Source organism: Rhynchophorus ferrugineus, unplaced genomic scaffold (assembly GCF_030347505.1).
Source record: "Rhynchophorus ferrugineus isolate W39M unplaced genomic scaffold, kcgeb_rfMv2 rfM7, whole genome shotgun sequence".
NCBI lineage: Eukaryota > Metazoa > Arthropoda > Insecta > Coleoptera > Curculionidae > Rhynchophorus > Rhynchophorus ferrugineus.
In genome coordinates, this window is record NW_027472586.1 from 26,512,496 (window position 1) to 26,584,584 (window position 72,089).

Consider the following 72,089-nt stretch of genomic DNA (forward strand, 5'->3'; position numbering starts at 1 on the left):
CTGAAGGAAATGTTCTTCTGCAAAGCGTGAATGTCACATGGGTAGATTTTGTCTCATTTGTTTGATACGCCACGTTTCCAATAACAATTCGACTTTGTTAAGATGAAGTTGGAGGGTTATTGTAACTGATATTGGATCCTCGTGTGACTATAAAACCGTGGTATCATCATCATAAATTGCAACAGTAGTGTTTCTTGAGGTCGGTATACAATAGATATAACAATGCGCCAAGAAAACTGCCTTGAATAAAATAGTTATAATTTATAAAGTTGCAGCTATAAAACTATTATCTATGATTTACCATAATTTAAGAATTATGGGGAACATACGACGATTCGAAGAAATAGTAAAATAGAGGATAACAGAATAGATTACTATAAATGGATAAATAAATATGTAAGTGGAGGAATTATTTATTATTCTTTGTATCTTTATTATATTCTTTATATTCTTATTAAAGAATATAAAGAATATAATAAAGATACAAAGAATAATAAAAGTAATAATTGAGAAGAATAAATGAAAACTAATAAATATAAAATAGGAAATAGAACATAATAAATGGAGATTTAATAAATAATGAATGGGAATTAAAATAGAAAATTGGTATACTCGGTGAAAAGTTCACCATTAATTTTTTATTACCCTTAGTGGTTCCTCATAGGCAATAAGTATTACTTATATTTATGTTATATATATATACATATAGGGGAATATCACGTTATATTAATTCAATTGAAACATAGTAAGGAGCATCAACGATGGCACGTAACACTTTATTTTGAAACCGTTGAATGATGGATTTATTAGATTTGCTAGCGGTACCCCATAGTTGGATTCCGTATGACCAAATAAGCTTGAGTATGGACTCATACAGCAATGTCTAATATTTCCTTGACATTATCATTCAAACCTTTTTCAAAAAATATAAACGACCCAAAACTAAAAGGTCTAAAATACCGAACTACCAGATGAATTTCTAAGTACCCTAGATATTCGGAACGATTTATGATTCTCTTGAAAGGTACATATCTTAGTGTTTTAAGAAATAAATATTGAGGAAGCATAAACAAATAAAACTCGCTTTTATAATACGTACCATCAAATAACCCCATAATAGAAAAACATGGTGCTCATTATTATGAATTAAGAAAGGGTGGTTTTACTCGAAAAATCATCAAAATCAATAAAACAAAAATGCAATATCATTAAGCTTTTTTAATTATTTTTTTAATTTGAAGTTTAGAAAAATTCCGTTCATATTCTGTATGAAATCTGCGCAGCACTGTAAAACACATATTGTATATCAACAAAAACATGTTGATCTTTTGTATCTGTTACATTCCATCAGCTGATAAGGTATATATTTTTGTTTGCAAATGCTTTACACTTACACAGATAGCTAGAAATTCAAATATCGGGTACATTTTGGTCCTCCCTATATAATGGATGCTCTTCGAAGCTGAGCTTAAGACTAGCAATCGCATTCAATGTTAATCCCCTTTAATACATGATACAATTTCAATTTATCAATTCACCTCATACTACTTCAGTTGGCCAAGACCTTCAATATCTATGTCCACTTTAAAATTCTAAAAGTTTAACCGAATACCACTTTCAGCAATACTTTAATGTGGCACCATGATTCTTCAGCTGTTTGGATGTTATATACCACTTTTAAATCACATCGAATGTATCTTTTAAGCATTACCATTCACCAATCGGCAGTAATAATTTTTGAACATTAGTCAAATTAGAAGAACTCCAATGCAAACAAATATTTTTACGGCAAATGGTCATGCAATATACAATTATCACTTGTCATGGATCGCATGATAATAAAGACATTGCTTTACAATCTTGCAATTCTCATGATGACCTTGCTTTATAAATTCACGTAAAGATCCATACCAAAAAAGCTGCACCTAAACCTTATCAAATTTATTGATATATCGAGTATATTTAAAATTTATCCTTAGATAGGTGTGTAAGAATGTTCGTCTGGTCGGTCGGAATGTGTTGGTTGTTGACAATTATTGGCAACTGTTGGCAATTGTTTGTCCGAATACTCAATACAATTTTTGTGGAAGAAATTTCCATGGGAACAGAAAACAGCAGTTGAATAAAACTTGTTTATTTCATGTGTGGAATACTACATGCGTTCGACGGGAGCATCGACAGAATATTAGGTTAGGTAGAGGAAGTAAGGTAGCGCTATGGAAGTGGTACTATTACAAGGGGTAGAGGAAAGAGGAAGAGAGGTCGTCAGGCTGGTCTTTTATAGCCGCGAATCAATCAGCGTTGCCAACCTTTAAGCTTAATGTAGATGTAAGAGTGGTGGCCTAAAGATTATAGCGGTCGCTACAGTAACATAAGCTTCTAGATAGCTAATGAAATTATTTAAAGTGATGTCTCAGAATCACTGAGAATATGTTATGCACTTCAAAAGTGTGTGAATATGGAATACACTTGCGGTTCAGTTAAATTTATGCGATTATGGTAAAGTGAAATATATATTTCCATCCCTTTTATTAAAAGTTATTCTTGAATTAGATATTTATCTTAGAAAAAGTAATTATTTATTGCCTATTAACAGAGCTAGGCAAAATAAATGATTTGCTTTAATTAAAATACAATTTTCAAAATACTATCACGCATGTAGTTAAATAACGAAATTCAAGTAATGACATATAGTCAGTGTCACTCTAACTCTGTAGTTCTTTATTAGTACTGCTACCTCTGTTACTCTCAATTCGTGAGATCGTCAGATGCGTGTGATCTTGAATTATTTACTTCCTATCTGTTGTGATGCTTTCTCTCAACCAATGCATTTTGCTAAGAAGAAGAACTAATGCTACGGAAATATAACTCCATTTGTTTCTGGTGATGTTTAAAAAGGTATTAAGTCTTTCTTCTATTATCTCTTTTAGTTATGATTCAGTAACAGTAAATTGCCACAAATTGCAGCCCTATAGCTAATCTAATCTGGTTTTTACAGAAATTACAGTGGACAGATGTTTGTGATAGTAAAAAATATTGCTTTAACTAGTAACAGCACTAGTATAAGGTGCGGCAAAAGTTCCGCTATCATTTTTATTTGACACAAATATGGGGCAAAAGTCCCGCTACCATTTTGATTGCGCGCTATCTTGGATATATGATAGCTCGGTTTAGCTTTAACCATTAGGTTGTGTATATGTCCATATTTTATTATGTATACGCCACAAGAACGAATAGAAATAGTGACAATATTTATTTAAAATAATCGTTTCATTATTACCACTCAGGGTAAACTGCGTCAATGGTAGCGGGACTTTTGCCCTACGTTATACTAATAAATTTAATTAATACACAGAAATTTCGTGAAAGTAACTGTTTTTGAATAAAAATCAAAATTAAAAAGGTACTTCACGATTCATTATTCAGGGTTCCTAAATGTACCTATATTCAAATATATTTTGTGTTTCAAATACTAACTACAAAATCAGAGTGCCAGATATTTGATTCACGAATTACAAATTACTGAATGTAATTTAAGTAATTATATTACAAATACCCATTATGTATTTATATTTCAACTAGCTGACCCGACAGACTTCGTCCTGTCAAAAAGATTTGTAATGTGGCAGTTTTTGTGCCTACGTATTTTAAAAAATTCTCCTGAACAGAACCATCACCCTGGTGATAGGGCGTTGTGAATAAAAAATAATTAAATAAAACATATATAAGGATTGAAAAGTAAGTAATCGCTTTATTGTTAATCATGTGAATCATAATTATTATTATTATTATCATTATATTGCTTTGTGGTATACGATGTTTTTTGTTTGATTACCTGGCGCATAGATAAACAAATCTGATGGTTTTCCAACACGGGAACAGGCAACATACAATTGACCATGTGAGAAACATGGGTTTTCTAGATTAATACCACAAACACTTAATGATTGCCCCTGGGACTTGTTTATAGTCATAGCAAAAGCAAGCCGTCAACATGTCTATAGGAAATTTGCCATTACCAATGTCAATGAGTTGTTTAGAGAATATGTTTCCAGATTGGTCATTTTGCAACTCGACACGCATATTCTTGCTTAAATGAAGTACTTTAACATGTTTCCACAAATTGGAGGACTTTAGACATGCATTGAGTTCATCAGCTGGCGTTGATCGTGGAATCACTGGCAATGTTTGACGAAAATCTCCTGCTAATAAAATCATTGCACCACCAAATCGGTTATTATTGCTACGTAGATCTTTTAAGGTTCTGTCTAAAGCCTCCAAAGATTTTTTATGTGCCATCGTGCATTCATCCCAAACAATCAATTTACATTGCTGCAAAACCTTTGCCATTGCAGAGTTCTTCGAAACGTTGCAGGTTGGAGTTTCATTGCTTTGCATATTTAATGGCAATTTTAGTGCTGAATGGGCTGTTCGACCACCTTCAAGCAAAGTTGCTGCGATTCCCGACGAAGCGAGTGCAAGTGCAATTTTATTTTGTGAGCGAATTGTTGCTAATATTAATGAAATAAAAAAAGTTTTTCCTGTACCACCAGGTGCATCTAAGAAATAAATCCCTCCAGTTTCATCATTTGTTACTTTCATAAGAGTTTCAAATACATACTTCTGTTGTTCATTTAACAGTGGAAGATTTGTTTGAATTTATTCTTTCAAAGCGTTGAGATCATACAGTCTTTCTCGATGCAACTCTTGGTTAAAAGCGTCATGCATTGGACGATTGGGCGCGGTCAGGCCTAATTGAATTAATAGTTTGTTTGACATTATCAAGCACATGTCCTCAATTGAAATCAATGCTTCATTGTAAATTTCTTCACTGATTTGTATATTTGGATTTCCCATTCTATTCCGTATTTGATACAAAATATCATCACACATATAATATTTGTACTTCATCCACAAATCAATTGGGTTTGATGGGAAGCATGTAGATATGATTATAGAAAACAATGTTCGTATTTGATGAGTGTGTGATGATATTACAGCATCATTGAGAGTTTGATCCCAATGAGCGTCATTTTCAAGCAATTGCTGCAAACGTAGACAGGCTTCTCTGTAGGATCCACACAATTCACCATCAACAGTTCGTAACTGTTGGAATGATGTTGGGCCACGTACATTGACTAATAGCAGTCGTAAATAAAAACATTCATCATTGCTTGGATGTACTGAATAAATCCGGCCAATCGCATCGGTGGAATATACAGCTGTATATCCTGGAACTGGTTTTCCTTGTTTCCGTCGTATAAATCTCCTTGAGGATTGATTCCAGGTATAATATTTTGGCATTTCAGAATATAGCAATGTTTGTGCGAAATCATCGTTTTGGCATGTCTCAAAAAAACTGGTTAATGTAGTAGATGGTGGCTGAGCAGCTCTTTGTACTGCGTTCTGTGCTGTAAAATACACTCTTTGTCCATTTTCTAAATGCACAGCTAAGTGAACAACAGAAGGGTGTCTCTCATGAATAGGAAAAGAAAATATTCGCCAAACTGCTTCATTACTACTGACATAGCGGCCCATTTGGTATTGGGTAACTTCATCATTAGAATTCTCTGCACCAATTCCAATCACAGCCATATCACTCCCTTTGGTTACATATTTGCAAATGTATTTAATCGATTTCACTGAATGGCAAGATTCAACGTTGATGTGTGCTTTGAATGTCTTTGATAAAATGGGTGAATATGGAACAATCCAACGATTATCTATTTCAATATCTTGTTAATTTAATTTGACAATTGTTGATTTTCCATTGTCTGCTGTCGATCTGCGACGATACAATGGATAACCGTCATTACCAGTAATTGTTTCCGATATTAATGTCCGTGGATATCGTTTTGAACATTTACCATCCATCATACACGGTGAATTTTGATTAAGAGTTCCACAGGGACCATGTATCATGTTTTTGATAACTACCTCATGCAATCCAGGATCTACTTGTACATTAGGGATTTCAGCTGATATCACTGCATCAACTTCATTTGGCCTTATCTTTTCAACCAACCAAATCAAAATGTGTGCATGTGGCAATCCTCGTTTCTGCCACTCCACAGAATACATCCAGCAGCGTGTCTCACCAAACACATTATGTTTTACGATGAAATTCATTAAAGATTTCAACTTTTGTCTAAAGACTCTGGCTGTAATATCATGACGATCAATGGATGATTTCCCAGGTAATAACTCCTGCTTAATTTCTATCCATTGCGGATTGCATGTAAATGTGATGAACAAATCTGCTGTACCATAATGACGAACATACGACATGGCATCTTGAGCATATTCGTGCATATGCCGAGGGCTTCCGATGTATGTTGCTGGAAGAATAGTCATCCGACCGACATTCTGTGCATTTCCATCAGTATTAATCGCATCTCGAAGGTGAATATACTCTTCAGATCGGAGTTTGGTTTGATTCAACCTGATGAATGTTAATCTCTCCGTTTCAATTTTAACATACATGTCATCAACATATTTGTGATATAATCGCCGACATTTCAATATGTGATTATCTGCATTTTCCCGAATCATTAGGCGGTATGAATAATAGTTCATTGAACTGACTTTTTTGTTGGTTTCAGAACCTGTAAACAGATTTTGTTTTAATAACATTCAAATACATAATATAGTGACTGAGATATTATCGCCATAGCTAAACTAATATTTTAGTTACCTGTAATGGGATTTATCATTTTTATTGATAAATCGTAGCCATCTTCACCTTGCCAAAATATAATGGGATATTGCAGTGCATCATATGAGCGGTGTGTTTCCTTTATAGGTTGTAATTGAAAATTCCGACGATGTAAAAAATATCACGGGATTCCAAGTTTTCTCCAACTACAACGATAGCAACTTCATCAATAGTTGGTGCATTAAAACGTCTTGTATGTTGACCTGCAGGTGTTTTATCAGCTCTGATTACAATTTTGTGATTATCGGATGGCATCAGATCCAGGGCAGTTTTAAACAATATAATCAATTGATTGTGTTGATGAAATAAAGTTTGTAATTGTTCTACAATAGACCTTTTTACTAAATTGTTATGTGCACAACGCAGATCAATTTCTTGTGGTGAATTGCCCATAAAATAAATTTGCAGGAATTTGTTGTCGCTATCTGACACTGGTAACAGTGAACCTGCTCTGTGATATATTTGCCCTTGTATCTGTAAATAAAAAAAATATTATGGTGTGGTATAAATTAATGGATTGTCAATGATCAAACTTAAATAATATTTGATCTTAAAAAGTATATATTTAGTTTTAACTAATATCTATCAAATATAAAATATAATAAAAGTGTCACTGAAACTGAATCACCATATAACATGATGACTAAGTGATATATTTCGTAATGATTAAGAAATTGAAGATTAGTAACACATCTTAACTTTGGTGACAGAAAATTTTGTTCGCTAAAATAATTATGAGTAACTGCTATAATACATACCTTGAAAGTTGGCATAAAATTTTCCCGAACTGCATTTGTTGCCCCAAATGAAGTCATTTGAAAGCAATTGTTATATTGTTGAATATGTGTCAAAAAGTGTATAGAATCTGTTCCTATTCCTGAAACCAATGAGTACAATGGTTCTGGTGGTGGATCCAATTGTATCAATTTCACTTTACCATTTGCGCAACACAATCCATTGGCTTCGTTTTTGTATTTTAATGCCTTACAGTGTGAGCAAACCAAGTTCATAGAACCAATAACAACACATTGGTAGTTACTGTAGTCAATTGACACATCGTAACTGAAAGCAGCTGGATTCAAACTTGCGCGATTATTAGTTGAATGTCGCGCTCGCGCTTCACGCGTTTGTGATATCCGAATTCTTTCACGTTCATTTCCGTCGTCACGTTCTTGTGCAGTACGATTAGATCGGTAATTAGCTTGGTTTATAGCATTTCTACCTAAATTGCTTCGTCTTATAGGAGGCATATCAAATATAAATTATTTTTTCACTAATCACGAACTAAACAAACACTAACTAACTAAACACTCTGCACAAAACACGATATACGAATTTGTTTCGTGTATCACTTGACAATTCATCTGTCATCTGTCAAAAGTCATCTGTAACAGACAACTTTTTTTTTTAAATTTGATATGACTTGAACTCAAATCCTTTTAAGCCGTACGAATTGTTTTATTTATTTAAAATTTGAATTAAATTTTAAACAAATAAAAAATTTTAAATAAATAAAACAATTCGTACGGATTAAAAGGATTTGAGTTCAAGTCATATCAAATTTAAAAAAAAAAAGTTGTCTGTTACAGATGACTTTTGACAGATGACAGATGAATTGTCAACTGATACACGAAACAAATTCAAACAAAAAGGGCTATTTTTAGGGTTTTTCCAGCAATAATTCTAATTTTTCTCGCCGTAAAAACCATCCCTGAACTTCAACGAACATTTTAAAAAAAGATTTGGCCAAATTGGTCCAGGCGTTGTTGAGTTATGCGCTTAGGAACATATTTTGCGATTCATTTTTATATATAAGATTACATATTTTAATTACAAATACTTCATATACCGCCCAACTCTACCTATTAACGAAATGGTTTAATTGTATATTTTTTTAAGCAATGTTAACGTCTTGTGTTATACACCAAGTACAGCAATACTGCAAGTGCTGATTAATTCATAATATTCTCATATTGTAATTGAAATAAAATCACTCAAACGACCAACAGACTCGTTGATTCCTTCATGGAATTTAAGTATAGACAATTAATACCCTTTTATGTAAAATTTTCTAAAATAAGATAATTTTTTACATCCATCAAATGGAAGAAAGTAAGACAAAACTGAACAGTTATCGCGACTAAGAACAAAGCGATTTTTCAATGAAAACAAATAGCGCTGAGGGGGAAAGTTTTTTTCATTATTCATTCGGAAACCCATTATTGCTCCCTATTTATCTGTCTATCCATCTAGGCGTCCTTCATGCAAAACATCCGTCCTCTTTTCTTCTTCCTTCGACCGAATCGTCCGGCTTGAGACAAAGGACCCCGATAATTCGGAAATAAAAACACCCAATTAGCGAAAGCACTTTCACTTCAATTCGCAATTCACTGACTTCCCCATTGTTATTTCTCCAGTATATAAAAATCCCACACGTCCATTTTCCCAGGATTTCAACGTGTGTTGCGTGTATTTTCAACGGCATCACGTCGAAAGCATATACGATTCAAAACAAGTTAGTTAGTTGTGTAACAAAATAAAGAACCAGAAATTGTTTCTCATCAAAAAATTGTTTTATTATTAGATATAAAAAGGACAGTTGGCGCAGTGTTTAAAACAGTTTGATAAAAGCAACATTATCGTCAAATATGTCTCCAATATCAAGTGTTTTAATATTATTCTCACTTTTGTTGCTGACTGGCGCCACTTTAGTTTCATCCCCAAGTTTAGAAGATACATTTAAACAGTGCTTAATTAAGTATCAGCCAACCAGTGAATTGGGAAAATGTGTCGGGATCACAGCCATCAGTCGGCTTCAGTATATCGATAATAATCCGGAGTTTGATTTGATCGACGGTTTGACCTTCTCCAGGGATATGACGCAGGAGTATCGCGATAATGCTTATAATTACGAAGATCAAGATCCATCAGATTTAAGGTGAGTTATTATTTTGTAGTTATTTTGTGATTAAAAGCTTTTCTGTCTGACTCCGGCTAACATTAGTTAATAAATTCATATTAATAAAGTTGTAAAAAAAATTCAGGAAACATAGATCTCCTGAGAAAATATCTATAGTCAAATTATCTTCAAATGTTATCAGCATAAAATTTGCTGGCTTTTATGTTTTTATCAATTCATAAAACAGTTTATGGTTTGACATTACGTATGAATGACTGATATGAAAATGAATGGGTAAAAATAGCAACGAGTATGGAAATAGAAAGTTAATAGTCATATAATAATTTTTTAGATTTTCCTAATTTATTTCCTCAATTTTTTTTTTAAAAAAACCTACAACGTCCTGGAAAAATGTCAACTTAATCCTTATACTAGTTTTTGAAAATTTTGGGAACTCAAATACCATATACTCTTTCCTATACTCAAATATAATCTATGTATAGTAGAAATTCAATATATATATATATATATATATATATATATATATATATATATATATATATATATATATATATGTATATATTTGCGAATCAAATCATATTTATACTTTCTTCCAAAACGACAGTTAGCATTATAATAGTTACTTTGGAAATTTAACTATGACAAATTATAAGCCATCGCATTTCATCAGTGTAGTTTTAAATATAATTAACTACTTAAACACTAAATGATTATGTATTGCAAATAAATGTATGAACAATCATAATATTTCATTAACTCTAAATTGGTATCGGTGTTGGTAAATCACATCCTCTCCATTTCTATTCATTTTTACATCTAGTATGAACATATAGTATATCATCTAGTATATATATATATATATATATATATATATATATATATATATATATATATATATAATAATTCCCTTTGGAGTTGTATTGATATCCAAAACAAATTTAATTATTATCTATCTACAACATGTTGAGGATGCTGCAGAAAATTAATTATATTTAAAAATACAGACATTTGCAGACATAACAAATTATCCTAGACTCGTTGTATAACATTTAACTAACAAAATATAATTACAAAAGCAGAGTAATAAAAAAATATGTAACGAGATTTGCTTGCAATATTACCACATATAGACTTAGGATTAGGATTTTTTGGTAGTGTACTGACTAATTCCTATATGCCTGAAGTAAAAGCACGGATATGCCTGTTTAAAAAAATCTGCGAAGTAACTTGTGTTTTAATTGTTCATTTACAAATCTCACAATTTTATTCATTTGAGAAAAATATTATATTTTTACTTACTTTTAATTATTAATTATTTAGGAAACTAAATAAGAAATTCTAAGACTGAACAACCGCTGACTCCAATATTGAACTTCAACAATATTTTCCTTTTCGATAGCTGAAAGTAAAGGTTCTATGAAGAAAGACATATTATGTATTCCTATTAAATTTTGTATGTGAAAAATAATGAAACACTTACTATTTAAATTAAAATTCGGAATTTATCTTGGGGTTTCTTGGTTAAGCAATGCTCTTCTGCACCTGGGTCTATATCTTTATAGTCTATATCTATATAGGCTCATAAGTTTCTCATTATTTGCTTTTAGAAACCATTTTTTTCGTTTTTTACATTTAAATTAAGCATTTTCATCTTAAACGATATAAAAATAATGGTAACAAATTTACTCAAAAATTATATGCAAAATAGAAAAAATAACAAGATGCTCTATATAATTTCAGATCAAAGTGTAGAAACGAACAAAATAAATCTGTCTGTTTATGCTTATATACCTCCAGCACTGCAGTGACTAAGAATCACTGCGAGAACGTGGTTACGATTATGTCTCTATGTATCAATGTTTTATAGCTATTATTTTATTATCCAGCTTAATCAGCAGATGTATCTCCCTCAGACTACTGTCTATTTTCATATCTAAATAAATTCATTCGACGAAGCTATCATAAAGGAACGATCTGGAGGCCTTTCAAGGAAGCAGTATAGTATAGAGAGTCGTAATAATAATGTAACTTAATATAATTTTTGGTCTATAAGACGACATTATACTTCTATAACTTTCCAATCGCAATAATTAAAGTGAAAATCTGGGAAATAATATTTTGAACAATTACAGATTAAGTTGTCATAAAGGAATGGGCCAATTTAATTTAAATATAAAAGGAATTCTCCCTGAACATCTATTCTCGTTCCCTTAGTATTTATCTGGCTTTATTTTTCCTTCTGCTGCTTGTCGACTACCATCCCCTAAGCGTTTTCGTTCGCTTTATTTAAACAATGACTGCTTTCATTAACAAATTAGCAAAATTAGATTACAATAGGGCGACGAGTTACAAGAAAAGCCACGATGGGGATGGAAGCGAAATAAGTCGTAAAGAAAGCGGTATTACGCAACGTTAAATTAAAATAAAACATGGATATAGTTCATTATAATTCACAGTTTGATACTACAATAAACTTAGTATTCGACAACCAGAATATAATATTCTCTACATTAAATTATATTGTTCTAAACGATTTAGTGGTAATAAAAGAGGTTAAAAACAAAGATCTGAAACAATTATCGAATGCATCAGTAATCTCCTCTCCAGCTTGATATAGGAAATATAATTATAAGGAATTATATAGAGCTTCTTGGGGAAAGTTGAGCAATAAATCCAAAATCAGAAGTTATGGTGGTTTGGGTATGTTTATTGAAGAGAGCGTGATCGAATTCCTTACAGATTTCTGCATGCAAACTGATTTTTTTAAGGAGCATTAAACAAATTGTTACTATACAAGAAGTGGATTAAGATCATAGGAAGCCATCTCAAAAATAGAAGATTTAATTTCAAGTCCAAAACAAATCTGTTCATATTACTTCTCCGTTGAGACGAGACGTCATACACCCTATTTTATCACTTGACAGATGCAGTATTCCTCAAGAAGAATTAGCTATTTACCTCGAAAATGTTATATTAGACAAAATATAGAGGAAATGCGATTCAGAATCAACCAACTGTACTGGTTATTCGAAAGACACTCTCAGCTTAACTAAACATTAAAGAAATTTGTTTATTAGTCCATCACAGAGTCAATTTAGCTTAAGTTAAAATTTCGTCTTAGAACAGGAAATAAAGTTAATAGAGCTTATGATATATTCATAATTAAATTGCTAATTACGAATCAGAAAGTACTGAAAGATATATGATGCCATTATGAGTTTGAAATGAAAAACTTGTAAGAGATCTTTCGGTTTTTAACAACATCAATCCTTATAGGGTACTCAAAAAGAGTGTAACAAATAAATTGGACCTATGATAATCGACAACAGCTAACAGATAACTGAAAGACCAAAATACTGAAAGTATAAAGATAACTGAGTGGATTTGTTAGCCTTTTGATAGTAAGATGATAGATAGTAGATACATCAAGTATATACAGATAAAAAGGTCTATAAAAGCGACAATTGCCTGCTCTCAACATCTCATATCTTCGCCATAAACTCATGAAGTGCTAAAAATGTATTTATACAACTGCGAAAAGGCCACAATCCTGCTACTGCTTTTCGAGTTACTTCTTTGCAAGCTGTCTTCCAACATTTGATGTTCCGACAGGAAGACTTATTTTTGAATAGTTTGTCTTTTTTCAATATTGAAATAATTATTGCTATTAGGCCGATTATGATGATTCTTTTGCTGCTATTGCTATTATCTTAATGCTTATTGTTCTTTAAAATGAATCGATTATTGATTTGTTTTCATGATTGTACAATGGAAAGAAGGACTCCAAAGTCCAGCTAGCGTTTGCTTCAACATTCGACATAAACTCTACGTCTATGACCCTATTTCTAGTTGTATCTAATGTAACATATAAGACATTCAGCCTTCCTAAATATCAATAAGGATCTGTATAGAATACTTTCGCTACGTCCAATAACGGAAACCATAACCACCGGAAACCATAACGAGTGTGAACCGGAGTGTTAGTGTGGAGAACTCTGAAAATTCGTCCGATTAATAGATACAAAAAATATTTATTAGAATAGTAATTAAATTAAGTATAATACTAGCTTATACAGGAGGACACTTATTGAACCGATCTTCTACATGTCGCGGTATAACATAAACTTCACCAAATACTAAATGTCCATTGGGCAAATTGCGGAATGCTAAGAGAATTATCATTAAAAAAAAGCATTTGGATTGATCAGTGCAAATATACATTATCGGCACCTGTAAGAAAAACATTTTTGTGCGAAGACTTGCAGTTAGTTAGTTCATTAGTAGCATTAGTTCTTTGAAAAAATTACCACGCAGTTGCGTCACGTGAAAGCCTTGACGTTACATTACATTGACCAATGAAATTTAAATATATATAAAATATAAATTCATCTAAAAATATAAATATTATATAAAAACATCTATGAAATGAGATATAAAAAGAAATAATACTTTTTAAAGACCGCAGAATATTTATTCTAATTTTTAACTATATTGCATTTCTGAACATACAATGGCGGCCAAAAGAAAACCATAGAAACGAAATGAACCATCAAATAACTTTGCGGCTCTTAGCTTAGCGATCTAAATATGCAATATGTTCAAAGTAGTGACATCTAGATATTGGGGGTCGCGAAACACCTCTTCAAAATTGAATATAATGTTACATTGCTCTTATTTTCACTGTGTATACAGACTGTTAAACAACATAAGCTAAATGTCAATTTTGATGGTTTTCACAATTTTCCACATAAAGTGACAGTCTTCTAACACTATATATGTGCTCTAATCATGGAATAAAATCTACTACCAAAGCCTAGCAAACAATTTCAGAAACTTGTGGTGATGCAGGTCTATCAAATCCGAACTAACGGTTTGGTTACAATGATTTAAAAATGGTGAAGGACTATTGGAATTATGAGGAAAAATCCAGCTCAAACATTCAAAGAAATTGAAGGGAGCTTAGCTTAGTTGATGAATAATTTCTTTAGAGAAGTTTGCAAGTGAGTCAAAGAGATCTAAAAAGGAGGAAAATGGCCACCACAGAAATTGACTGAAAATGAATTATGTAGCATGACTTGACTGACGGTTTCGAAAAGTTAAAAAATGAAAAATGAAAGTGAAAATATATCGATGATTGGAATCGTTAAACCAACAACCTTCTTTCAATACGTTGTCACGGAGATGATTCTTCCAGAGAGATGAGAAAGAAATGTAAATATTAATGAACAATATTTAGATTAATATACGTTGTAGAAATTTTTCCTAATAAAGTCAATTTTAAAATTAATAAAATACCATAATATAGAAACCCAATAAATAATTCATAATTATTCGGCGAGACTAATGGCAAATCCGAATATAAATCCGTAAAGTTCCTCGAAAACATACCTTATATAAATATTATAAAATAAAATATTAGATATCATGCTGTCGCTTAATCCTCCCTGTCTTTTTATTGTTGAAATAATAGATTTATTGCGATTACATTTAACAGAAATTTAAATAAGTTTGGTTATATTATGAATTATTTAATCGATATCTGTTATATTCAATTATATTACACATAGATTATATAGAACGTAATAGCTTAACTTACATCAGCTATGACCATGTAGTGTTGAAATTGTACTGTCACAATGCAAAAGAAAATTATATACGGTTAAAAGTGTGAAAATGTATCCATGATTGGAGTAGTTGAACCAACTACCTTCTTTCAACACGGTCTTACGGAGAAAATTCTCCCAGAAGGATGAGAAAAAATTGTAAAGATTAATGGAGATTATTTTAGTTAATATACATAGTAGCAATTTTCTCCAATAAAGTGATTTTTAAGATGAAAAACATACCATAAAATAGGATCCAAATAATTCATAATTATTCAGCGATTTTAACGCCAAATCCAAAAATAAATCAGTAAGCTTCCTCGAAAACATACTTTATATAAACGTTATAAAATATAATATTAGTTGTCAGGCGTAGGAGTAATTAGAGATCGAATTACCATCAAAACCAAACATACTAATAAGAGAAAAAGTTCTAGTCTCAGTAGGCACGAAACCCTACCCATCCAACAAGCCAAATAACCGTCAGTTAATAAACTCATTACACAATTCCGAATGCTTGTTAAAGTATCAATTTACTTTATGAAAGTAAATTTATCCCAACCGAAGGAAAGACAATACCGGTTCTGTTGCTGTTCCCCGACAGCAACAACAATGAGAACTTTTCCAGTTTAGCTAACTAGTTCCATGAGAAACGGTGACGACATTTCCGAACTTATTTATTAAATGTTATAAATATTCGGGAAACAATTGAGCGCCGAACGTGCTCGGGGTGTTATCCAGTTGACGAAATTGAATTTCCTTTCTTGCAGGAGTATTGTCGGAACGTTCGACCACGTGTTCGGGAAGCGTGCCATGCGATGGGACATGAGCTTCATCTATCCGGGTCTTACGATGCGCGTAGCGCCATCTGTCTCGCCCGGGGGTACGTTGGAGTTCGTTCTGGATCCAAACCGAGAGTCTATTAATACTCATCGCATTAAAGACACTGGAACAGGTAATACTTTTTTTTAATTTATTTATACTTCTGATTAACATTCACTTAATTTGTTTCCTAATTTTAATAATACTAGACCCCTCATGCTCTATTTGTTCTTGCTAACTGTTCTAATAAATCGTGTAATATTAACTTTCCACTAAAGCGAGAGTCACTATTTATATTTCGGGAATTGGCAACACTTTTGTCATGTAAGTCAATCTGACAGTTCCATCGTAAAGTTTGACATTTTTGACGATATACGTATTCAGAACATTTTGTCGCACGGACGCTATTTGTTTATTTTATATTTCGTTGAAAGTTTCGTCTCGGCAAATAAAGGAACTGAATCGTGAACATTTTCGTGCGATGATTTTTTACGATTTTCGACGTGGATAATCACAACCAGAGTGCATCAATTAACGTAATTTGACTTTTGTCGATGAAGCTCCGTCAAAGACCTCCATGTATCGCTGGTTTAGTGAATTCAATCGTAGTAGTAGTTCGCTTTCTGACGAGGTCATTCAAAATCGGCTGCTGTGTCAGAAAACATCGATGCTGTGTGCGAAATCCTCAAGCAAGATCATCATGTCACCTATTGTGAGACTACTGTGAGATTGAGGCATCCCTAACCATTAGTTCCGTCAGCATGTATGCGATTTTACATGAACACTTAGCTGTGCGAAAGTTATGTTCGCGTTGGATCTCACACAATTTGACAATCGCTCAAAAAAATGTTCGTGCCGATTGGTGTAAAGAAATGCTTACGAAATTCAATCGCTGTGCTTCGAAAGACGTTTATAAAATCGTGACAGGTGACGAATCATGGATATATTCGTATGAGCCCGAAGGTAAGCAGCAGTCGACTCTATGGATGTTCTAAGGTTAACCAAATCAAACAAAAGTTATTCGCGCACGAAGAACTTCAACGAAAATGGTGGCCCGTTTCTTCGGGAAAACTGGTCATATTGCAACAATGCCTCTAGAGGATCGTGGAACAGTAAATTCTGATTGGTACACACTACACACACAGAAGTGTTCGGCGAAATAAGGAAAACCAAAAAGAGACGCCGGATTGTTCTTCATCATGACAATGCGAGCTCTCACACATAGGCTCAAACAAGAGACTATTTAACAACTCAAAACATTGAATTAATGGACCATCCATCATACAGCCCTTATTTGGCACCCAATGACTGCTTTTTGTTCCCATCCGTGAAGAATAAACTGCGTGGTCAACGATTCTCATCACCCGAAGAAGCTATTGAAGCGTTCAAAAATCATGTTTTGAAGATACCTCATTCGGAATGGAATAAATGCTTTGAAAATTGGTTTAAGCCTATGAAAAGTGTATCGATCATCGTGGCGAATACTTTGACAAACAATAAAAATATATTTGCAACTTAACTATTTGTTTTCCTACTCCCGAAATATAAATAGTGACCTTCGTATGTGAGCTACTATTTAACCGACTTCGAAAAATGAGGAGGTTCTATGTTCCACTGTATACATTTTCTAAAATTATGATTGTATTCGAAAGAGTGCACTTCAGAGGTCCCATTGGAACCAAATTATATTATGGGGAAGGGGGCCTAAATCGAGGGAAACGTTTAAATTTCAAAGGCACCTGCAATATTTTCACATATTTTTTATCTATAGTAATCAGATATTTGTGTATAATCTTATTCCCGAGCTAATGTGACGGAAAACCTGAAGTCGTTTAGTGAAAAAAGCCCTTCAGTTTGCTTTTTAATCATAAACTATAGCATATATGACGTCGTAGAAATACTGTACACAACTGTTTATATGGTGTAATGGTTGAAGTGTTTAGATACCAAACGGAGGTCGCGGGTTCGATTTCCGTCCGTTAAAAAAATTAAACCGACTTCTAAGATTTTTAATTTTTATTGAGTTCGTTATTTAGAACTCAATAAAAATTTAAAATCTTAGATTCACACAAAAAAAAACATTTTAAAATTAAATACGTATACAATAATCGTTATAAAAACTAAATAAAAACAAACAAAAACCTTATTTATCCTATCAACTACACTTATTTTGCATTCCAATAGTACACATATACACGCAATTTAGTTTAAGACCTACCTAAACCTATTTATCTTATTGCCAAGCTCAAACTATACAAAAATAATAATATAATTTTGTGACATATACCAAAAATTAAATTACCAATAGAACAAATCTATATTAGTATTACTGTTTGGGTTCGGCACGGACTTCAAAGTGATCAATTGGTAGTGGTTAAAAGAATATTGTAAATAGATAAATAGGATTAGGTAGGTATTAAGCTAAATTGTGAGTATATAGTAGAATATAAAATACGTGTAGAACATAGGTTATATAAGGGTTTTGTTTATTATTATATAGTTAATACAACGACTAATATCTACATATTTTATTTTAAAATGTTTTTTTGAGTGAAAAATCTAAGTTTGATAATTTTTTAATTTTTAGTGAGTTCCTTATTTACTTCATGAAGTTAATGGTTTTGTTGGTGGTTTAATTTTTTTGTTAAAAATATTTTATTTCAAAATACTATACCGTTTTAGAACCCATACTTGTTCTAAGAATATATTATTTATTTAAAAATAAAAACTTTTAATCTATATATTAATCGTCTTAAAACGGAAGCATTAAAATCAAATCTGACAGTACTGAAACGAAAATTTTCGGCAATTAATTTTGAGTCGGATGCTTTGTGTCTCTTTGTTTACAAAGATATTATCAAACTCAGGTTTCGATTCAATTTGATTTCTGGTGAATAAAGAGCAGCTAAGAAGAATTGTTCTTATTGAAGGACTGATAATTGATATGGGTTTGGAGATATTGCACTGGAGGTGATTTTAAGTGCTGTTAAGATTTTTCTGGGCATCTTAGACGTGTTAACTTCTGATTCTTGAAATTAATATCTTAACAAAATGCTAACCAAATATTGCAAACTTGAAATATTGCAGGTAATAAATAACTCAATTTTTGCATCATGAGTTAAAATGAATGTGGCAAAGAATATTAACAATTCTAAATGTAATAGAAATTTAATTCCCCATTTTTTAGTGAATTTTGAAGTAAAATGTAGTAGATCAACGAAGGCTAAAGAAGACAAATTAAAGATCTATCTCTAAGGACGAGATTCGATATTTGCATAAAATATTATATCAAATAAAATTATAGCTTGAAATAAATACTGAGAGGAAAAAAATTACAGCTACTGTTTTAAAAACCAACGATAAGCAAAGTACGATTCAATTTTAATTAAAAAGAGTGCAAAATACGACAAGGAAAATAATCCCAGTCCCGCCAGTAACCAGGCTGGGTCAGATAAGATGTCTTCTAGGATGATCTAAAAAGTTGATTATTCGCTACCCTTAATGCCGAGGACCGGAGTTCGGAAATAATTCCCTTCAAGGGTGATACACTGATTATAGCGACCCTCCAACTTTTCGATACTATTTTTGCAATACGATTAGTTATTTGCTTCAAAATAGGCCTCAGTTTCTTTTGAGATCTGAGAACAGGAAATAGTTGTTGCGGACCAAATCTGAAGAATACGTTGGACGAGGAAGCAACTCGAAACCCAATTCATGGATTTTTGCCATCGTTTTCACCGACTTGTGAGACAGTGCAGTGTCTTGGTGAAGCAGCAATTTCTTGTTCTCCAAATGCGGCTCAGCGATTTCGTCTTTCAAACGGTCCAAAACACTGCATGTATTATCCAATGTTGATGGTATTTTCTTTTTCAAGGTAGTCAATGAAAATTATTCCATGCGCATCCCAAAATACAGACTCCATGACCTTGCCAGCCCAATATTTCGTTTTCCCATCCTTTGGAGTGGGTTCATCGTATGCAGTCCACTCGGATTAATATCGATTGGACTTCGAAGTGAAATGATGGAGCCATGTTTCATCCATTGTTACATATCGATGCAAAATCTCGGGTTTAGTACGCTTGATCATTTTCAAACACTGCTCCGAATCATCAACTCGTCGTTGTTTTTAGTCAAATGTAAGCTCGCGCGGCACACACTTTGCACAGAGCTTTTTCATACCCAAATATTCGTGAATGATACAATGTAAACACTCAGTTGATATCTCTAGTGTGTCTGCTATTTCATTCAATTTCAATTTATTGTCATTCAAAATTATTTTGTGGATATTTTAAAATATTTTCGTGGGTAACAACCTCTTTTGGCATCCTCTTTTCGGGAACAAGCCAAATTTTTGCTTCAACTGTATTTTTTCCTTTCAAAAAGCAATATTTTATCAACACGCCAACTTCCTTTTTATCCATCTTTTCACAATAACAAAAGTTGCTTCACTCAAAATACTATAATTCACAAACTAATGATCCGCCAGCTATGTTAGGGCTAACCAAAAAACATATGGATTTAATTCTAGGAGCGCCTTCTATGTGTCCGACCGAGGACTTTTCAATTGAACTCTACCCTGACATTAATAGCGATATCAGAATATAATGTACTTTACCCCCTTGAATGTAGTTAATTGATTAGAAAAGGCTAAAATCTAGAAGAACGTGGCACAGAACCAGATATGCTGTAGAGAAACTAATATTTAAACGAATTAGTAATCAGACTATTCAAAAGATTACAGATTATAAACATAGTTGCTTCGATAAATATGTAAGTGAATTAAGCTCGGAGGTGCACAGAGATTAATCGCTATGAAATGCAACTCGGAGATTTAAAATACCAATTATTAGAATACCGCCTATTAAAAATGATCAAAATGAATGGGTTCGACGTAATGTTATAACGTAAAGCTGAATTATTTGCAGAATATTTAGCTAACGTATTTCTACCTAATGATATAGGATCTACAATAGATATAAATTCTGTTTATCGATACAATGTAGCTGTAAATCTCGTTTTTCCAACGGAAGGTGCCGCATAAATTGACAATATCATGGATCCCAAAAAAGGCTCCAGGAATTGATGATATTTCATCTGGACTATTAAAAGAGTTGCCACGAAAATAAATAATCATGTTGACATATATATTCAAGGCCTGTTTGAGACTGAAGCTTGCTCCGGGATGTCTTGAGGTTGCTTGAATAATTATGCTTAAAAAACCTGACAAACCGACAAAATAAGTTGGATCTTACAGGTCTATTTCGCTGCTACCTACGATATCAAAATTGTTTAAGAAACTGTTGTTAAAACGTATTAAACCAATTATACATATACCAGATTTCCTGTTTAGATTTCGAAATCACCACTCGAAAATCGACCAGTGCACAGAGTAAGAGCGGTTGTTGAAAAGGCATTCGAAGAAATTAAATACTGCCCTGAAATATTACTCGACGTCTCACAAGCTTTTGAACGGGTATGACATTTAGGATTGATGTACAAAATGAGCAAAATACTACCGCAGAATTATCGTCGACTGCTGGATTCGTCTGGAGTTCCACGGAGTAGTGTCTTGGGTCCACTCCTATATCTGGTTTATACTGCAGATATACCAACAACAAAAGAAACAGAACTTAGATCATTTGCCGACGGCACAATTATCATGACAAATATGTATCTATGTCTAAGATTGTAGAAAAGCTTGCAGCCAATAAAATCTGCAAATGGTCTAGAGATAGGACAATATAGCTTAATAGCTCCAAATCTGTCCATGTGAATTTTGCTTTGCGGCGAAGTGACAAAAACCTAATTATATCTCTTAACGGATGCCCGATTCCTCAAGCAAAATCAGCTAAATACCCCGGAATACATCTCAATGGTAGGTTCAATTGGAAACATTATGTTAGAAAAAAGCAAAGCACATTAGACTCAAAGTCAACCAACTGTATTGGTTAGTCGGAAGACATTCTCAACTAGTAATCCAACGTACCCAAAACAAAGTTCTACAATTAATTATCAATGCTTATCGCTACCTAACCAACGACGCAAAGATTTCGCCTTAAAATTGCTAAATCATAACACCGTGGAGGCAATACAACTACTGGACAGCACACAGAAAATCAGAAGATTGAAGCGAACCAAACGACAGGAAATTGTTTTTTGTACAAGTGTATTCTTAACTTTAGCTTAAGTAGATTATTTTTACGTTAATTTGGGAAATACATACTGAAGTATTAATCCCGTACTCATCCTGTTTGTATATTAATGCAACTATAACAGAACAGTAATAATAAATTAATTTGTAAATTAAAATTGTATTAAGTATATTTAATGTAAGATATAATTAATATAGAAAATAACATAATATACCCGGTTTAAATTAATTAATTTTTACTACAAAACAAGTTTAAATATTTAAATCTTACAGGTAACCTATATTTAGCTGTCGCCATCTAACCTTAATATTCCAAAGCACGCTTCTAGTTCAATAACCCCCACCGTCTTAATACCTCGTCTTTCCGCTTTTATTGACATTCACATTCAACTTGATCTTGAGGAATAAATCGAATGTTTTCTTGCACAATACGTTAGCATTTGAGTGGCTCGGCGATAGATGGCGCCGCGTGATTTGTTAAATTTTATTTTATTTTCTAGGACGGGTGTTAGCCAGGCAGTTTTTGGTCCCGTTGCTGTTGGGATTCAAATTCAACGTTGCCACACTGATCCCTATTCTATTTGGGATATTGGTACTTGCAGTTAAGAAGGCGATATTCCTAAGCAAACTGGCCCTGATAGTGAGCAGTGCTTTTGGTCTCGGAACTTTGTTGTTTAATAGTAACAACGGATATGGGGGATACGGAGGTCCCGAGCAGCAGTATTATGCAGGTCCGCAGTATCATCCCACAACGTTTGGAAACCAATATAGAAAGTAAGGCATTTTTGTTATTTCCTCAGATTGTAAGACCGTTGTAAAAACTGACCTATTTTTAATATTTTTAATCCTCGCTGATTTTTTGTTGTTGTTGAAATAACAGCTTTATTTCGATCACACTTAATAAATCACTAAGTGATAATAATTTATATAATATATTAATACAATAATATAATAAATAATTGTTTTAAAAATTATTAATATCCCTAAATAAATAATAACCAAAACTGTAATAAACTATTTTAAATTGTTGAGATATTACGGTTATTAATTGATAATCTGAGGTTACTTTTAACAAACAGCTTTATTTAATACACCTATATAAACAGTTGAAGACTCTATATAAACGAACTAATGAATTAATCTATATACAATGACAAACGACAACAACGTGGTTTCTCTCTGACACTTCTACGTATCTGACAACTACATAACTCGAAAGTCCCTCAAGATTCCCTCTTTTAACTAAAGAAGAAATATTTACTTTATCAATTTGTCTTGTTAAGTACAACAATATAATGAAAGTACGAAAAAGATTTCAATCCTACAGCAACCCTAATTCACCACACGAAACCTGCAAACTAGTCCTCTGAAGTGGTTTGTTTATGATGTCTGCCACCTGCAGCACTGTTGAGACATCTTGATTCCGTTGTTAGTTGTCCCTGACGGTAGGCCTGATCTGCTCGATTCCCGAGCATTAGATACTTTAATGCTCCGACTGCTTCTCTGTTTGAAAACTTCTGCTTTATATTATCTTCTTTCTCTGATTGTAAAGAATATAATCATTAAAAGACCGAAGCTCTTTTAATGTTGACCGATCTCTTAGCCTGGCATCTAGCCTCTCTTCTTAAAGCTCTGAAACAACTTCATTAAAGTCTTCCTTTGAACTGTTTCTCTCACAATCTTGTGAGTAGTCGTTAACAGTTTCGTCTTCTGGTTTCACATCTTGAAATGGTAGTATTTATTGCAACATCCAGGTTTCCCTTGAAATTGTTGTACATCTCTAGACAAAATAATGCTTTGATCCTATTCAATCCATATTCTAAATCGTTCATCACCATCATATCCTATGAAGCGCCCTTTTACGGTTTTCCTATACATTTTTCTTCTTTTCTGACTAATGATATGGGCACAACATGTTGAACAAATGATCCTTAGATTTTTGGTTCGCGGCTTCTTTCCATTCCAAAATTTGAAAACAAACACCATCTAAAGATAATTTTCCCGTTCTGTTGAGAATATATACTGCGGTGTTAACTAACTCAGCATAATCCTGCTGGTCACTTCTGGATTTGAATATTTCGAGGTCCTGGCCATTTCAACTACTAACTAGTTCTATTGTCTCACTCACAAACTCCATTCTGCTCGGGAATGTAGGGCGCCGTTAACCTTTGTGTAATTCCATTTTTGCTTAAGATAGATTTAGCCTCCCCATTGTTAAACTCCTTGCCATTATCACTCAGCTTCTTTTTACTGAATGTCCCAATGTCTTTGTATGCCTTAGAAAGTCCTTCAGCGCTTCAATGACCTCTGACTTTTGTGCTATAAAATAACAATATCGAAATTTAGTATAATTATCCTTAAACAAAACAAAGTAGCACTTCTTTCTGAATGATTCATGAAAAGGTCCACAGTTAATAAGTTCCCCATAAGTTAATATTAGTTCACTTGTAGTTTTTGATATCTCCCTTATATCAAATGGTAAAGAGTATGCCTTTCCATATGTATATGGTTCACAGATTTCTGCTTCATCTGTCTTGACATCAACAGAAAATCCTTCTTGAGCTTTGCTTTCACATGACGTTTATTTTGGTGACCGCATCTCTCATGATGCAACTGTAACAGATCACATTTTCTCTCGACAACAAAACATACATCAACTCGATGTCCAGCTACTAATGGTTTAATGACTGCTTTGTACCGAGTGCCATTTACTGCACGAAAACCTCATAACTTATATTGACCGTGAATCTTATTATGAATATAAGCAGGACAAAGGCGTTGACTCAACTTACTATTCCTATTTTGGTCATGAGCTGCTAGAACAGAGAACATCTTTCTGGAAATATTCTTACATCTGTCTTTAACTGTTGATGAGAACCGGATTATTTCTTTTCCATAAGCATTTATAAGTACTTTTTCAACACTTTTAATGCATTGTTGACTGAATGCTTCATAGCTGACAAAATAATCTGACCTATTTGTCATGTGCTTCATAGCCCCATTGTCAATCCACCAATTGGTTTCGTCTACTTCTGCAGAAAAAATCTCAACACATGTCGTCAATAGTACTGTGTTGCTATCCACTGTCTTATCCTTTTCCTCCTTCAGTGTTGCATCCTTAGACGGTCGTCCATCAGCAATCCGCTTCATACATTGTCTAATCCAATGGCCCGGTTGTTTGCAATAGTTACAAGTACTTTTTCCCTTAAACTTATTTCTTATTTTGTTACCATGATTTACTTAACATAATTTTACCACTCCTTCACTAAAATTCCTTTCAAACCTTTAAAGTTGTTCTTTTAGCTCTTCGAATGTCCTCATGTCACTCCTAGTTAATAACATCCAACTTTATTTGAAAGTTTCAAAGTTTGCTGGTAAAATATGCAAAAGTTCCTCCTTTTCATAGTAACACTAAATCAGGTAAGTAATTCGTTTAAATCGTTTTTGGCTTTAAGTCCGTTACTTAATTCCTTTCACAAACCTGCCAATTTTGCAATGTATGCAGATCTATTTATATATATTAGTGAACTATTTAATTTCGAAATTAATAACCTCAAAAGAAACATATCTATTTTCATTTCGGACACGAAACTGGACCATTACCTGTTGACATTTTACAGTTGATTTTAATTGATACTATGTGATTACTTTTGTGGCTACCGCCACGACATTTTAGGCCACCACGAATTCATCAACAATTACAAAGGTTGGCAACGCCGGTGGATTGGTAGCATGCAGTTCCAGGCTATAAAAGACCATCACGACGACTTCTCGCTCTCTTTTCTTTTCTCCATCCCCTTGTAATAGTACTACTTCCACAGCGCTATCGTACTTCCTCTACCTAACCTAATATCCTTTCAATTCTCCCGTCGGCCACATGTATCATTTAACATTGAAATAAACAGTATTTCTTCAACCGGTGTTTTCAATTCTCGTGAAAATTCCTTCCAAAAATAGTAGTGAGTGTTCTGACAAATAATCGCAAGGGCAGCCACATATTTCGACCGACTGACCGATCCGACGAACATTCCTACAATTGGTGACCCCGACGTGATCAAAGTGCCTAACAGGTAAATCAGTTCAACATAAGCCACACGACAGGTGCTTGACACCTGCATGGAAGGATAGCACGAGGAACGGAACCCATCAACATCACATGGTCGACGACATCTCACGAGATTAGCCTGATGGACGCAAGCCACAGAAGCCCACCATGTATACCATCAACACATGAACACCCTCGCATCACGAAATGGGACATGTAACACACTTAGATACCCTCAAACAAAGCTAAACGCCCCTATGCGAACGACGTCCTGCTGCAGCTCCGATGGCAGCTGATCCCGTAAAACTCCTCGCTCAGGTTGGGATCCCCATCTCATCAGCAGTCCCCGGGCGTTTGTTTGCGTGATTGCGGGTGCACTCCTGAACTTGCACCACATAGAGGTACGTTCCACGGTAGTTCCACTAGGAGGGGAGTTATGTGGCGACCGCCACGACCTTTTAGGCCTTTTAGGCCAACGCCGGTGGATTGGTACCATGCAGTTCCAGGCTATAAAAACGTCTCGCTCTCTTTTCTTTTCTCCATCCCCAATTCCAGTGCAAATTCCTTCCAAAAATAGTAATGAGTGCTCTGACAAATAATCGCAACGGCAGCCACACATGTCGACCGACTGACCGACCCGACGAACATTCCTACACTTTTAACAAACAGCTTTATTTAACACAACAGATTTTAGATAACAGTTGAAGATTCTATATAAACGAACTAATGAATTAATCTATATACAATGACGAACAACAACAACGTGGTTGCTCTCTTGACTGAGACTTCTATATATCTGACAACTACATACTCGAAAGTCCCTAGAAACTAGTAACATTTCATTATTGTACTTAATACAGATTCCTTCTTTTAACTAAAGAAGAAATATTTACTTTAACGCAAATATTTTACTAAAACCCCATATTTAAATTAATAATAATAAAATGAATATATAACATCTGATTTTTTTCAACCACTCACTAGTTGGATTATTTTTTGATATTGTTGTTCATAATAACTAATTCACAATAAATTAATATAAAATATATCAACATAACATAAATAAATGTTATATATTGTGTATTGTAGGTGCACTATAAATATTTAGTACATCTTATACTATATCATTCTAGTTACGGTGAACAATATGCTGTTCATGATGTTTCACAATACAGAGGCATGCCGGATCAGTCAACGATGGATCAGTTTAAGTTATATGGAAATCTTGGTAACGAATTTGACCGTTCCAGTGGTGAAAAACAACCTAAAAATGGCAGAAACTTCGTGTGGAGTGAGGACGAAAAAATGCAAAAATCGGCATCAACTTGAATAATAAATTATGAATATTGTACTGAAAAACCTATTAGCATTCGATACCAAATATTATATCTTAATTTATGTAAATGTAAATATGCTCGGTAAATGTGATTATTTCTAACACTGCATCCTATAATTATGAATTTAATTCTTTGTTAAATATTCATTACAATCTAAAATAAAATGTTCTTGCATCTTTTAGAATATTTAAGTTTAATAATAGTAAACAAAGTGATACTGTTAGAGATAGGCATAATTCATCGAGGAAGACTGTAATTGATTGTAATTAGTCATAATAGAATTAACCAGAGATTACAATTGTGTAACAGCACTATATATACCGAACTAAAACTAAAAGAAACAGACTGTGAAATAAATCGTTTAGTTAACCTACCAGGGAATATATGTTACATTTAACTGTACTTTTATTTGGTTTTACTGAATTCCACAATACAGTTCTTTATCTACATATTTTATGATCATTTAATTCTATCCATTTACTCCAGTTCAAGTCACTGAATCCTGAAATATTTTATTTATTTATTTACATATTTAATGTAAGAGATTTAAATTGACTTAAACATGTGGAGATCAAAACAAACACTTTTCGCTAAGTTGAAAACTTTTATTTTAACGTGATGAAGTGACGATTTGTTGATCTTGATCCCATCTGATTCTAATATAATATTAAAAATACTTAGCTCATCATATTTTAAATTAGTCACTTATATACTAAATTTTAGAACAGCCAGGGCAGAATGATCCTGAATGATCAATTATAATCATTTACTAAATTGTTCTTATATTTAGGAATATCAATTTTACCAACTAGGGTTTATCTGGAACTTACTTGGGTCCTTATCTGGTCTGTTTAGACAAGGGATACGGATGGTTACTGTTCTTTGTTAGAATGTACACTAAAACTTATGAACAATCACAATTAGAAAAGTATACCACATCCAGGTCCTAGCGGAGTTCGAACCCGTGTCTGTCGCAGTAGTAGGGGACCTGACACTTTGGCCACTGGAGCTTTCCAACCGGCTAGAACTTGTATGGTCTTGATATGGTGAAGTTGCAAAATAACGTACACTGCAATGAAAATTTTATGGAGATATTTAACACGTTATTAGTTTTGTCTACCAGTTTTGGAATTTTAGCGTAGGTTCTCCGCTTTTAAAGTGATAAGATACGAAATGCGTTCATATCTGAAATAAGTTCTTAGGGGTAACCTAATGTTTCAAAGTACTTCAATTCTAACAAATAAAATAACGTTTATGTATTGTATGGACCCACTTGTTATATATAATTGCTCGTCCATATTGTTAATAGATTTTATTAGTATTAGGATTGGAAAATATTCCTACAGAGGATGTAACGTTGGAAAAATATTTGCCCAATAGCTAAAAAGAAACATTACATTCGGTTCTATGCCAAAAATAACATTCGTCAAAGGAGCATAGAATACATTTGGAAATGTGGCTCATAAAAACTGTGAGAGATAACGCCAAGATAGTACCATAACTGAAATTTCAATCAGAAGGAATACTTTCCACTTGCTTTTCAAAAATCGTCTTTAGAAAACCAGTTAACATGCTACATTTCGCTCGCAAATTCTGAGACGATATAACCCATCATGGTAGTAACATAGAGAACACCGTTTATTTACTTTTGCAATGTGGGCTTTAAAAAATAAGTACTTTAAGAATTGACGGTGAGAGAATAGTATTTTAGAGCTCCGTCATAGTACCATTTCCATCAAGAAAATATTCTATTTTGAGGGAGTATTTTTCTTAAAATTAAGGTAGCAGATTAATAATTTAATAAATTTGTCACTCAACCAAGCCTAAATTCTAATAACACATAAATAGTGAAATATATTCCTTTTTTAGAAATTCAAGATCTTTTAAAGTTACATCTAATAAAAATACGATTATAAAAACAATTAGCTCTCTGCTTCCTTTTCGAGTAAATAATTTTTTATGAGTTCCTTGGTCGTATTGGCTACAAAGTTCGTATCACGGTTTAACCAGGACTTCGTTATAAAACGTCTCCTTTCTCGTGTCCCACCAGATATATCACCAGCAAGGCTATTTCATTTGGGTCTCATATTTTGATCTCGACATTCAATTCTCGGTTAATTAATTCAAACAATATATTTCTCATCACTATTCACAGCTCTTAATAGTCTTTATGCCTGATAATCGCGTATTTTTATGAGAGACAGTATAAAGCTAATTATTTACTTTAGAAGTAATTTTTCTTGTTAAAACCCATATACAATATGCTGGTGTTTGTTAATTGCTGCACTAAACCCTGCTATTCTGTGAGGTTTTGTAATTTACATAGATTTGTCTTTTGGTGTTCCGAAATGTTGTGCCCTATTCGATCTAAATATTTCTATGTCAACATTTGATTTTAAATGTATAAAAGAAATCTGTAGTATAGTAATGAAAAGGGTTTAAGTATTGGCGGCTCCTGATAAAAGTTCAAAAGTGTTTTTTGCGAAGAAAATTGACCTACTTTTTACTTTCTATATGTTAAATCTATGCTACCTTATTTTCTGTTCTCAAATTTGGTAATCACTTTATCATTAAAATTATCTATTCAGGAAATAAACTGTTTTTCAATAGACAGCATGGAAATAACTATTAAATGATCTTCAGCCATTAAATTTCTGAAAAACTTTTTGGTACGCTTTAGTATTGAGAAATATCTTTTGGCCTCTGATGTTGTCATGGGAGCTGTCACCACGATTTCTAATAATTGTCTAGTCTCCTTGAACGAGTCTCCTAGATTGTTTGCTATTAAAACTTCCAGAAAAGGTAGTGCACCATTTTTGCACTCATTTCTTCTTCTGTTATTCTGCTCACATTTTGTTCAACAGTTCTACTCGTTGGGGTGAATTATTAAAAAAGCCAGGAATATCTTGTAGATTATTAAAATACAGGTACTTGCTTATTTGTGGAAGCAACTTTAGACCATAAAATTAATTATTGCGCATGACAGTACATAGTGAGCAAAAGGATACTTTTTTGAATAAATGCTTGAAACCCTGCAGGTTGGCCTCTCATCACCGCTGCTCTATCATAGCTTTGTGCTAGAAGTTTGTTGGGTGAATTTTCAATTAAATGGTCTATAACGCTTAAAATTGTTTTACTAAGTATTTTTGTGTCACATTTTTTAGGAATTAGTTAGTTCCAAAAACGCTCAATTTGCTCACCAGGGCGAACACATCCAAATAAACTACCAGTTCCGTTCGCCATGAACGCCAACAATGAAGAATTATTAATTTTTCCAACTATTTGTTCATAACAAACTGCAAGCATACACTGCAACAGAATCTTTCGGTATTTCTTTGTAGGTGCCTTTAAATACTGAAGCATTCTTTAGGTGCTCACTTGTAGTTGCTTTTAGTTTAACGAAAAAATGTATAAGTCCCCGAAATATCCCCGGATTCTGGGAATTATGGCTGTCATCATGTCCCGAAAAGTCAATTCAAACTCACCACAAATTTTAATGTAATTTATAATTTTAGATAAAACATACCTATTCTTTGACTCATTTTCATTTTGTCTCTGTATATTCATCCAAAACGCAGAATATAATTGAGTCATAATATTAGTTCACTCTTGTAATGCAAATTCCGTACAATTATGAAGATGGATTTTGGAGTGTTTATTGCTTTTTATTTTCAAACTTAAGTGCTCTGGATTGGTGACCCCTATTTCTGTGTAAGATTTATCTGGCAATGGTCTACCTCTAATTCCTTTTTCCAACTTTTCTTCGTAAGAAAATTTCTTCACCTTAATTAAATTAAAGATCTCTTCCATAGTCGCAGTTATTGATACTGTTATTATTAACTGACCGAAATTCGCGTAAAATTCCGATACAGATAACCAATATACATACAGGAGCGCTGGACAAAACGCAGCAAAATCTCAATTTAAATATCGGTCTTGTTTTAGACCACAAAATATTGAGAATTCAGAAGGGTATCTTAAACGGCCGCATGCGGAACAGTGTTTTAGTTTGTTCATTTGCGGCTAGATGGCTCGAGGTATAAATTAGGTAGCAAAGCTGAAATTTGACACTTTCTGCTTTCAGAAGGCTGTTCTAGAAAGTAAGAAGGCGTAGAGTACGTGTGTTGGTGGAAATAATCAAGAAGTTAGTGGATATTCTTTAATACAAAGAATTTCCGTTTAATTTTTTCGACAAAGCTTTTGTTGATAGCGTCTCTTTCGAATTGGAGCATTTATCAACAAGACTGACAACACAAATTTAAAAACTTATAAACTTACGTGTTAAATATTCCTATTTACTTAACTGCATTTGTATGGTTTTTTTTTAGTTAAAATGGTGTTTTTGTATCTGAAGACAGGTCAAGTGTTACGTCCCAGGATGTAGTACCGTTCCAGATAAAATGCAGAGCCTCCCTAGGGATCCTGCTCTTCGCTAGAAATAGCTTTTAGCAATAAATAATGACAAAATTCTGAGAATCCCTTGTGAAATCTTAAATAAGAGTAAAAGGGCTTGTAATATACATTTTACACTGACTGTAAATCGAAATGTGGAAGAGTATTGCTTAAGAGGTTTACGGTTTCCAGTTGTTATTTAAAATTTAAGCCTTTAAATATTAATTAAACATAATGTCAATTAAATGGAACTGATTTGAAAAATATAACATGCCTCTATTTCAGCTTTGGCACAAAAAGGAAAACATTGATCCAAATACACCAGAAATTGTTACTAAGGAGAAAAGTGAAGTTATTAAAGCCCGACAGCATGATAGATGTAATTTGACAAAGCCAGGTATTTTTTTAATTTGATGGCAAATGATGTATCGACTGTTCTATTTAATTCCCAGATTATGCACAAAACTTCATTTAACTAGCAGTCTGTCCAATATTTTATATCACCAAATGCCTATATTTTTCAAAAGGATCAACTGTATTGATCGTTCTCAACGAGACGTGATTAGAACGATAGTAATTAGGTATTGTTTGTTTTGGTAGATGAGAAAAGCGAACAGAATAGCAAAAGGCAAAAATGAATTTTTTTATTGCAAAATCTAAGTATAACACAGCTTATATAGATGACCAACAATTATATATCACTACATAGTATAAAACAAAGTCGCCTTTTCTGTCCCTATATCCCTATGTGCGCTTAAATCTTTAAAACTACGCAACGGATTTTGATGCGGTAATTTTTCAATAGATAGAGTGATTCAAGAGGAAGGTTTATATGTATAATACATGCATAATATACTAAGGCAACATTGCTAATTTTAGAGGTTTCTAACGTGATGTCGTAAATTAACCTATTTTTTTAGGCTAATTTAGCAATGAGCAAAAACGCTGCCTAACCCTACGAGTTAGATCAAATTAATGTACTACAGTATTGTACAACATAAAAAGGTCTACAAAAAAGTCCCCTATGGTATATGTTTATCTTTTAGGGATAACCCACATTAACCATTTTTATTGTTTACTTTTTACGTGAGAAAATGGCTTATTTACGAAGCTATTTTAAGCAATACGGCATTAATCCTTATCGAATTAAGTACCTTAAATACAGTGTGCAATTAATATAGATCAATATGGTTCCTTACAGCATGTAAATTAAACAAATATTTTCGGAGATATTACAAATTTAAAATTTGCGTTTAAAAATGTGTAATGTAATAAAAATTGTATGAATTTAGATATTCCAAAGATAGCAGGAAATCTTCATAGTAAGTATAGGGGAAGAGGAATTGTTTTACTCCAAATTTAATGCGTGCGGGCCAAGGGCAGTAATGAATGAACCAAAAATACTGGATCGGTTTTAATCATATTTTCATTGAGTGACATAGGCATATATATTTTATGCCCGTGCAAAGTCGGAGCGGGCCGCTATGTTTTTATATACAACGTTCATATTTTTTCTGTAGTGTATTTAATTTAGTATCAACATTACACCCGTGCGAAGCCGGGGCGGGTCGCTAGTTTACAATAAATATTAGACAAAAAAAAAGATTTAAAAAGGTATTTCGAAATAAATGGCTTTCAAGATATGTATTGTACTGTACTCTGCATTTGGCCAAGTTATAATAAGATAATATAAAATGTTCCATATTGAATAGTTTATTAAACTTTGTATATTCAAAAGTGTAAGTTTTGTGTTATTATAGTACGTTTTAATGTACTGTTAATATAAAATTCAAAGAATTCTTATTTGAAATAATATTTGCAATATAAATTTTACATATATTTAAATAAAGTGTATTTTTAAACTTTTATTTCCTTTTATTTATTTAAACTTAAATTTCCCGCTATTCGTATTGTCAGTCGCGCCCCCTGGTGGAAAATGAACATTACACCTGTTCACAGGTAATACATCGCATATGTATGGGATTGTTATGGACGTGTTTCTAATTCCTCTGTATTTTGCGTTTTGTGTTTGGTTGGACTCGTGAGCGACGGAGTCCCCGCGGGTTTTTGAAGAAGCTGGCAGAGCACGATCGTGTTGCCCAGATAAATAATAGCGATAGAGTGAGTTGTTGTCTACCGACGATAGGTTATTCCACTGGTCCATTTTAGTTTTTTATCACATATTATAAAAAGAGCTCGCGAATGCTAGGTGGGATTTGCTTCTTGGTATGCAATAGAAAATGTTTTAGAGTTGTACTCAGATTATATAATTATTTTTTGGAATTTCTTTAATTTATTTTTGGGAGCTCTGCTGCACTGAAGCGCTTATGCATCATCCACTGGGTTTAAAGATGAAAGTTAAATAAGAAACTAAAGTATTAATTTGTTGTACAGTTAGTCTGATTACCACTTAGAGAGATATAATATAAATAATAATAATAAATAATTTAAAATTATCAGTAGACAGTTTGCTAATATCGCGTTCAACAGTAGGGAAACAATGAATAAATAACAAGATATATCTTTGTTCTGAATTTTAATGGATCTCTTAGAATACAATTATATCCGTTGTTGTTGTCATACTTAATATAAAAGCAGATTAATATAGTACGTTATCATAGTTTAACAACTGTACATAGTCTTTTATTGCGGTCTTAAGGCAAATTTGACATATTTTTTCCGAGATCGTCTTAAAAGGGACGATGCAGATTGTAATGGCTTGGACATGCCTGTGTGAAAGGTGAACGAATTCCTCCCAACACTGAGTGGCGAAGTTGAACTTTTAGATGGAAAATCCAGCGAGTATCCAAAAAAAAAATGAAGAAAGATAACATAGTGTGATCTGAAAAATAGGAGACAGGAGCAACATTGCCTGATGCCAGAATAGTTATTGCCAATTCTCAATAGCAGATTTGGTAAAGTATATTTGTGCGACAAGTCGTGCTTGTTGAGAAGTAGGCCCTTCCAGAACGCCGGCTATGAATTGATGATAAGTATCAGCATTGTATCAGATGACTAAAGGAATGACAAAAAGGGAAGAGTTTAAAAAAACGAAAACTTCTTGTAACTAGACTTTATATTTAGTTATATAACGTCTATGATTTTCTATTCCCCTGTATATACAATCCATAATACAACAAAAGAAAATCAGTTACATAAATAACAGAGGAATAAAATCTCTTAAGGTCTCGTCGCACAACCAACAATTAAAACTTTACGCTTAAAACGTTATGCAACCTATAAAAGCACTTTTGCGATATCGTCACGTCTAGTGCATCACAGAACATTATCAATCTTGCATCAAGATGAACTTTAAAGCGTCAGTTACAATTTTATTGTTTTTACTAACATCGGCCAGAGCTAAAAGTGAAACTCTATCGGATATTTACAAAATTCTGCTCGTTCTCAAAGAATGTTTGTTAAAAAAATACCCCACGTTCTGCCTAAAGGAACGCATTTTATTCGAAGTGAACGAAACGATTTTTTCCAACGAATCAGTTCAGTTTGGGTTCGTCAGGATAGAGAAAAATAATAATTACCACTGGAATAATTTGTTTCTTAATAAGACAAGTTTGGAAGCCAACAAGAGAAGCCTGAAGTTGAGTGATGCGCTCCTTGAAAAAATTCGGCAGTTTTGGAAGTCGAGAACCATTAAACTGAATGTTGATGAAGTTTTCGAAGGTATTGTTACTGAATTTCTTTCTAAGAACTGAGTAATCGACGGCTTTTATTGCTTGTAGCAAGTAACATTTGAATAATTTGGTATTTCGATTTATACTAATTATATTAATATTCTTTCACTTTAGCTTGATATAATAAATTTCTTTTCAAAACTGGAAGAAGCACCAGTGACTGTGTAAACTCAGTCAGCAAATATTGTTTTGTTCTTATTTTCTTTTCGATTAAAATAAATAAATAATACCATAAATTATTAATCATAAATTAGAGAGACCTTTATATTACAGACCTAAATTTAGGTAGACCTACTGGTCAATATGCCTTTTTAACTTTTATTTAATTAATTTATGAAAGGTAAATAAATAAATATTAATACAGTTTCAATTTAAATCTTAAATTTAAATCTTAAATTCAGTTTTTGACTTACATCATTTTTGACAATTTGGTCAAGTTTATTGAAAGAAAATAAATATTTCTTTTTGTTATCAAGGTTGGATTATAAATGTATTTTTTTTATTGCATTGCTTTAATGTTTGCCTAGAAAATTACTTTTCCTACATATATGACTTTCTACATTCATGAATATTCTTAGCAAACTACCATAAAAATATTATTATTTTAAGAATTATTTTAACCGTCCGGTCCACGACCGGCACCCGGGTATCCATTTCAAAAAAATTTTATGGCCGTCTGGATCCCCAAAATTGAAGTAATTTGTCACTAATTTTTCGTCAAAATTTTTAGCAATCAATTAATTTATAAAAGTTATTAACTACCTAACTTGATACCCCGCCCGTATCAATATCCAGCTACCCGGGTACCCACTAAGATTTATGTATATGAACGACGGGTTTATACACACTTAAGAGATTGCTTATTAAAGTATTTAGTTAATTTGACTTTTAAATTGATAATAGACAATACAGTTTGTAATTTTTTTTAATGAAACCATATTTAAACAATTTTTATATCGTTTATTATAGCATTTTTATAGCTCTCTGCCCAATTGCCGATAAAATAATCGTCGTGCATACGATTTTTGAACAATCATTTTATTATTCTCATAATACAGAATATATGATGCAAGACAAGCAATATCGAGAATATTGTAAAAAAGTGCTAGAGGCCACCTTTGAGTTGATCTTTTTGTAGTATATCTACCAAGCATTTTATCCATCATGTCTACTCCAGCTTTAGATCGGTTATAAAACTCAATAACTTTGTGTGTTTTTTGCACTATCACTAATTTTAGCTTCATGATGCATTGATGATAGCATAATTACTACCTTGTTTTTTTTTGAAACCTAAGTACACAGGGTAACTTTTTCATGAAAGCCAAACACAGTGGATTATTCTTCTCGCGTTTTTGATACAGCCATTGCTGGTGGAATGTATGCTTTATTTTTCTTCAAGGTGCCAACAATTGTCTGTTTCCAAGATAGTAAAAATTTTGCCAGTGGAGGAATAGTGAAGAAATTATCCATTGTAATGTTTCTACCAGATCCTCTATACGGTGATACCAAGTCTTTGACAACTCTTTCACCAACGTTTTTCTCACGACCATCTTTCGATTTTTCAGGGTAAAGCTGTCCAGTAAGTGGATACGAATCGGCGTGACGTATCCACCATACTTTAATTCCATATTTAGCTGGCTTTGACGGAATATACTGAGTGAATCTAGTTCTATCTCGGTATGGATAAAGTTGCTCGTCAATTGTCAGATATTCTGTTGGTTTATAATGTTTTGCTAAATTGCTATTCAACATTGTCCAAATGTCTCGTATCGGAGCAGCTTTACATTCTCCAAGCGCTGAGCTCGAGTATTGGCATCATCAAATCGAATAAAACGAATAATATTCCAGAAGCGATTGATACTCATTGCTGCACAATACAATGGCTATGAATACGGCTGCCACATTTCCCTTGCATTGTCAGTATTGGAGTTACTAGCACCAGAAGTTATCAAAATAGGACTATAAACTGTGTCCTTATAGCTATTTCATATACCACATAGCCAGTTTACACAGAATTTTTTATTATTCAGTACACTAATGACTTGCACATTTGCCACGCTATAGGTGGGTAATTGAAAGAATGGTGAAAGCTTGGTCAGTGACCGGACGGTTAAAACGATAAAATAAATATAATAAACAAAACAAAATAATTGAAATATATCTCACATTTCCACTGCTTGAGAATGAGAATTTTCAATTAACAAAATACCTAGTTGATTATCTACTAGTTTGACAGTATTGTTTAGACATAGTTGTGGTTATTTACAGGTAGGCTAAGCAAAGGAGGCGGTGGAGGTGGCGGAGGTGGAGGAGGCGGTGGTAAAAAAAGCAAAGGAATGATGATGATGGCGGCTATGGCTTGTATGGGAGCTGGTATGATGATGGGAAAGGTAAGCCGATTTATACCAATCAATCAATAAATCAACTAAACTGACTCTTCCAGATGGGTGTAATGTCAGTGGCTGCGATGATGATGTCCAAGATGGCGCTATTAATGTCGGCTTTAATGATGCTGAAAAAAATGAAAGGTGGCGGCGGAGGGGGCGGTGACGACAGCGGAGGTGGTAAAGACAAGCAGATCAAGATCATATACGCGACCACTAGCGGAGGAGGAGGCGATTATGGCAAAGGGGGTGGCGGAGGAGGCGGAGGAAGTTATGGAGTTGGAGGAGGGGGTGGTGGCGGGTATGGAGGCGGTGGATGGCGTCGAAGCTTGAACCAAGATGCCCAAACCATTACTTATCGTGCTCAGATACCTGTAGATGCAAATACCAATATTGTCTATGAGACATAGGAATTAAACACTCAGTTTGTAGTAGAATTAAATAGTAATATTGCATGAAAATATATTTGATTTTTTAACCATGTCTATTAATGTAAAATTAAATAATATTAATAGTTTGTGGTTGATAGTTAAATAGTAAGACTATACATTTTTTAAAGGGCATTTTTTATAATGTATATAGTAGTCATGTATTAATATTTTAAACTTCCTGTAATTATAGTGAAGCAGGTATTGCTATTTTATTTAAATATATTTAAGATTAAACTCATTTGTACCCTTTCGTAAATACGTCTATGTTATTATCTAATTATATTTTATTAATTAAAGGGTAGATGAAATTGATGCATTTATAAAGGCTTTAAAACATAAAAAACTGTCTACGAGATCAGCCTCCCTTAGTAAGTAATAATAATTTTGGATTAATAAACACGCCTTTCCTTTTAACTTATTTTTCTTGAACAGAGAGCGTATATATAAGTTTGAAGCTCTATCAAATAGAATACTCTTCCAGAGTTTCGTTTTCACAAGATATGAAGTTTGGATTCAATGCTTGATTCTAATGTAACATTTTCGAATTATAACAATTGTCTACATTTATTTAGTTAGATTTGAACTTTTTTCTACGTTTTCATACAAAACTCGACCAGAAGGACAAAACAAATTATAGAATATTATAGGACAAAAGCTGTTCATCTAGTTTATTTTTAAAAGGTCCGATATTTATATATCATAGATTTTTGTACCGAATGGACCGTTTTGCGCAGAGTAACATTGGTAAGCTTGATTTTATCATTTACCTTGAAATTTAGATAATCAAAGATATGTGTCGGGATATATATATATATATAGTATAAGTTTTAAATCATGATATTTATGGATTCAATTATATCTTTATGAAAATGGTAAACGGTAAAGGCTTATGGAGTGCAACATCAACACATCCTAAATAAATCGAGGTGGAATTTATAAGATGGCTTAATCTAGGACTATAAACTCGGACACGCTTTAAAGCGTTATTACAACTGTTCGGTCGTTCATTGGCTGCATTTTCAAACTATTTTTGTTCGGAGAGTCGATTATAACAGCAGAAAAGATTGAAGTTATTGTGTCTTCTTGAATAAATCACTGATTTTCAGATGAAACTAAATCTCAAAAAAGAAAACAGGAAATTGCCCACCTTATTACATATTTCAAACATTATAAATTAATATATATAAGCAAGCAGGTAATGGACTATTGATAAAATGTCTTTAATTTATTATAAGAAAATGATAGTTATACCTAAAGTCTAGTGCAATTAAATAATTCAGTACGCTATAAATTACACCATTACATCAGTAGCCTACCAAGCTTAAGGTAATTTAAAGATAAGAAATATGTGGTAATATGTCCGGATACAGGAATTCCATAGGATAGTGTCCTACCTCTGGTATTTCATCAACACATTCATACTTAATTTGTTTGTTTTGCTTCATTTCTTTGTTTGATTAGTTTAATTTTTTAGTGTTAGTTTAAGTGATCAGTCGTGACCGTGAAGTTACTGTTTACCATTATAAACTATATAATTCGACTATTATTGAGCATTCGATTATATTTGTATATATATTTGTCAAAATATTAGTAGTAATTCATCAGCCATACATAAAGACCGTTATATCTTCGATTCGCTCGGATAATGACTACTACTAATGGCTCTAAATATTCAGCGCTTCACCTGATGTTGATGTAATATCTTTAAGGATGATAAGATATCGATTGTAAACGAGATCAACAACCAGTTCAACATTTCAGCAAATTTTTCAATTATCCTTTCATATTTTCGATCTAATTTGCTCTATATTTTTTACCACAATTTTTCTCAAAACTCTAATTATCTAACGAAAATAGAAACAAGTCAGAAATCCGTTTGTGTGAAGTACTTCGAAGGAGTGTCAGTACATCCCAATGTACTCGCTATCATATAACATGTATATATATATATATATATATATATATATATATATATATATATATATATATATATATATATATATATATAAAAGAGCATAGATGTAAACAAAGTTTCTCTGTCATTCCAAAGCCACAAGTGGTGTTATTAATTCCGTCCCATCCCGAATCATAAGTGACTCAGATCTCTCGGTATTAATGAGAAGAAGCAGTGGGCTGACGATGGAGAGTACAGGGGAATGGATTTTGTATATATATATATATATATAATATATATATATATAATATATATATATATATATATATATATATATATATATATATATATATATATATATATATATATATATATATATATATATATATATATATATATATATATATATATACAAGTAGGAGAAAGAAGGTGGAAGTAGGAAGATGGCTGTATGAAACAGACGAAATTAAGTAATGACATAACTAGTAATGGAGTAATCAAGAGTTTAGTAACGCAGCCGTTTATAGTTTACAACAGAATTATCGGTAGGATAAAGAGAAACATTGTAATCAATGAGGAAGGGTTTAGTAAAGCAGATGTGCGTAATTTGCAAGGTTTAGCGAAGCTACAGAAAATTAAAACATCGGGACCTACAGAATTGCCAGTAGGAAAAGAAGAAACATTCAAACTAATAGAGAAGAGTTTAGAAACTCAGCTATGTGTAATTTTCAGATGCCAACGAAGGATTAGATAACCAGTTGCATGGGGTCCAACAAAGTTACAGGTAGGATAAAACAGACACTGAAACCAATGGTGAAGAGTTTTTAACTTGCAAGGATTAGAGAAGGACTGAAAACTAGAAAAATGAAGTCCAACAGAGCTAGAGATAAGATAAAAAGCCATTGAAACCATGAAGAAGAGTTTAGATACTAAGTATTAGAATTTTGATATAAATATCAATTCAAGTCGAACTGAAGTGGAAGATAAATCAAATTGACGTTTGAATCGTATTTTTAAAAGGAATAATGGACTAAGATCTATATCAGAGGGTTTAGTCGCCGAGACAGGATAACAACAATTAAAATAATCATTGTTCCGGTAAACTTTATGTAAGAAATCCATCAAAATGTCGGCACATAAGATTCAATAAAGTGATTAACATGTTACAGTTGGAGAGATCAGATTATGATTATTGTTTATTTACAAAAGGTAGTTTTTATTCCTACTACTTATTAAGATTGTTACACCGATTGAAATAAATATTAACATCAGCAATAATTAAATAATTTAATGGATACTACATAGAAGATTAAAATGTAGCACCATATAATTTTCGTTAGTTATAATATCATATCTAAATAGAACAGTTTGATACACCAATGAAAATTAGCAATAGAAAGTTATAATATTGATGATAGTGAAGTAATAATTAGTTAAAGATGTAGTGTTGAGAAACTATTTAGAAGTGATTTAGATAGACCAACAAAAGGTACATGGAAAGTTGCATAAATAGTACTACCATCCTTCAGTGATACGAAGGAACATGGACTAATGTCAGGCGATAGTGGACTTGAAGGAGCAAGTTATGAAGACTGGGATGATAACCAACTAGGAAACGTATTAATGGATTGAAACCATTTTATAAATACAACCCAGTGGCATGGGTTATAGTTTTAACATTAATCTATTAATTAACATCTAATGCACATATTATCGAAGATCTTAAAACTACAATTCATTATACAGCCACAATAATTTATAGGTTAAAGTTGTTTTATTATATATACATTGAACTTTTTTCCACACTAGTATAGATATAGTGAGAAAATAATACTAGTAGTAGACTAGTAGTATTTCTCTCCTCATACATGTTAACAAAATATTCATGTGTATTCTGAACAATAACACACATGCTCTTAAATTTTTCACACTCTATAATACAATTTCCTACAATTAAAGTAAATTAATTGTATACTGATATTTAGTTGTTTCCTCTTTCATCACCCTGTCTTGGTAATTGTCGGCATTGAATCATAAACCATCAATCATTAAGTTTTAGTCAATCACTCTCACTTTCAGAAATATTACTCGAGTTAATAACTAAGCTGTTTATTTCCAATCTATTAAAAACTTGCTCAAGACTCCTGTCATTTGTCAATTTACTCTTCAATGCGTCTGATCGAGCTCATACAAACCGAGGTGTTATTTTCGACAATACCGCTTTATATAAATCCAGATACTTCTGATTTGAATATCCTTCTCGACCTGAATGTCTATTGAAATACCTCATATCAACAATTTCATATATATTTACCGAGTAACAATTTGAAATAGTTCATTCTTTAACATGATTTCCTCGAAACTTATTTTATGTACTTTAAGCCATTCCTTAACTGCAGCCTTTGTTGATATCTTCCCGACCAGTGTACTATATATATATATATATATATATATATATATATATATATATATATATATATATATATATATATACATACATATATATATATATATATATATATATATATATATATTTATATATATATATATATATATATATATATATATATATATATATATATAGTAGATAGGGTGCATTGTATATAAAAATAATTGATTATTCCTCCAAGCCCTTTAAAAGCTGATTTTCAAACTACTGCAAAAAAGTTATCGCTCGTTGCTCTCCATGGTAGTCACACTTGGACTTAGAGTAAAATACTAATTCTGCACCAGGAATGAAACCATTCGTGTTTCTAGGTTGAAGAACGGTGCAATAAATCATTAACAATTGTTATGACTAACAAAACCTGTTTCAGCATGAAGAACTATATGTTTGCAATAAATGAACGACTAATGAGCGACCCAATGAACTATTCTGAAATATGTATATCTCAGTTAAATATATAAATTGAGATAATAATTCTTCTTTGATTTTGTTATATGTTTTTAAAAATTTTATTATTTTAATAGCAATGTCTGACCATTAAATTCCTTCGTGGGTTTTCTTTATACCACTTAAGTCCTATATTATCCAACAGTGTATGAAGGGATGTTTTACGTCCCTCTAAAAGCTGTATATGTGTTGGCTTTTTATAGGTACTTTTCAGACTAACAATTTTCTCTGGAGCAATTTTATTAAATTATTTTTCGATTGAAAAAACTACTTACTGTTGTTTTACATATCGTATATTTGATCTCTGATACAGCTAACAACAAGTTGATCTTGATTCGTCACTAGTCTCTCATTAACACGGTTTATTTATGATGAATATAAGCTTATATTGTTTTTCATTTTTTTGAGATATTTTAGTTTCAGTGCAGCTGCAACGCGAAAAAATATATTTTTAATAAAAACCCCGGCGATTTGCAATTTACTAAAACAAAGCGTTTAACGACGTTTGCCAGTTTATAACCCGTAATTATAATATTTTGATTAATTTTGCCGACGTTTGACAAACGGGCAAACTTTTGCAGGCTTTTTTGATTACATGATCGAACTTCTATAGTAGCTTTATATCTCTTTTTAATTAAAGTAAAATGAGAAGGATAATATTGTCTAAAAAATGAAAAACAATATAACCTTAAATTCATCATAAATAAACAGTGTTAGTGAGAAACTGGTGACGAATCAAGATCAACTTGTTGTTAGCTGTATCAGAGATCAAATATACGATATGTAAAAAAACAGTAAGTAGTTTTTTCAATCGAAAAATAATTTAATACAATTACTCTAGAGAAAATTGTTAGTCTGAAATGTACCCATAAAAGCCAAGACATATACAACTTTACAACATATACAACTTCATACACTGTTGGGTAATATAGGACTTAAGTGGTATAAAGAAAACCCACGAAGGGGTTTAATGGAACTGTCAGACATTGCTTTTAAAATAATAAAATTTTTAGAAACATATAACAAAATCAAAGAAGAATTATTATCTCAATTTATATATTTAACTGAGGCATACATATTTCAGAACAGTACATTGGGTCGCTCATGGCAAGAATATAAAAAATATAGGGCAAAGACAACAAAAGTTGATGGGAAAAGGTATACGTTGGAATAACTAGCGATTATATTTTGTTAGTCACCAATGTTTATAAATAATTTATTGCAAAGATATAGTTCTTCATGCTGAAACAGGTTTTGATAGTCATAACAATTGTTAATGATTCATTGCACCGTTCTTCAACCTAGAAACACGAATGGTTTCATTTCTGGTGCAGAATTAGTATTTTACTCTAAGTCCAAGTGTGACTACCATGGAGAAATGAGCCGTAACTTTTTTGCAATAGTTTGAAAATCAGCTTTTAAAGGGCTTGGAGGAATCATCAATTATTTTTATATACAATGCACCCTATCTACCATATATATAGTACACTGGTCGGGAAGATCCCAACAAGTGCATCAACAAAGGCTGCAGTTAAGGAATGGCTTAAAGTACATAAAATAAGTTTCGAGGAAATCATGTTAAAGAATGAACTATTTCAAATTGTTACTCGGTAAATATATATGAAATTGTTGATATAGGGTATTTCAATAGACATTCAGGTCGAGAAGGATATTTAAACTAGAACTATCTGGATTTATATAAAGCGGCATTGTCGAAAATAACATCTCGGTTTGTGTGAGCTCTATCAGATGCATTGACGAGTAAATTGATAAATGGTAGAATCTTGAGCAAGTTTTTGATAGATTGGAAGTAAACAGCTTAGTTAATAACTTGAGTAATGTTTCTGAAAGTGAGAGTGATTGACTAAAACTTAATGAATGATGGTTTATGATTCAATGCCAACAATTACCAAGACAGGGTGAAGAAAGAGGAAACAACTAAAGATCAGTATAAAATAAATTTACTTTAATTGTAGGAAATTGTATTATAGAGCGTGAAAAATTTAGGAGCATGTGTGTTATTGTTCAGAATATACATGAACATTTTGTTAACCTGTATGAGGAGAGAAATAATACTAACTATTTTGCAGATATGGAAAATGCATTAAGGGGAATTCACTGATTAAATAGTAGTTTTATACTATATAAGAAAGACGTATACAGGTTGTAACAGGACAAACTAAACAGAGGTTTAGTAATATCATAATAACTTTACAAGGATACATTGCATTGAAATAAACAAGAACTAAGCGTAAAACATAGATATGCTTTCTAATGAAAGTAAAATACATTACTCAGATATACAATTTTTAATTAGGTGGATTAGGCCTTCGGGGGATACCACTACATAAATAAACGCGCCTAGAACCATATCTATACTAGTGTGGAAAAAAGTTCAATGTATATATAATAAAACAACTCTAACCTATAAATTATTGTGGTTGTAAAATTAATTGTAGTTTTAAGTTCTTCGATAATATGTGCATTAGATGTATTATAATGTTAAAACCATAGCCCATGCCACTGGGTTGTATTTATAAAATGGTTTGAATCCATTAATACTTTTCCTAGTTGGTTACAATCCCTGTCTTCATAACTTGTTCCTTCAAGTCCACTATCGCCTGACATTAGTCCATGGTCCTTCGAATCACTGAAGTATGGTAGTACTATTTATGCAACTTTCCATGCACCTTTTGTTGGTCTATCTAAATCACTTCTTTAATCTTTAACTAAGAACCACTAAGAGTAATAAAATAAAAATTTACTGATTTATATTGGTATAAAGTTCGGTTCCCCTTAACAGGAAATACATAATAATACTGTTATAACCAAGCCTACTCTCTCGCATTCAGTGGGATATTGAAACAGTCTAATTAATTAATATATTAAAAACTGGTTCTGTAGTTTTACGGCGAATAGCAAAATTTACTAATTATTTATATCAAAATTATGACAGTTATAAGCAGCTTGTTGGCTTCCATTAGATGGCATCATTAGACCATAGTTTTACAAGGCTCTTGTGTCTCGATACAATTATTTAGGTTGGCTTATGCGGTGCCGACAACCTTCGTTTCTGACGGCACACATTCATGGGTTTATCACCTGTCTCGGTCTCAGAGAAAGTGGAGATAATATCATTGACCAGTTATTTTTTCTACTTTTATGTTTCTCTGACATTGCTCGTTATCGTTATGTCCCAGTCGCTTACGTAGCTCGATTAGAACAAATTTTTCTTGTGGTAATTGTTAATTTCGTTAAGAATTTATTCTTTTTTTAATTATATTTTGTCCTACTTGCAAATAATGATAGTTTCGCACAATATATAAAAGAACGTTGTTACTAAAATTTCGAATATTTTTATAATTAACAGTAATATAGCGGCAATTTTCTTTGAATTATATTTTTCTAACAGCAAATATTAAATACGAGAAAATAAATATTATTGCTTGAATTTTTTAAAAATATTTTAAAGTCTGCTTTTTACCAGCGAGGATCTGGACTGAATCTACAGATTAACATCTGGAACGAACCGCGGTCATCGGCAGTAAGCCTACGGACTGGCCAGTGACCAACTTAGAGACCAATCCAGAAGACAATCGGTCTTACCCTGCCTGGTTATTGGCGTGACTAAGATAATTATTCTTTGTCGGATTTTCCACTGTTGCCTATAGAGACATTTACAATCACAAATATAAAGTATATCCCTGCCCCAGCAGGAGTCGAACCCGCCAGTATTCCAACAGTACGAGGACAGTATTTTCGCCTTGACCACTGCACCAACGAAGCCGGTTATTTGAATTGAATTGATTAGTTGTTTGATGAACAAATATGATTCCATCATTTTTATAAAGTATTTATAGTAAAAAATGCCCTTGCCTAAAAAAAATATGCCCATGACAAGGCTTGTAAAATATGAACCTCAGACATAGTCAAAATGTTTAACAAGTTAATTGAAAAGTCGCCGGTCTGACACCTAGATGGCGCTACTAGAATGAAATCCTTATGTTTTTCAGTTAGACTTTTTTATAATTAACAGTAATATTGCGATAATTTGCTTCGAATTATATTTTTCTAACAGCGAATATTAAATATGAGAAAATAAATATTATTGCTTGAATTTTTTAAAAATATTTTAAAGTTTGTTTTTACCAGCGAGGATCTGGACTGAATCTACAGATTAACATCTGGAACGAACCACGGTCATCGGCAGTAAGCCTACGGACTGGCCAGTGACCAACTTAGAGACCAATCCAGAGGACAACCGGTCTTACCCTGCCTGGTTATTGGCGTGACTAAGATAATTATTCTTTGTCGGATTTTCCACTGTTGCCTATAGAGACATTTACAATCACAAATATAAAGTATATCCCTGCTCCAGCAGGAGTCGAACCCGCCAGTATTCCAACAGTACGAGGACAGTATTTTCGCCTTGACCACTGCGCCAACGGTTATTGGAAATTAATTGATTAGTTGTTTGATGAACAAATATGATTCCATCATTTTTATAAAGTATTTATAGTAACAAATTATGCCCATGACAAGACATGTAAAATATGAACCTCAGACATAGTCAAAATGTTTAACAAGTTAATTGAAAAGTCTACTAGAATTAAATTCTTATGTTTTTTAGTTAGACCCAACTCAAAAGATGCGTATATAAATTTGACATATGCCCGATCATTAGTTTGTGAATTATAGTATTTTGAGTGAAGTAACGAGTTTCCGGACACTGCCCCAGAAAAATCAACGATCAATGATTGGTATGCTAAGTTTAAACGTGGTGAAATGAACAGCGAAGACGATGAACGCAGTGGAAGGGCAAAAGAGGTTGTTAACGACGAATACATTTAAAAAATCGACAAAATGATTTTGAATGACCGTAAATTGGAATTCAATGAAATAGCAGACACTCTAAAAATACCAACTGAACGTGTAAATCATATTAATCATATATTTGGGTATGAGAAAGCTCTGTGCAAAGTGAGTGCCGCGCGAGCTCACTTTTGACCAAGAACATCGACTATTACATAGAGTTATTGGACCGTTTAAAGGACGAAATCGCCGAAAATATGGCCGCATTTGAAGAAAAAAAAAGTGCTGCTTTACCGAGACAATGCACTATGTCACAAGTCAGTGAAAACGATGGCAACAATCCATGAATTGGGCTTCGAATTGCTTCTTTATCCACCGTATTTTCCAGATCTGGCCTCCAGCTACTATTTCCTGTTTTCATAAATAAAAAAAATGCTCGCTGGGAAGAAATTTTCGTCTAATGAAGAGGTTATCCCCGAAAACTGAAGCCTATTTTGAACCAAAGGGCAAATTGTACTACACAAATGGTATCGAAAAATTTGAGGGTCGCTATAATCAGTGTATCACCCTTGAGGGGAATTATGTTGAATAAGAAGTACTGATTTTGGCAAAAAAATGTGTTTTACTATGGTAGGTCGGGAACTTTTCAATTGACCTTTTATAGGAAATGGGCTTAAAAGCTCACTATGTACTAGATGAATTGAATTTGGTTGATTACCTATTGTTGACTATGTTTTAATTAAGTTCTGGTTTATGATATGAAAAAAATGAATTGTTTCTTAAAACATGTCAATATTGATAGTAAAGGCATGTTCGTCAAGCTATTCATTACGCTGCAGCAATGAAGTGCTGAGTTTGGCGCAACATGAAAAGATTACCAAAACTTAATATTATTATTATATACTTAATATATTAAGTATTTCTACTTAATATATAATGTATTTGATAGAATTTTACCATATCTGCCAACATAATGTAATTCAATTTATTCTATTTTCAATGCATTCAATTCAATGGAATTCAATGTAAAAAAATAAACAAATTGGCACAAAAAGACATTCAGATGTTTTAGAAGCGAAATTTAAAGTAAAAATTTAAAATATTGCTATTTTATGTTAATTGTCAGAAACCAAGAGAATATTTGTAATAATTACAAAAAATTATAAATAATACTAATACGAAATGGATATAGAATTGAACGAAATAGAAGAAATTTGCACAAAAAGACCGTGTTTATTGACGGCTCTTTTAGAACCGAAATGTAAAGTAACAATGTAAGATATTGCTATTTTATGTCAATTGTCAGAAACTACGAGAATTATTGTAATAATTCCAAGAAATTGTAAGATTAATTCTACAAAGTATTGACATATTCTACGAAATTAACACAATTGAAGTCGATCTAGGAATTTTAGATCGAAAAATAATCAACATAATACATTCTTAGTTAATTTTTTTCTCATAAATATACTCGTGCTGAAAATTTAATAACATAAGGTTGATGTCGATTTGATAGAAATTAATATAAACCTTTCGTTTTTTCTTCCTATTTTTAATTAGGACTTCTTTATCATAAGTAGTAACAGCAATAGAAATCATATTAAAATGATGAAAACGAATGAACTTCTATAACACATAAAACCTATATTTTTAGCAGAGAAGACAGATGTTTAATAGAAAACCAGCTTGATCAAGTCGTACTGTATGAGTATAAGAAATTTTAATTATTTATATATATATATATATATATATATATATATATATATATATATATATATATATATATATATATATATTTGTACATTATATTATGGGCTTGCCAAATTTGCAAATTAAATGAGTATGATAAAACTGTTATTAGCATATTCACTTATCAACTTGAAAATTAATAATTCATGTATAGAAAATAATTGTTTATAATTGATATATTTTTTATTATATAATATTATATGTAATATAAGGTGTTAAAAGTCATATAAATAAGCATTAAGAATATTTTTGTGTTTAGTTTCTTATAAGAAAATTTATATGAAAAAATGAAGTATATTTAAAAAACCAAACAACTTACAAAAACCAACATACTTCGTCGAATTACATTATTAGCGGGAATTTCATAATTTTACTTTTTTAAAGTAAATTAGTTTTCAGACTGAAAATAATATTATACGGAAAAGCATCGAAAGCTTCCCTGGAAACTGGAACATCATTTGATGAGGACTCAGCCTGTTCATACGCGTACTTCGCTGATTCAAAAATAGTAATAAAAACCTGAGAAAGGAGCTATGTGTTGACTCGCACTGCGATTTATTTCAGTAAACAAATGGGACGACATCTCTTCGTTAAGGTTTATTAGACGTCTTTAGAAATAGTATAAATTGACAGTCATATTTGTCGGTATTAAAAATAGTTAGTAGAATATATATTAATTAAAGTATACTGTAATAAGCTGGGTACCATAAAACTTCCCATTAGTGTAACAAGACTTGATTGATCAACTGCTAAGCCGCTTGTAATGTCTTTAGTTCTTCTGGTTTTTCGCCCAATATGCCTTGCTATTCATTCGAACTTTTTGGCTCTTCAAGCTGTTGTTCGACATTATAAAAATCACCAATTTTAAGTCGTTGAAGACAATGGGATATGACGGAGCATCATCACCATAAGTTTTGAAAGGGTTTATTTTAACATAATTTTATTTAATAATTAGTTTCATTATGTATCAAGCTTACTTTTTATGATTTATTATGTCAAGCTGCTAATGTTTGGTTTCATTTATTATTCTAAATAGGTTGGTAGTAAAAAAATCTTAACGCATTGGAAATATTTCAGTCAATAAATTTTGTGAGATGCGTTAACATGAGGTAAATGCTAAGAGTTTTCTTCCAAATATTTGATGTATTTCGAAAAATGTGTTATCCAAAGGGCCGCCTAACTAGCATCACCTTAAATATGAACGACTTAACATTTTTCGATATTCGCGAAGATGCTTTGCTTCTGGTTTGCTTATCAAACACTTATAGAAAGATCGCATCACTAATTACAATACACTTTATAAATGTGGAGTCAAAATTGACTCGTTCTACCACAACTTCAGTGACTTTTGCAAGAATTTCTGAAGATAATTTTTGATATTTCAGTACTAGCCGTGTGACAGCGCAATTCATGCCCAACGAATCGCCTGAAATGGTACTAATTTGATGCGTAAAACACGGATGGGTCAGCGGCTTTTGAACTTAATTCATTATAATTTCGATTCATTCATTTTTGGTACTCATTTCCTCCGTTCTAGTGAGATTAGCTTCATTTGAAGATACTGATGGCGGATGAGAGCTAGACATATCTTTGATTAAATCCTAAAGGCGTTTCAGTAATTCCATTCCCATTTTTTCGCTAAAGAAACTTACTGATAATGGATAGTTAAAATGTATTTATTCATGTGTTGTCTATTTAATTCTATATATTTTCTTTCTCTCGGGCAATTTAGGGATGCCATTCCAAAAGAACAGTTTCCCTCTAACGGTACATCGAGCCAATTTTGACTTTCTCGAAATTGGCGTAGTTCTGCTCTCCAATGGCATGTCCCATAGATACGAAAAGGTAGCACTTGGATGGAACTAGGTATGGAGATTTGGCGGCGGATGTTATAAAACTTCCCATTCAAGTGATCTCAACGCTTCCTTGGTATTGCTTTGATGACACGACTCATTATCATACCATAAAATCATCCTATCATCTCTTAAGCGTATTATGGGTGTTTTTCTATCAATGTGTAGTTCAAATTGATCCGGTAGTGATCGGTATGAACTGTTACTCCAGGTTTCAACAGTCTATAATATATGACACCAACCTGGTCCCACCACATAAAGAACTTGGCTTCAGAAGGTGATTTTTTCCCTTGGGATTCTCGAGATAAAACCAATTTTTATCACTCTTTACTATTCGGTACACGAATGACTTCCTTTCATATCTTTGAAGCATAATTTCACTGGTGATTTTTCGTTATTCTAATTGCCTCTGATTCAGTTCATGTGGCGCCTATCTGCTCATATTTTGGATCTTTCCAATCATTAGTAATTGTTCTTAAATTGCGACCTATTGAGTCTTCATCAAATAACTCTTGCATTTCCGCATCTTCAAGCATTTCAATTGTCCAGAATACGTTTCAATTGTTCTTATGGTTCGAGCATGCTTATTATCGGTCTTAGTTGGTAAACGATGACTTCCAATGTTTTTTTTTCCTTTTGATGGAACAAGAAAAGTAATGCGTGCCACAAATCCACATTTTCAGATACAATACTCGACGGTTTCAAAACATGATAAATCTGTAGTGCGGTAATTTTGAGTGAACGTAACTTGTGTAGTTTTGAGGTTAGTGTCGTAACGATGGGGTTATATTTGTTTAAGACGAAATTATATTTGCCACTACAAATTTCCTGTTGACCAAATAAAGCACTGTAAATAAAGAAAACCAGCTGTGTGCCAACTTAATGATATTAAAAAAATTTATAACCATTTTAAGAGGTTATAACTAAACCTTTAACATTATTTTCGCAAATATTTATTCGGGTAAATTTAAATGAAAATGGCAATCACATTTGTTAACATTCATAAACATACATTTACAACCATGCGCCAGCAGCATTCGAACCGACAACCGAGCCGGTATATTTTAAATTTAATTGATCATTTATTTGATGAACAAATATGATCCCATAACTTTTAATGTAAACGTAATCATGGCCATAGAAAAGGATGTGGAATAATGAACTATAATGTGACATAGGAATTGTGTATGTTTTAAACGCAAACATCTATTACATGAATTCAATTTGGTTGATTCAATTTACTTGATGACAAAAATTAGAATTTGAGATTACAAAGTGAAATAAAGCACGTTAATCAAAGTTAATAAGTGACTGAAACTGGCGCCAGAATGAAAGAGGTGATGCTCCAATGATTATATAGATTTTGGTTGAAAACTTAAACGAGAATGTGAAAAATATTTAACTGGTAAATAAAAAAAAAGAAAATAAGATTATAAACTTGGTTTCCATAACATATAATAAATTTTAATAAACTTATGATCATCGGCTAAAATAATTGTAGAAAGCCGGTACATAAAATGGTATCGGAATGTTTTTAACAGTTCTTTAATGCAAATTATACAAAAGGTAATTTAGGACATTAGGCGCTTCGGCGTTAGAGAAAACGATGAATCGCCAAACGTCGCGATCGACCCCCACCAGATGTCGCTATCAGAATTTCATATCCATGTCTTTATAAGAGAAAATCAAAACGAGTTTAAGAATGAGATCTTGACCGGCAAAATAAAACACATGTCGATGAGGATCGAGCCTTGTTGGATGGGTTGCGATTTACCGATGTGGTTTATTTGAGACTTCGCTAATTAACTAGTTTCTTGAATATGTTCGCTTAGCGATATTTTTTGGATAACAATATTGAAATAATTTAAATTATGTTATCAATAAATTTTACATAATAGTTGTTACTAAATGAATAAATATTATTATGTTTTAACTACTAAAATATTTATAAAATAATTAATTAACTCTGTAGAATATTAGTTTGTTGTTTAAATATTATTAAAATTACAAATTAGATAGATGACTGTTTTTGAAAAACTACTATATGACTTAACCCGAAATAAAGGTGATTTCTGCAAAAAAAAATGATTTGAAAGAAAAACTGATGTTTGAAATGTATAATTTTAAATGGATACTAAAATAGTCGAAATTCAAATGACTATCAGACACAAGAAAATAGGCTTACTAACTGAACTCCCTGATATTCACTATTTCAGAACAACCATGCATTCTCAAACTACAAAGAAAAATATTCGTTAGACTCAAGTCTTCAACAAGTATCAATCAGGTCCCATCGTGGGTCAATTACAAAAAGTCAAAATCGAATATCTGGTTTCTTGTACATCAAATAGTTCCATGGGTAATACTTCAAATGGTTAAGGTTAACTAATACATAATTGATTGAATAATGCGATTTTAGCAGGATTTAGCAGACTGTTATGTGTGTGTTAGGGCAAAATAAGTTTCAGACATTTCGAACAATAGTTATGTATAGTTTATACAAAACAGCAGTGACACACGTGACCTGTCAAAATGTCGCAATGTTGCCGCAGCAACTCTGAGTTTTAGTACATTTTAGTATATTTTGTACATATATATATATATATATATATATATATATATATATATATATATATATATATATATATATACCGGCAAAATAAAACACATGTCGATGAGGATCGAGCATTGTTGGATGTGTTGCGATTTACAGATGTGGTTCGCTTGAGACTTCGCTAATTAATTAGTTTCTTGAATATGTTCACTTAGCGATATTTTTTGGCCAACAATATTGAAATATTTTAAATTATGTTATCAATAAATTTTACATAATAGTTGTTACTAAATGAATAAATATTATTATGATTTAACTACTAAAATATTCATAAAATAATTAATGAACTCTGTAGAATATTAGTTTGTTGTTTAAATATTATTAAAATTACAAATTAGATAGATGACTGTTTTTGAAAAACTACTTTATGACTTAACCCGAAATAAAGGTGATTTCTGCAAAAAAAAAATATTTGAAAGAAAAACTGATGTTTGAAATGTATAATTTTAAATGTGTACTAAAATAGTCGAAATTCAAATGACTATCAGACACAAGAAAATAGGCTTCTAACTGAACTCACTAATGTTCACTATCTCAGAACAACCATGCATTCTCAAACTACAAAGAAAAATATTCGTTAGACTCAAGTCTTCAAGAAGTATTAATCAAGTCCCATCATGGCTCAATTACAAAAAGTCAAAATCGAATATCTGGTTTCTTGTACATCAAATAGTTCCATGGGTAATACTTCAAAAGGTTAAGGTTAACTAATACATAATTGATCGAATAATGCGATTTTAGCAGGATTTGGCAAATTGATATGTGTGTTATAGCAAAATAAGTTTCAAACATTTCGAAAAATACTTGTGTATAGTTTATACAAAACAGTTGTGACACACGTGATCTGTCAAAATGTCGCAATGTTGCCGCATCACTCTGAGTTTTAATACATTTTGGCTCTGACATGCAACAAAATTTTAATATAAATAAAATAATTGAACAAAAATGTTACGTAATATAGATTATTATAGCATTTTAGTACATCTAATAAATTTATTATCGAAGAACTTAAAACTACAATTAATTATACAGCCACAATAATTTATAGGTTAGAGTTGTATTATTATATATATAATACAACTCTAACCTAATCTAACCTACCATTTGTCAATTTCTACTTCAATGTGTCTGATCGAGATCACACATACCGAAGGTGTTATTTTCGACAACGCCTCTTTCCATAAATCCAGACAGTTCTGGTTTGAATATCCTCCTTGACCTGAATGTCTATTGTAATAATAATTTGCAATACCCCATATGAACCCAATTAGATTAAATATGCTGTTGTAGAGAGGAAGGCGTAATACTCTATGATCATAACGTTCAGTAATCTGATCTACCATATATCCTTCCTCAGACTTATTTCTAAAAAAATCCTTTTTCCTGGTATCTTATTTTATGCACTTAATTGCAACCTTTGTTGATGCAATTGTAGTGATTTTCTTCAGCAGTGCACTATATATATGTTAGAATGGTACATTGTACATAACAATAACTGATTGAGGCTCCAAGTTCTTTATAAGCTGATTTTCAAACTACTGCAAAAACAAGTTATGGTTCATTTCTCCGTGGTAGTCACCCTTCCACTTAGAGAAAAACACTAAGTCTGCACCAGGAATGAAACCATTCATGTTTCTAGTTTGAAGAACTATATGTCTGCAATAAATTATTAATAAATGTTATGACTAACAAAACCTAATCGGTAGTTATTCTAACGTTTATCTTTCTCCAACTTTTATCAACTTTTGTTGTCTTTACACTATTTTTATTATCATCTTGCCATGAGCAACCCAAGATACCATTCTGAATTATCCATGATTCATTTGAATATATAAATTGATATAATAATTCTTCCTTGATTTAGTTATATATTTTTAAAAATTATATTATTTTAAAATTCTGGAGGTTCCATTAAACCTCTTGGTGGGTTAACTTTACACCACTTAAATTCTATATTACCCAACAGCGTATGAAGGGATGTTCTACATCCCTCAAACAGTATATCTTTTGGATTTTTATAGATACTTTTCTGACTAACAATGTTCTCTGAAGTAATTGTATTAAATTATGTTTCGATTGAAAAAACTGCTAACTCTTTTTATACATTTCGTACATACGGATCTCTAATACAGCTAACAATAAGCTGATCTTGATTCGTCTTGTTTCGCATAAACACGGTTTCTTTTTGGTGAAGTTAAGTTTATATTGTTTTTTATTTTTTGACATATTTTAATGGCTGGACCCCTACTGATATTCAGTGCAGCTGCAAGGTGCAAAAATATTTTCAATAAAATCCGCGGCGATTTGAAATTTATTAAAACAAATCGTTAATTAAAACAACGTTTGCCGGTTTATAATCCGTAATTAAAATATTGTGAAGAATTTTGCAGAAGTTTGAAAAACGGACAACTTTTACAGGTTCTATTACATATTCGAAGTTTACAAACATCATTCTATCTCTTTTTAAACAGAATAAAATGAGAAGGAAAATACTGTCTGACTGTAAAACGAATTTACAACTTTCGACAGGCACATATTGATCATGTGTGTGTCAAATATTTTCACTACTGTTTTAAATAGACTATACAGACGATGTATGAATCTAAATGTTTTCACTGAAGTCAAGTAAAGTAAAAGAAACCAAGCACAGATCTAATTTAAGAAATCACAGGGTAACTTAACATGTTAGAACGTGTCTAATCATTTTGTGAAGTACTTGATGAAGTATTGTGCTTATCCGTTTGTAAGGCTATTATTAAAATGAACTATTATTGAAATGAATGACAATTTCTGCATTGTAATTTTCTTATTTACCCAAATATTACAATAGAATTTGATATCCATCATTTAATGTATGAATTTTATACCATTTTTCACGTTGTAGTTGCTATCAACTATGTAAAATAAATATTTTCGTATTCTGTCAAATACATTTGCATAATGATATAATTTTGATTTGTCTTAACAAATATAGAGACTTGATTTCAATAATATTATACTCACAGTTCTCAACTGGCTGGATTGTGTTGTTATTGGGTACCCTTTAGAGTTATTACATGATATACTCATAATATATGTCGATAGGATTGATACTCCTCCACATATCATGGTATGTCACTTAAATTACATACCATGTTCTCCACACATTCTATTATATGTAATGATTAGAGTGTCTGGAATGCTCACTCACTTCAGTTCTATAAATATTTTATTATTCTTCATTTAAAATTATTATTTCAGTTATAGTCTCACAGTACAGTCATTATCAACAAATCGATTGTGGGCAAATTTAGGTTATTTGTCCTGATTAATAGCAGTTCAATTTTTTCGTTTACTTTTTCTTTCCGTTGGTAGCCCAAAATATTTTTTTTATTGTAAAATATAAGACAAATAATCCAAATAAAATCCAAGCGAGCTAAAATGTCTAAACTTTGGAATGCGGAAATGCTTTTTCGGAAACGGTAAGTGACGTCAATGTTCCTTGTTCGAAGCGCTGAAGCTTCTGTAATATCTTAGTCTTAATTAAAAGTGGGATTACTTTTAATTTTAAATTAAATATATCTTTAGTAATCTGTCCAAAGTATACTACAATTTTTTTTTATTATTTAATTATTACATTGTTACTAGTCGTTTCCGTCTAACCTACAATTTGTTTTATGATAACTTAAATCTAGATATATATCTAGGAGTACCCATTGGCCCTATCTCTGTCTCTGGTGAAATAATGTTTATACATGTCACTGTTGTCTTTTTATTATTATATGCACCACACTACACAAAACTACACAAGATCAGATGGTTTGATTCGTTTGAGTCTTTGTCCTGTTCTGGTGGTATCCAAAAGCTGCAATACTTCAATATTCTCATGATAATGGAGTCATTCTTCATGCCCCCTTGCAGTTCTCTTAATGTTTTGACTGGCTATGGGTATGTGAAATTCTCGATGTAGGTAATCAGGCTTATAATCTCAGGAATGTTTTGAAAAATTTGTATTTTATTTACATTAAAATTTGCACAACATCCCCATAATTGAACTCCGTATATCCATATAGGTTTCAGTATTTGCTTATATATCAGCAATTTATTATGTACTGATAATTGTGATTTTCTTCCATTTAGCTAGTACATTTTCCTATATTTTAATTTCAGCTTTTTTTTTCTTTGCATCAAGGTTCATTTCGAGATATTTAGCGTTGTTTTTATATGGAATGATGGTATTATTTAATATTATTGGTGCTTGTATGGTTTGTTTATAGGTGAACTGCACATGTACAGATTTACTTTTATTAATTCTTATTTTCCAAGCTTGTGTCCAATTATTTATATTGCCACTTGCCTGTTGTAATTTTTGTGAGATATACAATTATAAATCAATATTTTAGTGATTGTATTCTACAGTTATCTAGCTTATTATTTATAGCGAGTAAATGTAGGTGACCAACCAACAGGCAAATATTTCACCACGTTCCGAACACATTTTAAAGCATTGCGTCAATCACATTTACGTGTTTTTAATAAAATAAAGTCACGATAACTCCTAGGCCTTCCGTATAAGACTCCTAGGAATAGTTGGAAAGGTGTTTATAAAAATGCAAACCCTTTTGGTCACATACAAATGAGACCAGTTTTCTTTCCTTTGGTAGCACAAAAAAATTTAACTTTGAAATATAAGATAAATACTTCAAATAAAATCGAAGCGCGCTAAAATATTCAAACATTCGAATGCGGAAATGGTGATTAGGAAACGGTAAGTGACGTCAATGTTTCGTAGCGCTTCTGATTGGTGTTTGACTTAATATGATAAATTTGGAAAATATGATAAATTTTTAGGCCTAATATTTTGGTGTAGTATGCGTTACACATAAATATATTCCAAGAAAATGAGAACCGCCAAAATCAAACAACGACGAATAACCGTATATACGAAAATATTTGGGATCATTGTATATGCTCGGTGTCAATAAAATAGGAGAAGAAAGTGACATTTACAACAGAAATAATAAGCCAGATCGGTCAAGATGCGACGGTCACTGCACAGTTCAGGAACAAATTCAGAGGTGCAGATTATAATCGACATGTCTGTTGAATAAAAAGCGAACGTATTTCTCACAGATTTCTATGGCAACATCGACTTATTGTGTGGAAGAAACTCAGCAAACAGTCCGAAAAACACAAGACAAAGACAAGCAAAAGGGTCAAGATCATGGAAAGTAATCTGAAAATTAGGATAATATTGACAGACGACAGAAAATTGTTGCAGCCGATGGCCAATTCCTGCGGTACTAACCGCTGCGTATTGGTTGAGAAGTAGGCACTCTTCCCGAGAGCAGGCTATGGATTGATAATGAAGCCTTCTATAATATTTCCAGCAACACGAAATTCCATTTGCAGAGCGACATTTCAAACATTTTTTTTATTCTAATAAATATCCATATAATAATAAGTATCCACATACCGATATACCGAAATTATGGTCATATCTGAATGTATTCTATTATAGACATTATTTTGAGTATATCTCAGCTTCAATTCCCAACAGTTTAACGTAGGCTCCGAACCACGGTCCTCGGTATTAAGCCTACCGAATGGCGAGTAACCAACTTAGAAATTATTTCATTTAATCAATCATTTTCCTTGTCGGATTTTAGATTCTTGCCTAGGACAATCACAAATATTAAACAATCACAAACATAAGTTTACGACCATGCCCTAGCAAGATTCGAACCCGCAACTATCGCAACAATAGGTCGACCGTTCTGTCGCCTTTCACACTGTGCTAACCAAGCCGGCAAACTGTATTCGTGAAGACATTTTCAAGTCAATGCAGTTTTGAAATTATACATAAAGTTATCTACCGAAGAAAAGAAATTCTTCGGTATTTCGATATATTGGAATATAATGCAATTGGAAAATCTAATTTATTTAAACCAGATATGTTCCAAATAATCGATAATAGTTACACATAGACATTCTTGAAGAACTTCTGTGTTTTCTAGTTTCATTCGTAAGGTAAATGTAGTTTAATTCCTTTGAAACAGATCTACCGAAATTACAACAAATATTAGTCAGATGGTAATATATCTGGACAATTGTATCAAAAAGGTTTATGGTGAACTATTGATTATTTTGATACTATATCGATTATTCGTATATTATTCCTACTATACTGTTCTTATTATCATATTCTCATTCTTATTCCTGCCGTTCAATTATGGACGTTTTCTTTCAATGCATATCAGAAATGAATCTAATATCAATATATTAATATTAACATTGTTGATTTCGAGCTATTTTTCAAGGTTCCCGTTAGCCCTTTCAGTTATTGAATGACCACAATATCACTCATCGTTCAGATGAAGTTTACCAAAATAAAAATAAGCATTATGGCATATTCTGAAGACGTATATTCGATGTTTATATACTCAAATTAAGGATCAAAGTGTCTCTTTGCGCTGTCCGTCCGCGAGTATTTTGAGCAATTTTCAATTAATGCCCATCTATTTTAGAAAAGTTAAGGATCTTTTTCCTTTTCACAACATACTTTTGCGTACTTTACATATTTATTGTTTTTCTTTGTAAAGATATGTTTTATGTTTTCGATATTCCAGTTTGCCGGATTCTTATGTTGGCATCTGGCTATTTGTTAGATATTTTCAGCAATGTCAATAGTTCATTTATTGTTGATGTTGTTGAACTTGTAAAATTGTAGAAAATTGACCATATCATAAGAAGTTCAGTCATAAGAAATACATATGATTACAAATCGTAGCTACTACTAATAAGGGAAGATTTAATATTCTCATTATATGTTAGTCATCATATCTATCATCTTCTCTTTTATTATATGCTTTTTATTAGATTCTTGCATGAATTGTGATAACTTTTTACTTAAAAAACATTTATTGAGGAAAAATTAAAAATTAGTAATAAACAAATTAAAATTAAGGTTTGCACCAAAAGATTAGAGAACAGAGTGAGACAAGTAATAAATAATACCAATATGGAATGGCATTCATACGAAAATAAATCTACCAGATCCATCAAGGTTTTGGTTAGAAACCTACATCCCTCAACACACGCGGAGGAAATATTCAAAGAGCTAAAAGAAAAAAAATATTAAATCCAAAATACCTTACGGAAATATTTAAAAAAAACCATGACGATTACATATGCTAACATTTACTAAAACAGAAGACATTAAAAGAATATATGATATACAATTTGTCATTAACAAAAAAATTTAAATAGAAGCACTAAGGAATACCAAATTTATTTCACAATGCAAAGGATGTCACAGATATCTATACACTAAGGAGTATTGTAACAGAACTACTAACCTAACCGTAAGCTGTACAAAAGCCAATAAGAACAGCTAAATGTGCAAATTACTCAGGAGAATATCCTGTTAACTGTAGGTGATACATAATTGAAATAATACTGCAAAAATGAAGGGACAGTGCTACAAGAGCAAACAACATAACCTTTCAACCAAAACATATAATCCCTGGCAAAGTAAGAAACGCCATACGCCCAAGTTACATAATAAAATCCTATATAATAGAGTAAACAGAAACAATATCTGAACCATCTCTAGTACCAATTATGCTAGAGATGATAAAATCACTTGATGAAGTCAATATGATACTTAACAAACTAGAAGTCAAGAACAATGGCACCTTAATAAAATTAAAATAATTCAAGGAGAAAAAAGATTTACGAGTTACAGCTTGTAATGCCAATGGAATGCCGTATAAAATAGAAACAAAAGACAGAAAGATCATTCCTTAAAATAACAGGAAACAAATCATATTATACCAAATATCCGAATATCAAGGCTAAAGGCGGCAGCGCAATAGCAATGAGAAAGACAATAAAACACTATGAATAAATACCCCCTAAGGAAGAGTACACAGTAATTGGAATAAAGTCTACCAAACCAAACAAACAAGTCTGACCAACCAAAACAAACAAGAATTGGAGCGGCTTACCGTCCACCTAAATATAAGATCACAAAACAATATTTAAGAATACTTAACCATTTGTGAAAAAGATTGAATGTTGGAGGATACTTTAATTCTAAACATATGGACTGGGGTTCAATATTAACCACAATCAAAGACGAAAACTTACGACAAGCAATTCAAGAAAGGAACTGTCATTTTCACCCAACAGGTAAGCCTACCTGTTTGCCTGCTAACATTGAGATAAAATTCCTGATATGCTAGATTTCAATTCACCAAATCCATTAAACACTTCAGATTCTGTGTTGGGAAATGATTCTTACCACTTCTTGGCCAACATTTAAAAACATTTAGTTGACTTTAAATAGCGTTGTTTGGCGCTAGGCGTATATTAAGTCAGAGTAAGTTAAATAATATGATTAAGGAAAATGTTGAAACATATTATATTAGGCTCAGTAAACCTTGGGACCTTGGGTGATTATGAACAGCCTGGAGAGTCAAAAAAGTTCTAAGACAATAAATTGCTAGACTTATTGGTCGAAGTGCTTTCACACTCATATTGAGTTTATTACGAAAAAAGTATAACTAATGTGAGCATATAAGCATTTAATAATTTATGTCATTCAGAGTTTTGATGGAAAAGGAGTTTCAAACTCTGTAAACTGCGGAACTTCGCATTCCATTGGTTCAAGAAGTAACAATCATGATTTGTGATAAAATTTTGTGAAAATTTCACAAAACAATTAGTGAACCAGTCTGTAAACAGCTTCATCATAACCCAAGCATTAGGATTTGCTTTCCAAAACACAGGCAGACCTTCCTATTTTTTACTTTTCAACGGCCAAAACTGTAAACAAACATTGGGTTTACCCTAAAATCACCTGAAGCGTTACAACAAAACAACAGTTAATCGGTCCTTAATTAGCTTGAAAACCTGATAAGCGTGTAACGAAGGATTACTGTAATTAACAATTTGTTAATTTTTCAAATAATTTTGCATTCAACTGCGTACGCCGAAAGTTTTTTTTTTCGGGCGTGTTAATAAGATTTACGATCCCACAACGAACGGGTAACGAATGAAGAATGAAGAGCGGCCAATCGAAAACGCGAGCGGCTCCCCATTGATGTGAAGATTTAAAGGTCATCGCCGAAAAAGAAAATGAACAACAAATTGTGAAAACGGGCCACGATCTTCACAAAAATGTCGTGTGTAAGTGAAAGTTCCGTCTGTGGGAACCGACTTGACCCGCTGATGATGATGATGATGCGGCTGCCGGCGAACGCAGGCCGTTTAGCCCAGATGTTTCGGCCCATGGTACACGCCTTAAATTTTTTTCTCTGTGAATCAACATTGTTATCTCGTTTAAATATCCGTTAAACTGTTAAATATATAATTAGCGGGATGCCTAACCTCTATCGTCAACCAGATATATCGAGATTCGTACAAATTGTAGGAATGTGACTTAATTTTGGGGATTTTTGTAAACTTATTTTATATTAATAATTATCAAGAATGTAATTACAGGATGTTCTAAGAAATTGCATGAAACATTTTAATTACTCTCCTCGAGAGCTGATCATCACGGAAAAGCTCTTTGAAACAATCGATGGCACCAGAAATAGTCGACAGTGAAACAAAAATGAGTTTATTACGGTACAGTTTATATATATATATATATATATATATATATATATATATATATATAAATATATCACACCATATAAACAAGAAGAAGACTACCTGACTTAGAAGACAATCAAATATGTTGAGACATATTATATTAGGTTCAGTATACAGAACTTTGGTGATCATAAAACAATAAATTGCTAGATTTCAAAATTTTTAAATTTCAACGAGGCTAAATTTTATTGTGAAACAAAACATGATGAAAATGTTCTTCTGGATCGCCAATTTTCAAAGGGCAACAACTTTCGACTGAGTAAAGGAACGATGATACCCTTATATCTAAAATATACTTATCTATATTTCAAACGCTATAGCTTGGCTTCATTGAAAAAGTATAACAAAATTTGTTTTCTATATTAACCCTTATCTCTATATAACGGATTTTTTTTTGTATCTGCACTATTACCTCAAATAATTATATAAACTACTAGACTTTAAGTATAAGCACAAATAAAAACGGGTTACAAACGATTCTAAATTTATTTCAACCATTCCAAAGTATTCCCTGTAACGTTTCATCCAATCCTGAAAACTGTTGGGAAATTTCTGGAAGGAATTATTTATTTCAAGGAATTACTTAGAAATATGTAACACTCAAATAATATTTCTCATTAATATCTTGACCAAACAAAAGGATTTTTTAGTGAACAACATATACCTAGTAAGAAAAAGTATTTCTTTGGATCGGCAAAATTGGAAAAAGCACATAATAACCTATTAATCACTTCCTATATTCCGTTCATTCTTATAAAATGATATATTGGTGTAAAAAACCACATTACTTGGTTTTCAACAGTATTGTATTATTTGTATCAGTGCTCTGACTCCTTGTTATCAACATCTAAAGATAACTATATTTGTACAGTCTGTTCAAAATATCAACGGACTCACGTCATCAAGATATTTAATGTAGTGCCTGTCGCCATCAGAATCGGACAATAATTTCCTTCTCATTTTATTATATTTAAAACGAGCTACTGATGCGTTCGAACATGTGACCGATTTATCCTACAAAATGCGTTCGGTAGTCAAGGGTATCGAAAAGATTTCAAAATATTAGTGATAATAATTACAGGTTATAAGCGGACAAACGTAGTGCTTTGCTTGTTTTGAAGCCATTAAATAGCCAGAGCCAGAAACAGATTGCGCATCTAATGAGTTACTTCGAACACGAACGAGATTATGGATCAGCAGAAGAATGCTTTAGGAAGGTATTTATTAAAAAGTTTTCAGATCTGTCAAACTGTCAGATCTTACAGGGATGTAGAACTTCTCTTCTTATACATTTGGGAAACATACGATTTAAATAGTATAAAGATAAACTATGAGGAGGTCTAATGGAACTTCCAAATATTGCTTTTAAAAGAAGACATGATGATAAAAGCATATAATAAAAATAAGAAAACTTGTTATTTTAATTAGTGTATTTAGATCTAATGTCTAAAGTTATCAAGAAAGATGTACACAAGTTATAATAGATGAAATTAGGGATAAATAAAGTAATATCAAAATGACCTGTCAGGATAACACTGCAACGAAGGAAACAAAAACTAAAAGCCAAAAGGTAAATATGGTCTCTAGTGAAATTAAAATACACCACTTGGATATACAATTGTTAATTAAATGATTTAGACCTCCAGAAGATACAACTATATAAAAAATTGCGCCAGAATTCTAGGTCATAGGTGGTGTGGAAAAAAGTTCAATGTAGTTATAATAAATTATAATCCTAACATACAAACTATTGTGGCTTTATAATTAGCTATAGTTCTTCGATGAACAAAATAAAGGAATTCAATACTATTTAGAAAATTTAGGCATTATATGATGCAAACTGAATATTCTCTCGGGAAAGTAACAAAAAAGAACTAAAAAAAACCTCAACAACATAATCCACCCATTAAAATTGACAACGATACCTCGGCTAGGAATGATAAAGATAAAGCGGAAGTTTTCTCTTAAAATTAAAAACAGTATTTAATCCATGCCCGTCTGAACACTCCGTTTCAAATGAATCTGCCGCATGAGAAATTTACTGTTTAGGAAGTAAAGCAAACAATACATAAAGAAACCAATTCTAAAAAATATCCTGGTTTTGACATAATAACTGCAATAATCCTAAAAGAGCTGTCAGGAAAGTACATAAAATTAATAACATTCATATTTAATGCCATACTAAGACTTAATTACTTTCCTAGCACTTGAAAAATGGCTCAAATCATTATGATTCTCCAACCTGGCAAAAAATCAGAAGACGTCTCCTCTTATCGTCCTATAAGCCTGTTACCTATGATTTCTAAACTTTTCCAAAATTATGCATTAAGAGACTTAAAATAATCGCATGGTAGAGAAATATTATTCCAGACCATCAATTTGGCTTCCATAATAAACACTGCACAATAGAACAAATACATATATTAGTCAACCAAATTAACAAAAACTTAAACGATAAAAAATATTGCTCCGTTGCATCTCTCCATATTTCTCAGGTCTTCGATAAGGTGTGGCACACTGAACTACATGTTAAATTGAAACAATTTTTGTCCCATATCCACTTTCAACTGCTGAGATCGTACCTTACAGACAGGCATTTTATTGTCAAACAAGGTGACTTATACATTGACCGACACCCAATATATTCGGGTGTTCCTGAGGGCAGTGTTCTTGGCCCATTGTTATATCTATTGTAGCTGACAAACCGACCTCAAGAAACACTACTGTTGCAACATATGCTGACGATACAGCGGTTTTATCATCACACGAGGATCCCATATTAGCTACAAGAAACCACTTCATCTTAACAAAGTTGAATTGTGGTTGAAAACATGGCGTATCAAAACAAGTCAGACAAAATCTACCCATGTGACATTTACCCTTTGTAGAAGAACATGTCGCTCGGCAAAATTGAATAATCACGAACTTTCGCAAGCAGACAACGTTAAATATCTGGGAATGCATTTCGATCGACGTTTGACATGGAAAAAACATATTGTAGCAAACGCAAACAGCTTGGGGTTAAACTAAACCAAACGTACTGGCTGATTGGGCGTAAATCTAAATTATCATTAGATAACAAGGTTTTCAGTAGTCAATACTTGGGTCCATTTGGACCTATGGTATTGAACTGTGGGACACCACTAGCAAATCTAACATAGATATGCTCCAGAGGTTCCAGAATAAAGTTTTGCAAGTCATCGTCAATGCCCCATATTACATCTCCAACAAACTGATTCAGCGCGATATTCCCATAAAGCCTACAATCATTGTGATTCGTAGCGTTAGTACTCTGAAAGACCATTACTGCATCCCTATGCACTCACCAAACAGTTAAATGTGCGCGATAACAGTGAAGAGCGTAGGCTCAAACGCAAACTACTCGACGAACTGATTAATAGACACATAGTGAGAGTTAATGATCTCAGAATAAGCTAGAATATTTTTTAGAATAACTTTGGATAGACTTTAAAATAAGTTAAGTGACATCGGTTCGCCGTTTTATTGAATGTTCTATATATAACTTTTGTACTAATTGTTCAAACAACGTTCGAGAAAACAAGACTCCATTATCTGGTAAAATTATCTGATAGACAGCGTTATAATGTAGTAATATCGGGCATCCCTCATCAACATAAAAAAATCTTGGTGATTTTGGATCAGCATCACATATTTTAATCATATTCGTATTCATATTTTAAATTCTAGTTTTCAATAAAGTAAACAATTGGGGAACTATTATTTTACTCATTTAATTCGAAGAAATCTGCAGATGTACATCGAATGTTTCTAGAAGCATATGGTTATGCTGGCATATGCTAAATGGGTCGACGAAGTTTAAGAATAGCAGAATTTGCCTTCTAAGATAAAAACGTAGTGGCGAATCAAGTTCGTCATATCTTGTACTCCTGCAGATCGGTTGGCTTAAACCCTCCCCATATTTTCTACCAAACATTAATAGTTCCAATTATAGTTTTTTATATACGGATTATGGAATCTATTCCTGGAAAGGAATGGCAGACACTCTCACTCCAATCATTAAATCCAAGAAGTTGGCGTGATCTAAAGCTAACAATATAAGCGAAACGAACATCAGACGGAAAATTGTATTTGTAATGAATTAAGAATAATTATTGTTAAAAACCCAACTGGAAGGGATTTATTAAAAAATACGATTTACAGAACTATTACATCTAATTAAATCCAACCGCACTTAACATATGTTGGAATTACAGAAGTTTCTGATATGCAATTTTACTTTGTTTGTATTTACATTAACATAACAAATAAGCACTTACTTGGAATCCTATCAGAACGAAATATTTGTAGGAAATTAGAGTAGATTCAATTTAATTAATGTATACAGCATCAAATAAAGATATATTTTTATAACATTATCATAAAGCAATTGTTAAAATATTTTAAATATTATATTTATTTGGAAAGAGCCACTAAGATCTATATTTGTCAATGTTATATAACAGGGTTTTATACAGGGTCTGCTAGATGTTATGTTGCATTTGAAAGAATTAATATTCTCTCTTATTCTTTACAAATATCTGTAAAATATTTATACGTATTGATGATTTAAATAAATACAATTTTATCGAGGACTCATATCTTGTAGGATATCTACCTTTTGAGTCGCGTCACTGTTGCTGCAACCGAACTTTCTTATTTTTAGCAGTTTTGGTCGCTTTTATCCAGGAGTTTTAATTCCACAGAGAAATCTATTGAACTATGAATTTTCTCCCTATTCAATCGACAAACATTTCCAAAATATTATAATGGTTTTCAGTGTATTTATTTCTAGATTGTGCATTGATTGTCATGTATCATGCACTTCAAACTTAGAGATATCGGACTGTAACAGTTCAATTGAAAAGTCCCCGACCTAAGATAGTAAAACAAATTTTTTGGCAAAATTAGTTTTTTTATTCAACATAATTCCTTTCAAAGGTGATTCCTTTCAACACTGATTATAGAGACCCTCCAACTTTTCGATGTCATTTCTGAAGTACAATTTGTTCTTTACTTCAAAATAGGCCTCATTCTCACTTGACGAAAATTTCTTCCCAGCGAGCATACTTTTGAGACCTGAGAACAGAAAATAGTCGCTGGGAGCCAGATCTGGAGAATACGGTGGATGAAGAAGAAATTCAAAGCATAATTCACAGATTTCTGCCACCGTTTCAACTGACTTGTTACACGGTCCAATAACGTTATGTAACAGTTGCTGTTAATGGTCGTGGCCAGCCAACGGTTGCGTTTTCCACGTTTTGAAGCGGCTTCATCGTGTGCAGTCCACTCGGATGATTGTCGATTGAACTTCGGAATGATATCATGTAGCCATTTTTCATACACTGTCACATATCGGCGCAAAACTAGGGTTTATTACGCTTATCATCTTCAAACACTGCTCCGAATCATCAACTCGTCGTTGTTTTTGGTCAAAAGAGAGCTCGCGCGACTCCCACTTTGCAGAGAGATTTCTCATACCCAATTATTCATAAATAATATGATGTACCCACTCAGTTGATGTCTTTAGAGTATCTGCTATTCACTCAATTTCAATTTACGGTCATTCGAAATCATTTTCTGGATTTTTTAAATATTTACGTCGGTAACAACCTCTTTTGGGCGTCCACTGCGTTCACCGTGTGCTCATTTCGCAACGTCTAAACCTAGCATAACAATCCTTGATGGTTGATTTTTCTGGAACGGTACCCGGAAACTCGACATCGAGTCTGTTTCAACTGTATTTGTTCGCTTCAAAAAGCAATATTTTATCAACACGCGAAATTCCATTTTATCCATTTTTTTCGCAATAACAAAGGTTCATTCAAACAAAATGCCATAATTCACAAATTGATCATCCGACAGCTGTCAAATTTATACACGCATCTTCTGAGGGTTAAGGCTAACTAAGAAACTTATGGATTTAATAGTAGTGCCATCTATTTGTCAGGTCGGGGACTTTTAAATTGATTTGTTAACAGCATCAAAGCCACATGAAGAAACGAATACCTAAGTGCTTGGCTAATTCGACTTTTTTACTTTTACTAACTGTTACTCCTTATGATTCTGACATTATAGTTTTCTACTTAGTGTTATAGAGTTGTTCAGAGTATACAGATGCTAATCATGGAATTCCCAAAATTGCAAAATCAACAATTGTTACTTCGGTTTGTTGGTTTAATGAACTCTGAAGGAACTTATAGCGATGCTGCCATATTATAACACAACTGTCTCTAAGATCCAGATGGAAAGGTGCATGAAAGAATGGCAACTCTACCTACCAAGCTCATATTCCAGGAGCAATAAGTCTCGAATTGCCTCAGGAGAGCCGTATAAAAGAGCCATCAATATAAAAGTCCAATATTTATAATCGTAAAATATTGCGTGCCTGTGATACTACCAGAGAGGTGTAGTGTAGTTAAACTGTTACTACAGTCCCTCAATGTCAATTGCAAAAAAAGAGCAGCGATAGCGGCTAGCAGATGCATCCTCTCACATGACAACTCTCATTCGCACATTACAGCAGTTGTGAATTACATATTGTGATAGCCTATGACACATTGTTGCTGAAGCAACATGAAATCATGGCTTCATGAAGCAAGATGAAAAATGACTTGGCAGATACATAGCTTCGTAATGCTGAACATGATGTAAGAAATTATTTGATATTAACGTATATTATATCAGTTTTATTAAAGTATCTTTTAAAATGAGAATGATGAGAATATATTGATGTATCTAATATTACCTATAAATCATAATCAATATAGAGATATTAACCTTAAACTAACGTAAGAATGAAAATGATATCTACACAAGGATTTTGCCAAAACCATACCTCTTTAGAAGTACGTTGCTTTTACTATTTATATTATAATATGATAATTATATTTTAATATTCACGCAGTATGCGAAACGCATATTATAATTTGGTGATACCCCGAATTGCCGAATAAGAAAAGAGACATTCTTTTTATTTGACATAAATTAAACCAAATTAGCCAAGCACTTAAGTAATCGAAATACCAAAGATATAGGATAAAAATAGATAGAATACAAATAAGAATATAGTGTAGATAATTTATCAATTATGGCATATATGATTTAAAATAATTTAAAATGGTATTAATGTCCAAAGAAACATTATTAAAACAGTATAAATGATTTCTAAAAAGAAATAACAGCAAAAAATAATGTAACAAAAATTAGTCAGAATGTCAAAATTTACCTCAAACTGTAGTATTGTCTTATGCATGTCTTGTATACTTGCTATGCTTACTATACTTAGTATACTTCAAACAGAACCTAACATTATTGATCAAATAAGATTTTGCTAAAAGTGGTAACATTGTTTGTGTTTGTAGGAATAAATGTAAGAAAGAAAGGTTTCTTGTCAATTTAACATAGTTTATATTCTTGGTTTGTTTATACGCGAGCTCTTCGGAGTTAAAATCATAAAATGCCCTAAAGTTTTATACATTAAAAGTGTTTATCGGATGTATAAATTCACACCATAAGTACATTTAGTCACTGTAAAAATCAGGAGGTTGGAGACGTACCAAAAACCCATGTACAATTATAAATATAACAAATATTATAACTGCAACTATAACATATGGTAATTATATCAATTGATAACCGTAGCTAATTAATCAATTATGGCATATATGATTTAAAATAATTTAAAATTGTATTAATGTCCAAAGAAACATTATTAAAACAGTATAAATGATTTCTAAAAAGAAATAACAGCAACAAATAATGTAATAGAAATTAGTCAGAATGTCAAAATTTACCTCAAACTGCAGTATTGTCTTATGCATGTCTTGTATACTTGCTATGCTTACTGTACTTAGTATACTTCAAACAGAACCTAACATTATTGATCAAATAAGATTTTGCTAAAAGTGGTAACATTGTTTGTGTTTGTAGGAATAAATGTAAGAAAGAAAGGTTTCTTGTCAATTTAACATAGTTTATATTCTTGGTTTGTTTATACGCGAGCTCTTCGGAGTTAAAATCATAAAATGCTATAAAGTTTCATACATTAAAAGTGTTAATCGGATGTATAAATTCACACCACAATTACATTTAGTCACTGTAAAAATCAGGAGGTTGGAGA

The 72,089-nt window shown here is 32.2% G+C and overlaps 1 protein-coding gene across 1 annotated transcript; it reads left to right on the forward strand.

Moving 5' to 3' along the window:
- Positions 1 to 9,363: 9,363 nt before the first annotated feature.
- On the forward strand, positions 9,364 to 27,962 carry Osi10a (Osiris 10a). The gene is made up of 4 exons (XM_076410611.1): positions 9,364 to 9,653; positions 16,009 to 16,193; positions 22,712 to 22,985; positions 27,390 to 27,962. The coding sequence occupies exons 1-4, from the start codon at positions 9,364 to 9,366 to the stop codon at positions 27,583 to 27,585; spliced, it is 945 nt and encodes a 314-aa protein (XP_076266726.1). The 3' UTR covers positions 27,586 to 27,962.
- Positions 27,963 to 72,089: the final 44,127 nt, after the last annotated feature.

What these genes read in the sequence shown, in the direction of transcription:
- Osi10a (XM_076410611.1), top strand. Translation starts at nt 9,364, where the DNA reads ATGTCTCCAATATCAAGTGTTTTAATATTATTCTCACTTTTGTTGCTG. An exon ending in CAAGATCCATCAGATTTAAG is followed by an intron (nt 9,654 to 16,008) that starts GTGAGTTATTAT and finishes CCTTTCTTGCAG; the next exon opens with GAGTATTGTCGGAACGTTCG. An exon ending in CATTAAAGACACTGGAACAG is followed by an intron (nt 16,194 to 22,711) that starts GTAATACTTTTT and finishes TTTATTTTCTAG; the next exon opens with GACGGGTGTTAGCCAGGCAG.